The 72,089-nt window shown below is 44.6% G+C and overlaps 1 protein-coding gene across 4 annotated transcripts; it reads right to left on the bottom strand.

Moving 5' to 3' along the window:
- Window positions 1-39,176: 39,176 nt before the first annotated feature.
- Edem1 (ER degradation enhancing alpha-mannosidase like protein 1) lies at window positions 39,177-71,217 on the bottom strand. Of its 4 annotated transcripts, NM_001305279.1 has the most exon segments (12): window positions 39,177-42,933; window positions 43,967-44,170; window positions 46,097-46,193; window positions 47,656-47,729; window positions 49,720-49,890; window positions 50,469-50,589; window positions 52,690-52,864; window positions 54,643-54,826; window positions 56,537-56,708; window positions 57,832-57,935; window positions 62,149-62,221; window positions 70,642-71,217. In NM_001305279.1, coding segments are annotated over 12 exon segments (1,953 nt in total). In that variant the 5' UTR covers window positions 71,130-71,217; the 3' UTR covers window positions 39,177-42,843.
- Window positions 71,218-72,089: the final 872 nt, after the last annotated feature.

Here is a 72,089-nt window from a genome sequence, read left to right as displayed (position 1 = left end):
CAATGAGACAAAATATACCAAAACTTATAAAATATTAGTGCCTTGTGCTGGGGTTGCACCTCAGTGGTAGAGTGTATACCTAGCCTGCATGAGGCCCACATGAGGTCCTAGGTTCCATCTCCAGCCCCACTTAAAAAAAAAAAACCTTTTTAAGTTTTACTAAGTTTTTAAGTTTCTACTAAGTTTATTTCTACAATTAAACTTCTTACTGAATGAACACCGGTGTAGATCCAAGTTCGTATGTAAATCTTAGTAGCGTTATTCATCATAGGAAGCACAAAAGGCAACCAGAATTGTGGGTCACAGAAGAATTGGGTAAAAAGATGGTGACTCATTCATGAAAAAGCATGTCCACAGACAGTTTGAAATGACCCAGATAAGTGATTCTGCCTCACTTTCAAACCTCTACAACAGTCTACATATGAACACACACACACACACACACACACACACACACACACACACACATGCAGACACTAAACTCAGCAGCCTAGAACGCCACCACTGTGGCTAAGCTCTCCTGCTCACACCTTCCCCTGAGCTGCTGCAGTCCCCTTATAACTGATCTGGTAAAACATCTGCTTCTATTCTCATTGCTGACAGCTTCGGCTCCTTGTGATGATGGTCACAGTCCTACTTGCATATGACACACTGACCTTTCCACAAGGTAGTCCATATATCCAGCAAACAGCTTATGTCATCAGGGCAAGCAACAAGACAAGAAAAGAGTGTTGGCAGGATACAGGTCACAGTGTTTTACAGCATGAAGGGGAGAGAAACAACCAAACTCTCCGGCCATGTCTGCCCTAATCATTAAAGTCACCTGCTTAGCTGAGCATGCTGGTGCACGCCTTCACTCCCAGCACCTAAGGGGCAGAGACAGGTAGATGCCTGAATTTGAGGCATCCTTGAGCCAGACACATCTACAGTGCAAGTTCTAGGACAAGGCTACACAGAAAAAAATCCTGCTTTGAAAAACAAAAAACAAAAACAAATGGCCAACCACATGATCGTGCCCTGCTGTTGACACAAAGAACCATGCTAGAGAATTATACTCAGGACCCAGAGAAAAGCACTCATTGGATAGCATAGATATGAGGAAAGGATCCTACACACCTGTACATACTAGCAGATGGGGTCACGGGGGCCACTGGAGAAGCAGCCTATGCCACCTTCAGCCACTGGTGAGAGGCCACCAAGTCTACATTCTGGTCTTTCCCATCCCCTTTAGCAATGCTAAAAGAACAAAGCAGATTTACAGTAAACACTCAAATGAGTGCACAAAAGCAAAGTTTGAAGATAGTGTGGACTACACAGTGAGTCTGGGCTAGCCTTAACTACAGTGTGAACCTTGTCTCAAAAAGAAAGGAAAGAAGAACAGGAAGAGGGGTGGGGAATAAAGGCTTAAATCTCTGTCTCAGGCCTCAAACTCTGCTTCTAGGCAAAATGACCTGAGGTAGCCAAGACACATGACAAAAAGCACAAGTGCCAGGCCCTGCTGAAACAGTTTCAGGGTGTGCACTAAGTTCCAGAAGATCTGACTGGTTACGGTTGGGAAAGGCCAGATATCTAACAGCAGAAAGAAGTATAAAGAGTGCCCCTGTCAGAAATGTTTATTATTGGGGTTGGGGATTTAGCTCAGTGGTAGAGCGCTTGCCTCGCAACCGCAAGGCCCTGGGTTCGGTCCCCAGCTCTGAAAAAAAAAAAAAAAGAAAGAAAGAAAGAAATGTTTATTATTGTTGTTGCTCTGTGTGTGTGTGTGTGTGTGTGTGTGTGTGTGTGTGTGCCAGTGCACATGTGTGGAGGTCAGAGGACAACTTTCCAGAGTCCGTTTCTGCTTCCACTTTGTTGACACGATAGGTAGTTGTATTGTGGGAGTGCTTTGGGGGTCCTATTTGTGAGAAGCCTAGATGCGGGAGACAAAAGGCCGTTATGGTGCTGGCTGCAGGCCATCAACTCTGCAGGAGTTTGTCAAAGGCTAGCGCCAAGGCCACCACCACATAAAATCTATATGATGTGAGGTGGCGCCATGCCTAGTTGGCCACCGTTGGGTCAGATGGTAACGGCTGAACTTAATGCAGTTTAATAGAGGACGATGTGTTAAGGTACTGTAATCATGGCTGAGATCTTCCGGTCACCTTACAGGGGATCTTCGCATCTAAATTTTGAAAATGGGTACTTTATATCAAATAAAAGGTTGCTTGGTATGTAAAAAAAAAAAAATCCTTAATGGTTCTTTGGGTTAGGGCTACAATCGGCGGTGTGTGCTTACATATAATGTACAGTGTATACCTATAATCCCAGCACTTGGAAGGAAGATCATGAGTTCTAGGTCAGCCTGGACTACATATGTAGTCCCTTGTCTTGCAAAATTAAAAGAATAGTTCCTGAGGAAAAGGCAAAAATTGAGAAATAGCCCCCAACAGAAATTGTAAGTAGTTACAAGTATACTGGACTAGACATGTAATTCGCTTGGTAGAGTTCTGCTCTAGCATGCACAAAGTCCAGGGGAGGATCCCCAACACTGCAAAAACTAGATGTGGGAGCATATAATCTGACCCTCCCAGAGGTAGATGGAGAAAGATGAGTCAAGTTAATCCTTGCCTGCCTAGTAATTTCAGTAGCTAGCCTGGGATATTTGAGACCTTGTATTTAAGGTGACTGGGGCCAGAGAAATGGCTCAACAGTTAGATCACTGGCTGCTCTTCCTGAGGACCCAATTGTGATTCCCAACACCTACAGATAGCCCACAATCATCGGTAATTCCAGTTCCAAGGAATCTGATGCCCTCTCCTGGCCTCTGTGGGCACTGCAAGTGCATGGTACACCAGCGTGCATGTAGGCAAAACACCCATATGCACAAAACAATGAAAAAGTAAATGCAAAATTTTTCAGGGCTATTTTGGCTGATTTCCAGGCATAAGAATTGCTCATTAGAACTGTTTCTCCACAGTGGGAGAGATGGTTCAGCAGACAGCACCTGTAACTCCAGCCCCAGCTCCAGAGCTTCTGACATGCAGGTCTACACACACACACACACACACACACACACACACACACACACACACACCATAAAACTAAATATATTTTTTAAAAAGTTACTGCTTCAGACCACCACTGCATCCTCACCCCCTCCAGGGTTGTCAGGGTTGCAGTGGTGTGGTAGAAAGACTGTTCTTGGGTGCAGAAAGCACTTCCTGCCCCGCCTCTTCCAGCTGGAAGTTTTTATCCATGGACTTGCTCTCTTATCCCCATTCCTGTTTTGTGTATTATTAAAACCAAACCTTGTGGGTGCTTTGGCTGAGCAAATTTTACTTCTTTCTTGTTGAAATTTGTTTTCAAAATGATGGATGTGTGGTTTCTTTTTCTTTTTATTTTTTTAAGGTGTAATGTAAATTAGCCTCAAAATAATTCTGAGAAAAGAGAAAGTGTTACCCAAAGAAATGTATCTATCTGCATACAGTCTGAGTCAGAAAGAGAGTCCCTATCAGGATCTTATTATATATCTCTTCAGCCAGTGCCAGGAAACACAGGAGTTTGACACAATGAATATCATCACGTCCATGAATTCAGTGTAATTGTATTTCATTGAGAAGGGGGAAGGTGTCTCCCCTCAGCCACTCTAACTGGTACCATCTGGACTCTAAAAATAGAGGAAAAAAATAAAGAACAATCCAGCCTCTTGTTCTTCATTGGGGAATTTAGTCATGTTTCTTAAACACAAATCATGAACACCATTAGGTTATACTGAAAGGGATGTTACATTAGTATTGTTGTCATTGTTACATTGTTTTCTGGCATCCACTCTCCTCTTCCTGAACACCTACATTAGGTTGAGGGCTACGGTACCTGCCTTGCAGACTTTCTCCTCCTGCATGAACTCCCTCAACTTATCCTTGTCACAGATATTCTAATTGGTTCAGCCAAAAAGTGGGAGAGATGGGTAAATAAATGTGTGTTCACTGGATTCAACATCATGAGCCCTTGTGTTCTAAGGGTCAAAACCTGGTACCAACATAAATGTAGTATAGAGATTCATAAAACTAAAATATCTAGAAGTATTGGCTTCAGGATCTAGTCATTCAAATGATGTGTTCAAGACTCCCTCCCCTCCACTGCACACTGGGTGCATTTTGCAATGTGGGAAATCTGATACTCCCGGTCCTTCGAAACCTCAAGGCTAAATCCCCACAACCTGATAACTCCAGCAAGTGCTGACAGGGTTTTCTTGCTGTCTTTCCAGTTTCATCTAGGAAAAGCTTTTGACTGAATTCTCCTTGCGTTATCTTGTGCCCTTTCCTGAAGCATCTGTCGCTGGAGATAAAGTGATACGTGCTTTAATTTGGCAGATCTTGGTCCTGTAAACAGTGGATAAGGAAGTTGGAAATTTGGGGACTGAAAGACATAAAGTAAAAATCAAGGTGTTCTTGTTGCGGGATATTTGATCACACTGTGAACCACAAGATTGTGACGTTCACTGGAAAATCCTGTTTATAGTAGTGGTGTGGCCCAGCCTTAGCACTTGTCTCTAATCCCAATGGCTGGAATCAGACACACCCTTAGGACACACTTTTAATCCCAAACAGTAAAGGTAACGTGAGTTTGTAGACGGAACCATTCATGTTTCAAAGTCATGTCTGATTGAGTGGCACACAAAGTGACAAATCAGAGGAAGATTTGACAGAATAGGATATGCCCAGTTCTCACAAGAAGAGAAAGGAAAGGGAAGTTTAAGGGAGACGTGAATAAAGAGAGAAAGGAGAGGAGGCAGTTTACTGGGAGAGTTTTAGAGAGATAGGTTGAAAAGAAAACAAGGTAGACACAGGTAAAGGCAGAATGAGCCAGAGAATGAGAAGAAACTAGAACAGATTGCCAGAGTTAATCTGAAGCCAAACAGCAATTCAGTCAGAGGCCAAGAAAGAACCCAGTTTGAATCAGCGAACTTGGAGAGGAGCTTGAGCCAGGACAGCTGAGTTGAACCAGCCAGCCAGAGCTCTGAAAGGACAAGAAAGGGTGAATTTATTAAGCAGCAAGAATCAGAGGCTGAAAACATTCTAGGCCTAGATAAGATTGTATGGAGGAGGCTAGAAGCTTCCAGGACTAGGCTTAGATTGGTAGATGGGGGGCAGGAAGCCTCAGAGATGACAATTATAACAGAGTAAAGGTTACTTTTACATGTTCTTCTCAGAACAAGGGTTTAAACAAATATGGAAGCAGCCTTTAAGTTACTCAAGAAAATACAGTAGTTGTCTCTTCCCATTATCTCCCTCACCCAAATAACTCTCCTCAGCCCCTATTCTACCTCAAAGCTCTGGCCGTTATTTGTTAGTAGAGTGTGTGGTCCTGTAAGACTCAACCTGAGTCTTAACTACCGAGAGACTCCTGTGAATGAGACATGAGACCAGAGATCGAGGCAAAAGCAAGAGAATTATTCCAGCAATCTGGGGTATGCTTACATCAGGAAGAGAAGAGACCCCAAACAATCCGTTAGCACAGTTTTTATACATTTTATACAGGGCGGGTTACAGCGGTGGTGATTGGGCATAGGAGCGTTGGTGGGCTCAATTGACCTTTAGGTTGCTGTCCACTCGGGCAGCGCCAGGGTCCTTGATCTATGTTCCTCTACATAAAGTTGGGACAGCCCTGCCTGGAAGGAAAGGGCTGCCTGGCATCTTGGAGACTTTCCGGGAACTGTGCCAGATAAGACATTCCCTCCTGTATGGGAAGAGCTGTTTGGCGCCCTGAGGCTGGTGGAAAATTACTAGCACTTTTCTTTCATTCGCTTAAATGAGAATGGTCCCCATAGGATCATATATTTGAATATTTGGTCCTCAGTAGAACTGTTTGGTGTGGATTAGAAGGTGTGGCCTTGTTGAAGATGGTGTGTCCCTAGAGGTGGACTTTGAGGTTTCAAAAGCACATGCTATCCCCAGTTAGCTCATACTCTCTCTACCCTCTGGTTGTTGTGTCAATGTGTAAATTCTAAGTTACTGCTCAAACACCATGCCCGCCTACCTGCTGTCACGTCCCCACCATAATGGTCACGGACTTTGGTCCCCTGATACCATGAGCCCTCAAATTAAAGGCTTTCTTTTATAAGTTGCCTCTGACATGGTGTTCTTTTACAGCAATAAAAAAGTAACTAAGATGTAGTGTGTGTGTTTGTTTGTTTATACAAAGACATAATCACATCACCATATTCCCACTAGTGTTATGAGTACCTGGCACTTAATAGTACTTAGTACTTGTTGAATAATTTAGTCAGAAGTAGCGACCTACCTTTTACCTATTAGTAACACTTAGGCTAGGCAATGAGATAACATTAGAGAGTAAAATAAATAAATGACCACTTATCAGGGCTGTAGAGATGGCTCAGAGGTTAAAAGCACGACTGTTCTTTCAGAGGTTCTGAATTCAAATCCCAGGAACCACATGGTGGCTCACACCGTCTGTAATGAGATCTGATGTCCTCTACTGGTGTTTCTGAAGACAGCTACAGTGTACTTATCTATAATAAATAAATAAATAAATCACCATTTATCAGGACACCCAATAGGTACATAATAGATGGTCACTGTCCACACACAGAGTAGGGGTCAGCTCTCATCCACACTCCTGTAATCTTAAGGCTGGAAGTTTCCTTTTATCACAAAGGATGGGTTCAAACCCCCCAGGAGATGCCTTAAGGTGTAGACAATACTACTGATCCCATATAAACTCTTCCTATTCATACCTATGATAGTTTATCTTCTAAACTAGGAAAAGTAAGAAAAATTAGCAATGATAGTAAGCCATGACAATCACAACAATATGCTATAGTAAACATAAAATTTGCTAACTGCTTATTTCTAGAATTCCCCATGTAATATTTTTGGTCTTCAGTTGACCCTAGGTCACTGAAAACTGGGATATGGAAACTGCTGACAGCGGGGACATAACAGATACACCTCAAGGTATGTCACATCGGGTGCAGAGGGAGGGACCCCGGCCCTCACGTTAGCAAAGCTGCACTTTTTTTTTTTTTTATTAACTTGAGTATTTCTTATATACATTTCGAGTGTTATTCCCCTTCCCGGTTTCCGGGCAAACATCCCCCTCCCCCCTCCCCTTCTGTATGGGTGTTCCCCTCCCCATCCTCCCCCCCTTGCCGCCCTCCCCCCAACAATCACGTTCACTGGGGGTTCAGTCTTAGCAGGACCCAGGGCTTCCCCTTCCACTGGTGCTCTTACTAGGATATGCATTGCTACCTATGAGGTCAGAGTCCAGGGTCAGTCCATGTATAGTCTTTAGGTAGTGGCTTAGTCCCTGGAAGCTCTACTTGCTTGGCATTGTTGTTCACAAGGGGTCTCGAGCCCCTTCAAGCTCTTCCAGTTCTTTCTCTGATTCCTTCAACGGGGGTCCTGGTCTCAGTTCAGTGGTTTGCTGCTGGCATTTCGCCTCTGTATTTGCTGTATTCTGGCTGTGTCTCTCAGGAGCGATCTACATCCGGCTCCTGTCTGCCTGCACTTCTTTGCTTCATCCATCTTGTCTAATTGGATGGCTGTATATGTATGGGCCACATGTGGGGCAGGCTCTGAATGGGTGTTCCTTCTGTGTCTGTTTTAATCTTTGCCTCTCTATTCCCTGCCAAGGGTATTCTTGTTCTCCTTTTAAAGAAGGAGTGAAGCATTCACATTTTGATCATCCGTCTTGAGTTTCATGTGTTCTAGGCATCTAGGGTAATTAAAGCATTTGGGCTAATAGCCACTTATCAATGAGTGCATACCATGTGTGTTTTTCTGTGATTGGGTTAGCTCACTCAGGATGATATTTTCCAGTTCCGACCATTTGCCTACGAATTTCATAAAGTCATTGTTTTTGATAGCTGAGTAATATTCCATTGTGTAGATGTACCATTTTCTGTATCCATTCCTCTGTTGAAGGGCATCTGGATTCTTTCCAGCTTCTGGCTATTATAAATAAGAAAGCTGCACCTTTATTAGAACTCACCTGACCAGCTCTTTACTGCACAGCGGGCAGCGTCCGATCTCCAGAGTTTCACAAGTCTTACATCTTGAGTGTGGCCCTTAAATGTGCATGGCTCACTGGCTACCAAGTGGTATGGCTGCTATTTCAGAAGCTACGTCTGTAAGAAACAAGTTCTCCTGGGGAGACTGCATCTTTCTACAGTTTTGCCTGTGCTAATGCAGCAGCTACTGAGCCACAGAGTCCATAGGAACATAAAGCAGGTAACCACTTTGGCAAACCTTGTAAAATCAGTCCCTGAAGGATTTGAGTGCCAAGACAGGGCAACATTCTCCCAGCAAACTCTCAACCCTGTGATCCACCATGGGATCTCTGTCCACCCACTCCAGCTCTCTGAAAGGCAGAGTCTGATTTCCTGCCATCAGAAATGTTTTAGCAGCCATACCCAAGGGTTCGTATTAAAGTCTGAGGACCACTGCCCAATAGCAGAGCCATAAAAAAAAATCACAAAGGAGCACTCTATGAACTAGTCTCAGAACCAGGAACTGTAGCTAAGGGGGGGGGGGCATATGGGGGAGTGATGATGATGATGATGAGGAGGAGGAGGAGGAGGAGGAAGATTTGCTAAGCATATCCATCTATTGTCATCCAGGCATCTGAACATCACTGACTGAACCACCTCCCAAAACCTATGGGACAGGTTAAAAATCAGCCCCATTTTCAGGCGAGGAAAGGATACCTGGGAAGAAGGCTAATTTAGGGAGGAGTCTGGTTTCAATCCCACAATTGTTGATGCTGGCTCCTGTCTTCTGCTAACTTATTTCATGGCACCTGAAAACAGACAGGAAGCAGTAGGAGGCTCTAGAAGGTAGAGAACCTGCTGGTGGTGAGAGTCGACAAGAAAGAGGGGCTTAGAAGGCTGTGATCCGAGGGGAGTCCCCAGTCTGGCATTGTTCTTGAGTGCAGAGGCAATGGCTGCCTTCCAAGCTTTACCTCATATCCTCGTCCAGCTGAAAACATCCTCTCAGACTGAAAGAAACCACCCACATAAACACGGAGAAAATCCTGGTGTGCTTTCCAAAGAATGAGTCTCCATTTCTCCTTTCCCTTCCTTATGTGATGCTGAAATAGTACCGCCTCACTAAGCACCGTGTGGCCCTTCCCTACAACTCAGGATTACTCTCAGGAAAGCGAAAATGCTGAGCACGGAATAGTGTATAAACCGGGTCGCGCACATTTAAAACCTATGACTTGGCACCTAAGACCCCACACACAAGTGTGGTGTTTTCATTACAACCACTGTCCCTCATTTCAGTCAGCCTCACACACCATGACTTTCACACAAGCTTCCAAAGGACCATAAAATTACGTTTTTCATTGTGCTTTTTTTTTTCTTTTTACTTTCTTGGTTTTTCTGAGACAGGGTCTACGATATATCCAAAAACACTAGATTGGTTTTGTTTTTTGTTTGTTGGGGGTTTGGGAACGGTTATTTTTTTCACCTCCTAGGCTATTCCAACTGTATTTTTCACTGGCACCACTAGAAAAAGCAAAGCAATAGTGGTCTCTTGTGGAAATGAACAGTATTTGCAACTATATTTATAACCTAACACTGAAACACAGGATGTTTTTAAGGCCCGTGGTGGAAAATGACCCTTTCTCACAGCGGATAGCATTTAAAAGTAGAGACCTAAAAACCTACGGCTATATTTAGAAGCCTTTTCTGGAGGCCATGAAAGCTTTGTTGTTATTGTTTTTCTTATTGCCCACCAGCCCCCCGAAGAGCACTCCTCAAATCCCCAGGAAAAGTCTGAGGCAAGTTCAAGACACTCTGAGATTCCGTGATCCAGCAAGTCCCGACGGCGCTGTAGAAGCAAATGGCTACATTTTCATTAAAAGCTCTCTTCATAAGGGAGCTACAATAATTAAACTCCTCGTGCCCAGAGACCCACTCAGAAGTGCTCTAGTAACCTATTGGCAACTGCTCTTATTTGTTCGTGTCCCCAGAAGGCAAAGAATAAAGGTGCAATAGAGCTGACAGGCTTGGATGAAACACAAACGACCTGGTAAGTTTCTCCAAGGGATGATGTGCATGCGCTCTGCCCATAACCTGATGGACAGTATTGTAATTTATGTGATTTAGCATTCACACTATCTCCAACTCACAATTCAAGCAGTCGTGAAGACTGGCAGCTTGGGGGGCTTACAGGATGAGCTTCATTTTCTCACGGTTCTGGGGGCTACAAACCTGGGACTAGTGGGCCAGCACTGCTCCATTCTGGTGACAGAGGTCCCCCCTTTGTAGTTTGACAGATCCCCATCTTCAACTCATAAAGCAGCAGACGTAGTTGCCTCTTCCCCATAAAGATACTAACCCCATCACAAGGGCTCTGCCTTCATGAATTCAATCAACTCCCAAAGGCCCCATCTCCTAATGCCATATTCAGGGCTGGATTTCAACATGTGAATGGGAAAGAAGGAGCTTAAACCTTCAGTCCATAACACACAGACAGACTCCTGTAACTGCTATGTGAGCTATGCAAAATCGTCACCAGTACTTGTCTTAGAAGCCCTTATGTGTCACTCCATGATCACATATGCGAGAGAGAGAGAGAGAGAGAGAGAGAGAGAGAGAAGAGAAGAGAAGAGAAGAGAAGAGAAGAGAAGAGAAGAGAAGAGAAGAGAAGAGAAGAGAAGAGAAGAGAAGAGAAGAGATCTTGATTTGTGAATCCTAGATAAGCTGGGTTTAGTACCAAAGCTGGTAGCCATCAGTTGGAAGCTGAATGAATGGGAGCTGGACAAAGATTTCACAAGGTGATCTTCTGCCTGGGTGATGTCCAGGTGCCTACAGCCAGCGGCCTTCACAAAGGCTATTATTGCTTCTAGTGGTGTCAGCCAGTGGTCTAATTCCAAAGAGTCGCTCTGGAGCTGCTAGCCAAACCCTAGGCCCAGGTCAAACCCTTGTTCTTCAGATGATAAGTACAAATTTAATATTCCATCACTAAAGATATATGCATGTAAGTTTTACTTACAGGTTCTGGGCACGGAAGGCCTCATGAGTATTCAGTTCTCCTGTGAGTGTGAGGTGAGGCAGAGATGAAGCTGGACCGACAGAGAGGAAGTCTGGGTACACAGCAGGCAGCCTTCTTCAGGATAGCTGACAGACAGGGGCCCTTGCCTGTGTAGCAGTTTGAGAGAAGTCATAGATGGGAAGTGGAAGCCCTGGAGGCTAGGCTTAGAGCTGCCTCCACATTCTTTGTATTATTATTTGAAATACAATATTTTCAGTTTCTCGGCCTCATAATAGTATCAGGTATCACGTATCAGTATCAGTATTACGTATCAGTATCAGTATCAGTATCACGAAGCAGGCTTTTAATCCAATATAAAAAATGGTTTGCTGCTGTGTCGATTAGTTTTATGTCAGCTTGACAGGAACTATAGTAGTTGGAAAGAGGGACTCTCAATTGAGAAAATGCCTTTATAACATTTACCTGTAGGCAACTCTATAGGACATTTTCTTAATTAATAGTTGATGAGGTGGAGGGTCAGACCACAGTGGGAGCTGACACCATGGGCAGGTGGTCCTGGGTAGTATAAGAAAGCAGGCTGAACAAGCCATAAGAAGCAAACAAGCCAGCAACACTCCTCCATGGCCTCTCCTTCAGTTCTTGTCTCCAGGTTCCTGCCTTGAGTTTCTGCCATGACTTCTCTCAGTGATTGAATGTGACCTGATAGTTGTATGCTGAAATAAATCCTTTCCTCCCCAGGTTCTTCTGGTCATGGTGTTTTATCACAGCAATAGAAACCCTTGCTTAAGAGAGTTACTACCATAACATTTGTGCCATTATTCCATCAGTGGGCATATTGTATTAGAGCTCTCAGGGTTTATAGCTCAGCAAAACTGAGAATTACTTTTCTCCTTCTGTAGCAGGTATAGCACCTTCCATCACTGTAAATGCTAGCCAGTAGGGATCGAGCTTCCAGTTGAGTACCAGCTAGATTTCCCCATGGTCTATGGCATAGTATGTCTTATCTTCTGAGGTAGAAATCTCTGGTTTCTTTGGAGACTCGGTTGTGTCACGTGGTGTTTTTCTGGAAACTCCCTTATGAGAGGCATGTTTTTGCTGAAGCGTACATGTGAGAAGATGATTTGCTGTGACACGCGGTTGGTATCTCTCTAAAAGCAGCTTGGAAAAGGGGGTATGTGATGTTTTGCAAGAGCAGATGCGTGAGAGAACCCATAATGTTTAGAAAGGATATAAATATAACCCAACGAACAGTGGACAATGCTGTTTGGTGTCGGTATGCCTTACCATTCTTATCTGGGCATTATTGGGCTTTGCTAATGCTGGTCTTCACTGATGACATTGTATGGTATTAGTTCACCTTGCCATTCTTTGCTGGCCATTGTTTGTCACAACTTCATAGAGAGAAATGCAGCAAAGAACTTCTGGTGGTGGTCTGGTAGCTTCTTGCCCATTTCTCAGACTCAAGCCAATTGGCAGAGCCTCGAGGTTTCTTCTGGATCAGCCTGCCATTGATGACTCACAATGGTGTTTGCAGGTGGATTGAGCTGCTGCTAATGCTGATTCCTGTGAACTGAACAGCTGATATCCTGACAACACCGATTGGATTTGCTCCAATGAACTATTTCTAAATAAGTCCACATTCTTCTTTGTTTATTAACCTTTTCCTTTCCACTATGTCTAGTGGGTAGCGAGCTGGAAGGGAAGTTAAAGCATTTAAGAACCTTTATTAAAAGTAGGTTTTGAAAAATCTAAGCCTACAATCTTCAGTAACAGGGTCTTACTGTCATGTTTTGAGAGAAAAACCAATGGTGTTGACAACAGCCTATAGTGCTTGAGAGGTGTCTGAGACCCTTTGACTAATGACCCAGAAAGATAGGTCCAGGGGTAGGGGGGTGGGGGAATCTAGTACTATTCTTCTGCTAAATGAACATAGCAATAAAATGATGCCTAATGCCATATTGCTCTCTGCACAGATCAGAGCACAACTCAATCCTCAACAGAGACGCTTCCTCTTGCAAATTGTTGGTCAATTAACACAAGTAACTGACCAACATACAGAGAGTAAGACACTTAAGAGTAGTCCTTAATGGTATATCTTTATCATAACCCTCCGCTCGATGCTCTGTTATCGATACAGAAGAAGAGGCAGAAAGTGTGTAAGAGACTGTGGTGGTTTGAACGAGAATGACTCCCACAAGTACATATATTTGCATAGTCCTAGGGTAGAGCTACCACTGTTGTGATAAAACAGCCAAAACCAACTTGAGGAAGAAAGAATTTCATTCATTCAGAGTTCCATATAACTTCATCATCAAAAGCAGTGAGGGCAGGATCCTGGAGACAGGAACTGATTCAGAGGTCATGAAGGGGTATTATTTACTGGCGTGCTCCATGGCTTCCTCAGTGTGTTTTCTTACAGAAGTCAGAACCAACTTCCCAAGGGTGGCACAACCCACAATGGGCTGGGGCCTTCCCCCATCAATCACTAACTAAGAAATTGCCCTACAAGTTTGCCTATTACCAAGTCTTATAGATAGAGTTCTCTCACTTAAGGCTCCCTCCTCTCTGATAACTCTAGCTTGTGTCAAGTTGACACAAAACTAACTGGTATAAACTGCATAGAAGGATTAGGAGGTGTGGTCTTGTTACAGTATGGTATATAAAGCTCTCAACTACTTTTCCAGCACCATGCCTCACTGCATGTTGCCAAGCACACTGCCATGATTATAATGTAGTAGGCCTCTAAAACTGTAAGCAAGTCCCATAAAATGCACTGTTTTATAAGAGTTGCCTAAATGGGGGAGGAGGTGGGGGTTGTGAAGGGGAAACTGGGAAAAAGGACAATATTTGAGTTAAAAATTGTTGTAGTCTTCCCTGGAGTTATCTGTATTTTGATGCTAATTCCACTGCCCCAAGGACAGCTACCTAGTCATGTACTCAGGACTCAGGACTCAGGTGACTTCACCAGAACCTTCTCCCCATTTAATTTGTAAAACACAGGTGAGGGGCAGGTACAGGATAGAAGGAGGCCTGTCATTGAATGAGAAGTAAGGATGGTGAGAGAAGTTTGAAGGAAGAGGAGAAGACTGGAATAGAAAGGAGGAAGAGACAGGAGGAAAGAGAAAGAAGCCATGGTGGGACAATATGGAAACTGACGTTAAGATTCCATACTGTTTCTTTACAGGTTGTTATGAATGTTCTTTTTAAATAATTTTTTAAGATGTATTTATTTATAATACACTGTAGCTGTCTTCAGACCCACCAGAAGAGGGCGTCAGATCTCATTAAGATGGTTGTGAGCCACCATGTGGGTGTTGGGATTTGAACTCAGGACCTCTGGAAGAGCAGTCAGTGCTCTTAACCACTGAGCCATCTCTCCATCCCCCTGTTATGAATGTTCTTAAGAGATGAATGTGTATTGGGCTTTGTATGTTTAGGTGGGCAATTATATCTTATCAATTGGGTCAAAGGTTACTTTGTTGTGTGTTCTTTTATGTGACGGTTTGAGTGAAGGAAAGTGTGCGGCAGCTGAAGACACTGGGCTGCCGCAGAATTGGGATGTGTGTTTCTGGCATGGAAACCTGCCTTGGGAACTAGAAAGGTAGAGAGACTGCTGCCAGCTCAGAGAGAGGCCTTCAGCAGTGTGATATGGGTTGGAGCAAAGCGGGTGAGACACTTTGCTGACTGAGACTTAAGATACCTAGCAGATATCTTGGAGCACCACAGTGCCAGACCTAGAGCGGGTAAAAGACAGCTTTTTATTTTTTATATATTCACAACAAAAAATAATTTCCAGTCTCCATCTGTGCCCTGCAGTTAACCCTGTGGCACAGCTCTACAGACCCAAATCCTGCCCAGAACGAGCTAGTCTCCCAGGAGTACTGTCACTCCTGAGTCCACAAGTGAGATGAACATTTTTGCTCCAATAACTAGACAAAGAGGGACCTGCAGGAGACTACAGGGCTCAGGAACCTCAGAACAACTGGGGACAGGATCATTCTGGTCTCCATCTGTGCCCTGGAGTTAACCTGTGGTACAGCTCTCCAGACCCAAATCTCTCTCGGAGAAAGATGGTCTCCTAGGAGTGCTGACACACCTAAGATCACAGGCTCACAGGTTCAGAGGAGGGGCAGGCTCCAGTCAGAGACAGCAAGACCAACTAACACCAGAAATAACCAGATGATGAGAGGCAAGCTCAAGAACCTAAGGAAGAAAAACCAAGGCTTAAGAAGGACATCAATAACCCCCTTAAAGAAATACAGGAGAACACCTTAGAGAGGAAACACAAAAATCCCTTAAAGAATTACAGGAAAACACAACCAAACAGGTGGAAGTATTGAACAAAACCATCCAGGATCTGAAAATGGAATTAGAAACAATAAAGAAATCAGAAAGGGAGACAATCCTGGAGATAAAAAAAACTAGGAAACAGAGCAGGAGTCATAGATGCAAGCATCACCAACAGAATAACAGAGATTAAAGAGAGAAACTCAGGTGAAAAAGATACCATAGAAAGCACTAACACAACAATCAAAGAAAATGCAAAATGCTTAAAACTCCTAACCCAAAACATCCAGAAAATCCAGGACACAATGAGAAGAGCAAAACTATGGGTAATATACATAGAAGAGAGCAAAGACTCCAAACTTAAAGGACCAGTAAATATCTTCAACAAAATTATAGAAGAAAACTTCCCTAACCTAAAGAAAGAGATGCCTATGTACATAAAAGAAGTCAACAGAACTCCAAATAGATTAGACCAGAAAAGAAATTCCTCCCATTACATAATAGTCAAAACACCAAATGCACAAAACAAAGAAAAATACTAAAAGCAGTAATGGAAAAAGGTTAAGTAACGTATAAAGCAGACCTATCAGAATTTTACCAGACTTCTGACCAGAGACTCTAAAAGTCAGCAAAACTCTCAATTAGCATAGATAAAGAAAGCAAGATATACCGTGACAAAACCAGATTTACACAATATATTTCCGCAAATCCAACCCTAAAAAGATAATAGATGGAAAACTCCAACACAAGGAAGGAGACTACACCATACAAAAAGCAAGAAAGTAATCTTCTTTCAACAAACGCAAGAGAAGAGACCCACACAAACATAATTCCACCCCTAACAACAAAAATAACAGGAAACAACAATCACTATTCCTTAATATCTCTTAATGTCGATGGACTTAGTTCCCCAATAAAAAGACATAGACTAACAGACTAGACATGTAAAGAGGACCCAGCATTTTGCTGCAGACAGGAAACACACCTCAGTGACAAAAACAGACATTACATCAGACTAAAAAAAAAAAAAAACAGAAAAAAAATTCCAAGGAAATGGTCCCAAGAAAGAAGCTGGAGGAGTCGAGCAGCTCTCTGCTCCCAGACCCGGTGAGAGAGAGACCCAACCGCCTGGTCAGGGGGGCACTCCTGAGGCTGCAGAGCGGAAGAGACCACCAACACTGCTCACCCCTGCCCACATCCCTGGCCCAAGACGAAACTGTATAAGGCCTCTGGGTTCCCGTGGAGGAGGGCCCAGGAGCAGCAGGACCCCTGCCTGAGACACCCCCGGAACCTGAAAGAAACAGACCGGATAAACAGTTCTCTGCACCCAAATCCCGTGGGAGGGAGAGCTAAACCTTCAGAGAGGCAGACAAGCCTGGGAAACCAGAAGAGACTGCTCCCTGCACACACATCTCGGACGCCAGAGGAAAATGCCAAAGACCATCTGGAACCCTGGTGCACTGAAGCTCCCGGAAGGGGCGGCACAGGTCTTCCTGGTTGCTGCCGCTGCAGCGAGCCCGTGGGCAGCACCCCACGAGCGAACTTGAGCCTCAGGACCACAGGTAAGACCAAATTTTCTGCTGCAAGAAAGCTGCCTGGTGAACTCAAGACACAGGCCCACAGGAACAGCTGAAGACCTGTAGAGAGGAAAAACTACACGCCCGAAAGCAGAACACTCTGTCCCCATAACTGACTGAAAGAGAGGAAAACAGGTCTACAGCACTCCTGACACACAGGCTTATAGGACAGTCTAACCACTGTCAGAAATAGCAGAACAAAGTAACACTAGAGATAATCTGATGACGAGAGGCAAGCGCAGGACCACAAGCAACAGAAACCAAGACTACATGGCATCATCGGAGCCCAATTCTCCCACCAAAGCAAACACGGAATATCCAAACACACCAGAAAAGCAAGATCTAGTTTCAAAATCATATTTGATCATGATGCTGGAGGACTTCAAGAAAGACATGAAGAACTCCCTTAGAGAACAAGTAGAAGCCTACAGAGAGGAATCGCAAAAATGCCTGAAAGAATCGCAAAAATCCCTGAAAGAATTCCAGGAAAACGTAAATAAACAAGTAGAAGCCCATAGAGAGGAGACACAAAAATCCCTGAAAGAATTCCAGGAAAACACAACCAAACAGTTGAAGGAATTAAAAATGGAAATAGAAGCAATCAAGAAAGAACACATGGAAACAACCCTGGATATAGAAAACCAAAAGAAGAGACAAGGAGCTGTAGATACAAGCTTCACCAACAGAATACAAGAGATGGAAGAGAGAATCTCAGGAGCAGAAGATTCCATAGAAATCATTGACTCAACTGTCAAAGATAATGTAAAGCGGAAAAAGCTACTGGTCCAAAACATACAGGAAATCCAGGACTCAATGAGAAGATCAAACCTAAGGATAATAGGTATAGAAGAGAGTGAAGACTCCCAGCTCAAAGGACCAGTAAATATCTTCAACAAAATCATAGAAGAAAACTTCCCTAACCTAAAAAAAGAGATACCCATAGACATACAGGAAGCCTACAGAACTCCAAATAGATTGGAGCAGAAAAGAAACACCTCCCGTCACATAATTGTCAAAACACCAAACGCACAAAATAAAGAAAGAATATTAAAAGCAGTAAGGGAAAAACGTCAAGTAACATATAAAGGCAGACCTATCAGAATCACACCAGACTTCTCGCCAGAAACTATGAAGGCCAGAAGATCCTGGACTGATGTCATACAGACCCTAAGAGAACACAAATGCCAGCCCAGGTTACTGTATCCAGCAAAACTCTCAATTAACATTGATGGAGAAACCAAGATATTCCATGACAAAACCAAATTTACACAATATCTTTCCACAAATCCAGCACTACAAAGGATAATAAATGGTAAAGCCCAACATAAGGAGGCAAGCTATACCCTAGAAGAAGCAAGAAACTAATCGTCTTGGCAACAAAACAAAGAGAATGAAAGCACACAAACATAACCTCACATCCAAATATGAATATAAAGGGAAAAAATAATCACTATTCCTTAATATCTCTCAATATCAATGGCCTCAACTCCCCAATAAAAAGACATAGATTAACAAACTGGATACGCAACGAGGACCCTGCATTCTGCTGCCTACAGGAAACACACCTCAGAGACAAAGACAGACACTACCTCAGAGTGAAAGGCTGGAAAACAACTTTCCAAGCAAATGGTCAGAAGAAGCAAGCTGGAGTAGCCATTCTAATATCAAATAAAATCAATTTCCAACTAAAAGTCATCAAAAAAGATAAGGAAGGACACTTCATATTCATCAAAGGAAAAATCCACCAAGATGAACTCTCAATCCTAAATATCTATGCCCCAAATACAAGGGCACCTACATATGTAAAAGAAACCTTACTAAAGCTCAAAACACACATTGCACCTCACACAATAATAGTGGGAGGTTTCAACACCCCACTCTCATCAATGGACAGATCATGGAAACAGAAATTAAACAGTGATGTCGACAGACTAAGAGAAGTCATGAGCCAAATGGACTTAACGGATATTTATAGAACATTCTATCCTAAAGCAAAAGGATATACCTTCTTCTCAGCTCCTCATGGTACTTTCTCCAAAATTGACCATATAATTGGTCAAAAAACGGGCCTCAACAGGTACAGAAAGATAGAGATAATCCCATGCGTGCTATCGGACCACCACGGCCTAAAACTGGTCTTCAATAACAATAAGGGAAGAATGCCCACATATACGTGGAAATTGAACAATGCTCTACTCAATGATAACCTGGTCAAGGAAGAAATAAAGAAAGAAATTAAAAACTTTTTAGAATTTAATGAAAATGAAGGTACAACATACCCAAACTTATGGGACACAATGAAAGCTGTGCTAAGAGGAAAACTCATAGCGCTGAGTGCCTGCAGAAAGAAACAGGAAAGAGCATATGTCAGCAGCTTGACAGCACACCTAAAAGATCTAGAACAAAAAGAAGCAAATACACCCAGGAGGAGTAGAAGGCAGGAAATAATCAAACTCAGAGCTGAAATCAACCAAGTAGAAACAAAAAGGACCATAGAAAGAATCAACAGAACCAAAAGTTGGTTCTTTGAGAAAATCAACAAGATAGATAAACCCTTAGCCAGACTAACGAGAGGACACAGAGAGTGCGTCCAAATTAACAAAATCAGAAATGAAAAGGGAGACATAACTACAGATTCAGAGGAAATTCAAAAAATCATCAGATCTTACTATAAAAACCTATATTCAACAAAATTTGAAAATCTTCAGGAAATGGACAATTTCCTAGACAGATACCAGGTATCGAAGTTAAATCAGGAACAGATAAACCAGTTAAACAACCCCATAACTCCTAAGGAAATAGAAGCAGTCATTAAAGGTCTCCCAACCAAAAAGAGCCCAGGTCCAGACGGGTTTAGTGCAGAATTCTATCAAACCTTCATAGAAGACCTCATACCAATATTATCCAAACTATTCCACAAAATTGAAAAAGATGGAGCCCTACCGGATTCCTTCTACGAACCCACAATTACTCTTATACCTAAACCACACAAAGACACAACAAAGAAAGAGAACTTCAGACCAATTTCCCTTATGAATATCGACGCAAAAATACTCAATAAAATTCTGGCAAACCGAATTCAAGAGCACATCAAAACAATCATCCACCATGATCAAGTAGGCTTCATCCCAGGCATGCAGGGATGGTTTAATATACGGAAAACCATCAACGTGATCCATTATATAAACAAACTGAAAGAACAGAACCACATGATCATTTCATTAGATGCTGAGAAAGCATTTGACAAAATTCAACACCCCTTCATGATAAAAGTCCTGGAAAGAATAGGAATTCAAGGCCCATACCTAAACATAGTAAAAGCCATATACAGCAAACCAGTTGCTAACATTAAACTAAATGGAGAGAAACTTGAAGCAATCCCACTAAAATCAGGGACTAGACAAGGCTGCCCACTCTCTACCTACTTATTCAATATAGTTCTTGAAGTTCTAGCCAGAGCAATCAGACAACAAAAGGAGATCAAGGGGATACAGATCGGAAAAGAAGAGGTCAAAATATCACTATTTGCAGATGACATGATAGTATATTTAAGTGATCCCAAAAGTTCCACCAGAGAACTACTAAAGCTGATAAACAACTTCAGCAAAGTGGCTGGGTATAAAATTAACTCAAATAAATCAGTTGCCTTCCTCTATATAAAAGAGAAACAAGCCGAGAAAGAAATTAGGGAAACGACACCCTTCATAATAGACCCAAATAATATAAAGTACCTCGGTGTGACTTTAACCAAGCAAGTAAAAGATCTGTACAATAAGAACTTCAAGACACTGAGGAAAGAAATTGAAGAAGACCTCAGAAGATGGAAAGATCTCCCATGCTCATGGATTGGCAGGATTAATATAGTAAAAATGGCCATTTTACCAAAAGCAATCTACAGATTCAATGCAATCCCCATCAAAATACCAATCCAATTCTTCAAAGAGTTAGACAGAACAATTTGCAAATTCATCTGGAATAACAAAAAACCCAGGATAGCTAAAGCTATCCTCAACAATAAAAGGACTTCAGGGGGAATCACTATCCCTGAACTCAAGCAGTATTACAGAGCAATAGTGATAAAAACTGCATGGTATTGGTACAGAGACAGACAGATAGACCAATGGAATAGAATTGAAGACCCAGAAATGAACCCACACACCTATGGTCACTTGATTTTTGACAAAGGAGCCAAAACCATCAAATGGAAAAAAGATAGCATTTTCAGCAAATGGTGCTGGTTCAACTGGAGGGCAACATGTAGAAGAATGCAGATCGATCCATCCTTATCACCCTGTACAAAGCTTACGTCCAAGTGGATCAAGGACCTCCACATCAAACCAGACACACTCAAACTAATAGAAGAAAAACTAGGGAAGCATCTGGAACACATGGGCACTGGAAAAAATTTCCTGAACAAAACACCAATGGCTTATGCTCTAAGATCAAGAATCGACAAATGGGATCTCATAAAACTGCAAAGCTTCTGTAAGGCAAAGGACACTGTGGTTAGGACAAAACGGCAACCAACAGATTGGGAAAAGATCTTTACCAATCCTACAACAGATAGAGGCCTTATATCCAAAATATACAAAGAACTCAAGACGTTAGACCGCAGGGAAACAAATAACCCTATTAAAAAATGGGGCTCAGAGCTAAACAAAGAATTCACAGCTGAGGAATGCCGAATGGCTGAGAAACACCTAAAGAAATGTTCAACATCTTTAGTCATAAGGGAAATGCAAATCAAAACAACCCTGAGATTTCACCTCACACCAGTGAGAATGGCTAAGATCAAAAACTCAGGTGACAGCAGATGCTGGCGAGGATGTGGAGAAAGAGGAACACTCCTCCATTGTTGGTGTGATTGCAGACTGGTAAAACCATTCTGGAAATCAGTCTGGAGGTTCCTCAGAAAATTGGACATTGAACTGCCTGAGGATCCAGCCATACCTCTCTTGGGCATATACCCAAAAGATGCCTCAACATATAAAAGAGACACGTGCTCCACTATGTTCATCGCAGCCTTATTTATAATAGCCAGAAGATGGAAAGAACCCAGATGCCCTTCAACAGAGGAATGGATACAGAAAATGTGGTACATCTACACAATGGAATATTACTCAGCTATCAAAAACAATGACTTTATGAAATTCGTAGGCAAATGGTTGGAACTGGAAAATATCATCCTGAGTGAGCTAACCCAATCACAGAAAGACATACATGGTATGCACTCATTGATAAGTGGCTATTAGCCCAAATGCTTGACTTACCCTAGATCCCTAGAACAAACGAAACTCAAGACGGATGATCAAAATGTGAATGCTTCACTCCTTCTTTAAATGAGGAAAAAGAATACCCTTGGCAGGGAAGGGAGAGGCAAAGATTAAAACAGAGACTGAAGGAACACCCATTCAGAGCCTGCCCCACATGTGGCCCATACATATACAGCCACCCAATTAGACAAGATGGATGAAGCAAAGAAGTGCAGACCGACAGGAGCCGGATGTAGATCTCTCCTGAGAGACACAGCCAGAATGCAGCAAATACAGAGGCGAATGCCAGCAGCAAACCACTGAACTGAGAATAGGTCCCCTGTTGAAGGAATCAGAGAAAGAACTGGAAGAGCTTGAAGGGGCTCGAGACCCCAAAAGTACAACAATGCCAAGCAACCAGAGCTTCCAGGGACTAAGCCACTACCTAAAGACTATACATGGACTGACCCTGGACTCTGACCCCATAGGTAGCAATAAATATCCTAGTAAGAGCACCAGTGGGAGGGGAAGCCCTGGGTCCTGCTAAGACTGAACCCCCAGTGAACTAGTCTGGGGGGAGGGCGGCAATGGGGGGAGGGTTGGGAGGGGAACACCCATAAGGAAGGGGAGGGGGGAGGGGGATGTTTGCCCGGAAACCGGGAAAGGGAATAACACTCGAAATGTATATAAGAAATACTCAAGTTAATAAAAAAAAGAAGCTGGAGGAGTCATTCAAATATCAAATAAAATCGACTTTCAACCAAAAGTTATCAAAAACGGTAAGGAAAGACACTTCATGCTCATCAAAGGAAAAATCTACTAAGATGAACTCTGAACATCTATGCTTCAAATACAAGGACACCCACATTCATAAAAGAAACTTCACTAAAGCTCAGAGCACACATCGCAACTCACATAATAATAATGGGAGAATTCAAGACCCAACTGTTATCAGATGAAGGATGCTACAGTCCTTCTTTTTTTTTTATTAACTTGAGTATTTCTTATATACATTTCTATCTTTCTGTACCTGTTGAGGCCCGTTTTTTGACCAATTATATGGTCAATTTTGGAGAAAGTACCATGAGGAGCTGAGAAGAAGGTATATCCTTTTGCTTTAGGATAGAATGTTCTATAAATATCCGTTAAGTCCATTTGGCTCATGACTTCTCTTAGTCTGTCGACATCACTGTTTAATTTCTGTTTCCATGATCTGTCCATTGATGAGAGTGGGGTGTTGAAACCTCCCACTATTATTGTGTGAGGTGCAATGTGTGTTTTGAGCTTTAGTAAGGTTTCTTTTACATATGTAGGTGCCCTTGTATTTGGGGCATAGATATTTAGGATTGAGAGTTCATCTTGGTTGATTTTTCCTTTGATGAATATGAAGTGTCCTTCCTTATCTTTTTTGATGACTTTTAGTTGGAAATTGATTTTATTTGATATTAGAATGGCTACTCCAGCTTGCTTCTTCTGACCATTTGCTTGGAAAGTTGTTTTCCAGCCTTTCACTCTGAGGTAGTGTCTGTCTTTGTCTCTGAGGTGTGTTTCCTGTAGGCAGCAGAATGCAGGGTCCTCGTTGCGTATCCAGTTTGTTAATCTATGTCTTTTTATTGGGGAGTTGAGGCCATTGATATTGAGAGATATTAAGGAATAGTGATTATTGCTTCCCGTTATATTCATATTTGATGTGAGGTTATGTTTGTGTGCTTTCATTCTCTTTGTTTTGTTGCCAAGACGATTAGTTTCTTGCTTCTTCTAGGGTATAGCTTGCCTCCTTATGTTGGGCTTTACCATTTATTATCCTTTGTAGTGCTGGATTTGTAGAAAGATATTGTGTAAATTTGGTTTTGTCATGGAATATCTTGGTTTCTCCATCAATGTTAATTGAGAGTTTTGCTGGATACAGTAATCTGGGCTGGCATTTGTGTTCTCTTAGGGTCTGTATAACATCAGTCCAGGATCTTCTGGCCTTCATAGTTTCTGGCGAGAAGTCTGGTGTGATTCTGATAGGTCTCCCTTTATATGTTACTTGACCTTTTTCCCTTACTGCTTTTAATATTCTTTCTTTATTTTGTGCGTTTGGTGTTTTGACAATTATGTGACGGGAGGTGTTTCTTTTCTGGTCCAATCTATTTGGAGTTCTGTAGGCTTCCTGTATGTCTATGGGTATCTCTTTTTTTAGGTTAGGGAAGTTTTCTTCTATGATTTTGTTGAAGATATTTACTGGTCCTTTGAGCTGGGAGTCTTCACTCTCTTCTATACCTATTATCCTTAGGTTTGATCTTCTCATTGAGTCCTGGATTTCCTGTATGTTTTGGACCAGTAGCTTTTTCCGCTTTACATTATCTTTGACAGTTGAGTCAATGATTTCTATGGAATCTTCTGCTCCTGAGATTCTCTCTTCCATCTCTTGTATTCTGTTGGTGAAGCTTGTATCTACAGCTCCTTGTCTCTTCTTTTGGTTTTCTATATCCAGGGTTGTTTCCATGTGTTCTTTCTTGATTGCTTCTATTTCCATTTTTAATTCCTTCAACTGTTTGATTGTGTTTTCCTGGAATTCTTTCAGGGATTTTTGCGATTCCTCTCTGTAGGCTTTTACTTGTTTATTAATGTTTTCCTGTGCTTCCCTAAGTGTGTTCAGGTCTTTCCTGAAGTCCTCCAGCATCATGATCAAATATGATTTTGAAACTAGATCTTGCTTTTCTGGTGTGTTTGGATATTCCATGTTTGTTTTGGTGGGAGAATTGGGCTCCGATGATGGCATGTAGTCTTGGTTTCTGTTGCTTGGGTTCCTGCGCTTGCCTCTCGCCATCAGATTATCTCTAGTGTTACTTTGTTCTGCTATTTCTGACAGTGGCTAGACTGTCCTATAAGCCTGTGTGTCAGGAGTGCTGTAGACCTGTTTTCCTCTCTTTCAGTCAGTTATGGGGACAGAGTGTTCTGCTTTCGGGCGTGTAGTTTTTCCTCTCTACAGGTCTTCAGCTGTTCCTGTGGGCCTGTGTCTTGAGTTCACCAGGCAGCTTTCTTGCAGCAGAAAATTTGGCCTTACCTGTGGTCCCGAGGCTCAGGTTTGCTCGTGGGGTGCTGTCCAGGGGCTCTCTGCAGCGGCAGCAACCAGGAAGACCTGTGCCGCCGTTTCCGGGAGCTTCAGTGCACCAGGGTTCCAGATGGTCTTTGGCTTTTTCCTCTGGCGTCCGAGATGTGTGTGTAGAGAGCAGTCTCTTCTGGTTTCCCAGGCTTGTCTGCCTCTCTGAAGGTTCAGCTCTCCCTCCCACGGGATTTGGGTGCAGAGAACTGTTTATCCGGTCTGTTTCCTTCTGGTTCTGGTGGTGTCTTAGGCACAGGGGTCCTGCCGCTCCTGGGCCCTCCCCCACGGGAGCCCAGAGGCCTTATACAGTTTCCTCTTGGGCCAGGGATGTGGGCAGGGGTGAGCAGTGTTGGTGGTCTCTTCCGCTCTGCAGCCTCAGGAGTGCCCACCTGACCAGGCGGTTGGGTCTCTCTCTCACCGGGTCTGGGAGCAGAGAGCTGCTGCGGGCCGGGATCCGCGGGTGTGGGACTTCCGGTAAACACAGAACGTGCCCGGTTCTAGAGAAATTCTGCTTCCGTGTGTCCCAAGCTCACCAGGCAGCTTTCTTGCAGCAGAAAATTTGGTCTTACCTGTGGTCCCGAGGCTCAAGTTCGCTCGTGGGGTGCTGCCCAGGGGCTCTCTGCAGCGGCAGCAACCAGGAAGACCTGTGCCGCCCCTTCCGGGAGCTTCAGTGCACCAGGGTTCCAGATGGTCTTTGGCTTTTTCCTCTGGCGTCCAAGATGTGTGTGCAGGGAGCAGTCTCTTCTGGTTTCCCAGGCCTGTCTGCCTCTCTGAAGGTTTAGCTCTCCCTCCCACGGGATTTGGGTGCAGAGAACTGTTTATCCGGTCTGTTTCCTTCAGGGTCCGGCGGTGTCTGTGGCAGGGGTCCTGCCGCTCCTGGGCCGCTACAGTCCTTCTTAGAAGGACTTAGAAGGGGAAACAAAAATATTCATAGGAGGAGATATGGAGACAAAGTTTGGAGCAGAGACTGAAGGAAAGGCCATTCAGAGATTGTCCCACCTGGGGATCCAGCCCATATACAGACACCAAACCCAAACAATATTGCTGATACCAAGAAATGCATGCTGACAGAAGCCTGATACAACTGTCTCCTGAGAGCCTTTGTCAGAGCATGACAAACACAGAGGCAAATGCTCGTAGCCAACCATTGAACTGAGAATGGAGTCAGAGAAATGATTGGAGGAGTTAGAGAAATGATTGAAGGAGCTGAAGGGGTGTGCAACCCCATAAGAACAACAGCCAGAGCTCCCAGGGACTAAACCACCATCCAAAGAATACACATGGACTGATCCATGGCTTCAGCTGCATATGTAGCAGAGGATGGCCTTGCTGGGTACCAATGGGAGGAGAAGCCCCTAGTCCTGCCAAGGCTCGTCCCTACCCCTCCTCCCCCAGTGTAGGGGAATGTCAGAGTGGGGAGGTAGGAAGTGGTGAGTAGATGGGTGGGGAAAAACCCTCATAGCAGCACGGGGAGGGGGAATGGGATTATAGTTTATAGAAAGGAAACTGGAAAAAGCGATAACATTTGAAATGTAAATAAAAAGTATCCAATTTTTAAAAAGAAATGTAAATAAATAAAATAACCAATAAAAAGGTAAAAAAATAAAGAAAATATCATCCTGACTGAGGTAACCCAGTCACAAAAGAATACACATGGTATGTATTCACTGATAAGTGAATAGTAGCCCAAAAGTTTAGAATACCTCAGAAAAAATTCACAGATCATATGAAGTTCAAGAAGAAGGAAGACCAAAGTGTGGATGCTCTAGTCCTTCCTAGAAGGGGAAACAAAATACCCAAGGAAGGAAATATGGAGACAAAGTATGGAGCAGAGACTGAAGGAAAGGCCATCCGTAGGCTGCCCCACCTGGAGATCCATCCCATATACAGACACCAAACCCAGACACTATTGTGGATGCCAAGAAGTGCTTGCTGACAGGAGCCTGATATAGCTGTCTCCTGAGAGACTCTGCCAGAGCCTGACAAATGCAGAAGAAGATGCTCACAGTCAACCATTAGATTGAGCACTGAGTCCCTAATGAATGAGTTAAAGGGCTGAAGGAGTTGAAGGAGTTTGCAACCCATAGGAAGAACAACAATATCAACCGACCAGACCCTCCCCCCAGAGCTCCCAGGGACTAAACCACCAACCAAAGAGTGCACATGGAGGGAACCATGGCTCCATCTGCTTATGTAGCAGAGGATGGGCCTTGTCGGGCATCGATGGGAGGAGAGGACCTTGGTCCTGGGAAGGGAAATGCCAGTTGGGGTGGGGAGGGGCAGTAGGGGGGAGCATCCACATAGAAGCAGGGGGTGGGAGGATGGGATAGGGGCTTTCCAGAGGGGAAACCTGGAAAGGGTATAACATTTGAAATGTAAATAAATAAAATATTCAATAAAAAAGAAATAAAAATAAAATCACTAATAAAAAATTAGATTAAAAAAAGAAAGAAAGAAAATAATAAAAAAAAAGAGTTGCCTTGGTCATGGTGTCTCTTCACAGCAATAGAACACTAAGGCAGAAGCAGAAGTGACAGACTATTTTAAGGCAACACGTTTTCTCAGACCCAGTAAGGCAGATGCTCATATGAAGTCCAGTGCGTGGTGAAACATTGAGAGATGGGAAACAATATGGTAACTATATGCTGCATGGAATTCCCAGGGAATAAAAATGCAATGTTTTCCTTTACTTTGAAGAATTTCATATATGCCTACAGTGCATTTTGGCCACAGTCACCTCCAGTTCCACCCCATAATTCCTCCCAAGTTCATGCCCATTCTGCCACACTCTCCCAACTTCATATCTCCTCTCTCTCTCTCTCTCTCTCTCTCTCTCTCTCTCTCTCTCTCTCTCTCTCTCTCTCATTCTTTCTTCTTTTCTTGATTTGTCTGTTTATTGATTGTTTTAAAGGTTCAATTTATTTTGCCTATATAATTACAGGTGTGGAACCAGCCACTAGTGCATGGTCAACCTCCTTAAAGAAAACTGATGCTCTCTCTTCCAAAACTCATGAATTCCAATGGCTTCTCAGCTAGGTTGGGGCTCATAAGTCCCTCCCCACTCCACACTGGAATATTGACTGGCTTGTTCTTTTTCAGACAACTGGCCACCAACATGGGACATGTGTCTATTAGACAGAAGTGGTAGTGGACCAGAGTGGTGGAGCCCAGCTTGTGGCATGGGGAAGATAAGTTATGAACTTTTTTGTGTCAGAAAGATCCAGATATATCCCTAGCCTTCTAAAGTGTCAATGCACTGAAAAGCAATACATTTACAATCTATGTGAGTTTCGTCAAATTTTACAATTTGTCAAACAATTTTCATTTCACTTGATGGTTAGCCATTGGCACTTACGGGTTCTTGCATTCCGATGTTAATTAACTCTCTGATCCCACATTCACTTCCCAGGGTAATTTATATGAGAACTGTGCTATAGGATGGCTAAGGAAGGCTTAAAGGGGGATGCAGAGTTCAGAGAGGATGTTCTGAAGACAAAGGCAGACCAGAACAGCTGTGTTCTGAACTGCAAGTGTGATGCCCTTCAGGCAGAGCTGCCACATGCGAGTCTGGGTGGCAGGGAATTCAGAGGGTCAGTTTGAAGTGGTCTGAGAGTCAATGTCAGAAAAACTTGGCTCAAATCAAGCCAGAGGTACAGAGGCAGGACAATTTTCCTGCATGGGACTCATGACAAGTGACTGAGAGACAAGTTGTCAGGCCCGCCGCATTCAGTCTTGGGGTAATTCTTTTATAGTCCCAAATGAGGGGGCTTTTATGATCCTCTAGTGAGATTGATAGTCTCATTGTAGCTGGTGTTTTTGATAGGATTTATTTTCAGGTGTCGTTATTCATTGCCACGAACAAATGATCAGCCGTGCCTCCTGGTATGCTGGCAGCTGGTGCTTACTTACTTGTGTGACTATGATGGAGAGATAGTCTTTATTGGCACTTACACTCAAAATAGAGTGAATCAGGCATGGACTGTTGCTTTGTAACAGAGTAACCCACAGCTCCCTGCTCTCGTATATTTAAAATAGATATCAAGTAGTCAGAGAGATTTAAACGCTGAAGGACTGGGCAGGAACTGGCTTTAAAACGAAGTGTGTCATAGGACAAGAACTTGAGAAGGATCTCTGATGATCCAGAGATCCACAAGCCAGAAAGAAAAGAGGGGGTAGCAATCATACCACCACGAAGAATGTACTCCTTCCATCTGAGAGAGTCTGGAAGGGCTCTCTGCCACCCACTTGTCTATGCAACGGTAGGCTCAAACATCTTCATGCCCACTTCTGTCAGACCTCTCCTCAAATACAGTCTCCCTCAGAGCTGTTAGCCCTAGGGAAAGCATCTGAAAAAGCTCTGTCGTTCAAATGTCTCTTTATCATACTTGATTTTTTTCTTCTGTTTTTCTGTTATCGTTTGAGAATTTCATAAAGGCGTGTGTGTGTGTGTGTGTGTGTGTGTGTGTGTGTGTATGTATGTATGTATGTATGTATGTATATGCATTTTGACCAAATTCGCCCCAACCCCTCCCCTTCAGTTCCTCCCCTATCCCTGCACCACCTTCCTCTCAACTTCATGTCCTTTGTTTTTAGAACCAGAATCCACTTAGTGCTGTTATTGTGTGCATGGGAGCAGGACCACAAGTAGCCTCTGGGAACACATCCCTGAAGAAGACTGTTGCCCCATCTGCCAGCAGCCAACAATCATCGATAGTTCCCGGGCTGCTCTTGGGGTTTAATAAACTCTCCCACATCTACGCTGGATTCTGACTGATCTAATCTTTCAAAGGTCTTGCACACATGGTCACAGCTGCTCTGAGCTCGTGTACAGCAGCCATGCAGTACCAGGCAAATGCTGTTTCAGGGCAGATACCCTCTAACTCTGGCTCTTCTAATCCTTCTACATAGTTGAGGTTGACCTTGAACTTCCTGCCCTCCTGCATGCTGCGACTGCTTCATGTTTCTTCACCTAGCATTCGCTCACCCATTCGCTCATCTCTAGGTTGTTTTCTGCTGCCCACCATCAAAGACATCTTGCTGGTCAGGGCAAGACGTCAGTTTGTTTGCCCCCCTTTCGTGAGACCCCTAAAGCATATGGGGATTCCGAAACTAAAAATATGAGCAAATAAATAAATGTTCTTTCTTTTTTTAAAAAAGGCAAAGGTAATAAAATTATACAAATTTACAACATCTGCATGTTGATTTTTAGGAAAATTATGTTGCCTGTGTTTTATATCATTTTCACATGCATTTGTATCTCTAAGCAATGGATTTATTTAGGCCAGTTGTGAACAATGTATAAATGAATTGTAATTCTTCATTCTGTAATATTCTAAAGAGTTTTAATATGTAGTAGAATAATTTCCTCTCTCTCTCTCTCTCTCTCTCTCTCTCTCTCTCTCTCTCTCTCTCTGCGCGTGTGTGTGCATGTGTGTGTGTCTATGTGTGTGTCTCTCTCTGTCTCTGTCTCTCTCAGTCTCTCTGTCCCTCTCTCTATGTCTCTGTCTCTCTGTCTCTCTCTCTCTCTGTCTCTCTCTCTCTCTGTCTCTCTCTCTCATTTTGTGCTGTTTTTAATGTTGTTCTGGTTTATGCTGTTTCCATTTTTACTTTGACAAACAATGCTGCTATTAATAGCCCTGCTACCATTTGGTTTCCTACATCCAAAGGGCAGAAAATGGAGATTGTGTTCTGTAAAGGGCCAGACAGTGCGTATTTGGACCCTTGGAAGCCACGAGATCTTTTTACCACAAAAGCAGTCATAGACTGTTTATGAGCAAAACAGTAAGATTGTGCATCAATAAAACCTTAACACTGGGGCTGGAGAAATGGCTCAGTGCTGGAGAAATGGCTCAGTGCTGGAGAAATGGCTCAGTGCTGGAGAAATGGCTCAGTGCTGGAGAAATGGCTCAGTGCTGGAGAAATGGCTCAGTGCTGGAGAAATGGCTGCTTTTGTAGAGGACTTGGGTTTGATTTCCAGCACCTACCTCACTCACTGCCATCTCTAATGGTTATGGGGGAACCAACACCTTCTCCTGACCTCCACCGGCACAAGGAATGCATGTGGTGCGCATGCATACCTGCAAACAAAACTTCTGTACACATAAATTTAATCGAATTTTTTAAAATCTTAATGACAAAAAACATAGTGCTGTGCTCTGCCACTGCTGAGCATGGCTTGCTTAAGCATGGAACCGCCAGTAGCGCTCTTGATAGCTGGAGTAGGGGCGGGAGCAACCTAGCTACTGAGTTAGAGGGCACGTGGGCATTCCACTTTGCAGAATGTCTTAGTCAGTGATGTGTTTATAAAAAGATAAAGAGAGAACATGCCCCGGGTCCCTGGTTTGATCCTGGGTTTTGGCACCAATGTCCTGTTATAAAAAGATAAGGAGAGAGGGGAGATTATGTTCTATGGAGGAATGGGGGAGGGGGTGGCTCAGTGGGTCCATGCTGAGGCATCCCTTCCCCCTGAGGGCCCAGTCACACAGTATAGCATATAATAGAGTTTATTCAGGGCATGGGGAGGGAGTTAGGAGAGTAGGAGGACAGAGAGAGAGAAGTAGAAGAGGAGAGTAGAGGACAAGCACATGGAGAGAAGGGGGAAGGGAATGGGGAGAGAAGGGACAAATGGGTGAAGAGAGAAGCAGCAAGAGAGAACAAGTGCAAGAGAGTGAGGAGGGGGCAAGCAGCCCCTGTTATAGTGTCAGGCATACCTGGTTGTTGCCAGGTAACTGTGGGGTGGAGCTTAGACAGAATGCTAACACTTAGGGTTTTATTGCTGTGAAGAGACATCATGACTATAGCAACTCTTCTAAAAGACAACATTTAGTTGGGGCTGGCTTACAGTTCAGAGGTTTAGTCCATCATCGTCCTGGTGGCAAGCATGGTGGCATAAAGGCACACGTGGGGCTGGAGAGGTAGCGGAGAGTTCTACCTCTGGGTCCACAGGCAGCAGAAAGACATCGTGAGCCACTAGGCCTGGCTTGAGCTTCTGACCTCACAGCCCACCCTCAGTGAAACACTTCCTCCGACAAGACCGCACCTACTCCAACAACGTTGCACCTCCCAACAGTGCCATTCCCTACAAGCCTATGGGGGACATTTTCTTTCAAACCACTATATAGGATAATTCCAATCTTCCATCCAAAATAGTTTGAGTCTAACTTCCCACTGGCAACTGAATAAGTTATTTCTCCACCAGTGAAATGAACCAATACAAGCCAGCTTAGATTAGATTAAACTCAGATTTATTGGGAAGCTGGTCTGTGGAGAGTTCACTGGCCCCAAGGACAGAAGCCTGGGAAGGAAGAGAGGGGGAAGAGAAAGAGAGAAAGAGAGAGGAAAAGAAAGAAATAGGAGAAACCAAAATGCCTGGATTATGTAAGGAAGAGCCTCTGGGGAAAGGCAGCCCATCCTCTGGGCTGGAAAGTTCAGGGTTGTGGGCAAGGTATGCCGGGTAGGGACTGAGCGATGTTGGAAGAATGTGAAAGCCAAGTCTGCTTTGGTATAAAATATGCACCTCAGTCCCTTGTCCCGGGGTCTCAAACCAAACAGCAATGTATAAGCTTTTATACACAGATAAAGAATTCACTTTAATGGGCCCACCTTCTAATAAAAAGAAATTTGCCCAACAAAAAATCTTAATTTTAAAAATAATTATACAGGGTCAACATACATAGCTCAGCAGATAAGAGCACTTGCTGCTCTTGAGGAGAACCTGACCGTCTCACATAGCAGCTGACAACTGTCTGAAACTCCAGGCCCAGTGGATCAGATGCCCTCTTCTGGCTTCCATTGGGCACTCCACCCATGTGGATCACAGACATGCATTCAGAAGAAATACTCATACATATAAAAATACCGCAATGTTTTTTATTTTTGTTTTGTTTTTGTTGGTTTTTATTGCTGTTGTTGTTTGGTTGTTGGGAGATTTTTTGGGTTTTTTTGTTTGTTTGTTTGTTTGTTTGGTTGGTTGGTTGGTTTTTCAACACAGGATTTCTCTGTGTAACCTGATGTCCTGGAGCTCAAACCGTAGACCAAGCTGGCCTCAAACTCAGAGATCTGCCTGCCTCTGCCTCCTGAGTATTGGGATGAAAGGTATGGGCCACCACAACCAAGTTGCTTTTTAAGTATTTTTTAAGTTAAATAGTTACATATGCATGCTGCTTTATATTCGTGGTAATGTTAGCTCAATCCTGAAGGTGTTTTTAATATGTAGCACTTACAATTTTAGAAAAGCCAGTAAACCAGATACACAATATAGAGTGTTGGTCAAACTGCACATGGTTGTAGCATACACAGTAAGACTTCCAAGGACTGTTCTGAATTAAGACACTGTGAAATCCTGTGCTGAGAGACTAGGAAAACACAATGCAAATAAAGGGTGAGGCATCTAAAAATTCCAAATAAATAATTTGTGGAATTACATGCGTTAGTAATTGATAATACATAATACATTGTAGTGGTTTCAAGATTTCAATAGATATATTTGTATGTGTAACTTAAGGGCTAACACACACACACACACACACACACACACACACACACACACACACTCTAGAGGTCTAGTACTAAAAACTAAAAACCAAACCAAACCAAACAAACAAACAACACCATCCCTCTATTGTTTGGGGATGATTTGTGCACTGTGTACTCCGATGCTGATTTATTTCTATGCCCAGACATCTGTTTGTAGTCCCAGACATTGGTATGGTCGAGCACCTCCTGTCTCAATGTTATGTAAAAATTGTTTTCCATTACCTCTGATTAATAAAGTGCTGATCAGCTGGGTAGGAGAAGTGGGAAAAGAGAAGAAGGTATGGAGAGACCATGTGGAGGGACCAGGAGGATTTGCCATGAGTCACCATGAAGGAGCAGCCATAGGACTCTTACGGAGCAGAGCGAGCCAGGCACAGACTACAGGCACAGACTGCAGAGTGAGACTCAGATTGCAGGGAGATGGGCAGCCTTAGAGCTTAGCAGCTCAGAATCTAGCCAGCATAGTGCCACCAGCTTATTAATATTAAAAAACACAACAGCATTCTGTGTCAGTTACTCAGGGACTAACCCAGGGTAGTGTGGGCATAGAAAAACCCTATTTGGGAGCAAAGGAGGCATAGAACACCCCCCACCCCCAAAATTACTTTTACACTCTGTGGTTGGAACTGTTTTTTAATGGTCCTTGGTCTTTATTAATTACTTTTTTTGCAGTGAACTTTTCCGATGTCTTTGACATGAATATCCCACTTCTTTTTTTATCTGCAGCAGATTGCTAGCAATAAGTTCATAACTGCTTCCCCATGAAGCACAGACATCCTCCAAGGGTCTGGTTTTATGACGTCTAAATTTATACTTACAGTTTCATATTTTCTAAATGTTATCCCCCAAATAAAATATAACCTAGGTACCATCCTAGGCTTTTTTTTTCTATTTTTTCTTACATGAATTAATTTATTCACTTTACATCCTGATCTCAGCACCCCCCTCAGTTCTACCCCTACAAATCCTTCCCCCTTACTCCATCCCCTTCTCCTCAGAGGAGACCCCCTTAAATACCACCCCTCCCTGAGACATCAAGTAGAAGCAGAGCTAAGCTCATCCTCTTCCACTGAGGCATGACTGGGCAGTGCAGCTAGGGGAAGAGGATCCAATGGCAGGGGACAGAGTTAGAGACAGCCTCTGCTCTAGTTGTTAGGGGACCCACATGAAGACCAAGCTCCACAACTGCTACAAATGTGCAGGGGGCCGAGGTCCAACCCCGGCATGCTCTTTGGTTGGTAGTCAGGTCTCTGTGAGCCCCATGGGCCCAGGTTAGTTGACTCTGTATATAGGTCTTCTTGTGGTGTCCTTGACCCACCCCTCATTCGCTCAATTCAGTCCCCCTCTCTGCCACAAAGCTCCCCAAGCTCCGCCTGATGTTTGGCTGTGGGTCTCTCCATCTGTTTCCATCTGGATGGAGCCTCTCAGGAGATAATTATGCCAGGCTCCTGTCTGGATATTCCTGGTGCTGGGGACAGAGAAGTGGCTGGACAATCCATAGTCACTAACTTGTTTTTTAAAGATTTATTTATTGTATAAGAGTACATTATAGCTGTCTTCAGACACACCAGAAGAAGGCATAAGATCCCATTATAGATGGCTGTGAGCTACCATGTGGGTGCCAGGAATTGAACTCAGGACCTCTGGAAGAGCAGTCAGTGCTCTTCACCACTGAGCCATCTCTCCAGCCCTATAGTCATCACTTTTAAATGTCACTGTTTGGGAACTGGAGAGATGACTCAGTGGGTACATGCACACTGCTCTTGCAGAGGGATTTCCATTTCAGCTCCCAGCACTCAGGTCAGGTGACTCATAACCCTAACTCCAGCTACAGAGGGTCTGACATCCTCCTTTAGTTTCCGGAGGTACCTGGCACTCACATGTATACGCCCTACACCGAAACACACATATAGGTAGTTAAACATTAAAAGTGAATCATGAAGTTGGGGAGGTGGAGTCAGAAAGGGGATATGATCAAAAGATATGGTATAAAAATATTTTCAGACAATAAACATACCAAAGTCATACACAAGTGTCAACATTTGTAAAAATAATAAAATAAAATAAAAACTTAGTATGGCTCAGATAGGATTTGAACAATAGAAACTGACTTAAAAAACAAACATACACACAAACAAAACATTCCTAAGCAGGCTTTCAGGTTCTGGCCACGTTCTGTTAAGAACCTGATTATCCAACCCAAGTGCCAAAGAGAGACACCCAACCCCTGATGTGGGTCCCACTACAATGAATGTGTGATGGAGAGATTGGGAAAACAGAGTACTCAGTGGAGAGACAGAAGAGAAAGCAAAACTGGGTTCATACAGTGACCACTGTGGAGAACAATGGACCTGGAGACTCAGTGATGGTGAGGAACAGGCAGATAGGAGGAGGCCATGTCTGGATCTGGGCCAATGTCCGTGGCCCAAGTTACCACAGACAGCCAAGTGTGTGTCCACGGTCTGGGCTGCCACTAGGGCCCATGTGTCTGAGGGCTGTGCTGCCAAGGGGAGTCTTGTTGATCTAAGTGGCCTGCACTGCCACCTGAGGCCACAGGGACACAGAGGTCCATGCTGCTGACAGGGACCATGTCTGTGGTCCTTTGGAAGCCAAGGGTCTGTGTTGATGTCCCAGGCCCATGTTAACACCAAAGGCCATGCAGATATCCCTGGTCTGGACTGCCACCTGAGACACTATGCTGATTGGCCCTCCCCCTCATAAACCACCAACCAACAAACAAACAACCTGAGTACTCACCACAGACAGATCAGTTCCTAGAGATGAGTTTCAAAATATTCCGGAGAAAGTCCAGTTCTCCTGGTTGCTGTAGGGATTGAGGGGGAGGAGAGCATCTTTCCCTTGCTCCTGCCACCCCTTAGTACACGAGGGGTGGGGTCAGCTCTCCCAAGTGTGGTGGCTGGTGAGGGGGAGGGCCAACTTGAAAAGGTAGTTGGTGTTTGAGGAATATCAATATCCTCAAAGCAGGCTTTTCTGTGTGCTGAGCCAGTGCCAACTCCCCTCCCCAAACCTCTTCATATGCCCACAAAGTCACACAGAATACTCTTGAGTTGAGGTGAAAGGTCTTTATTTCCTGATGCATTATGGGCCCTGAACCGGATATCAATAACCAGACCCCACCAACCAGAAAAGGCTAGAAACAGAGGAAGAGGGGCCTGACTTCCTGGGAAGGAGTGCTGAGGTATCGTCTTCTGTATACCACGTAGCTGTTGTGCATGAACTCACAGCAGGAGTGATGCCCTGTACAAGACCAGGCCCACCCTCCCCAAGGAGCTATAGGTAGTTAATGGTAACTAGGGGAAGGAAGCTGTATTTCTTAGTGATATAGCCACTTCTAAGTTCCCCTTGTACAGTGTATAACTCCCCACTCATGAAAGCAGCTATATGTGAATTCAGTGACATACATATACCATAGTAAGTCGGGAGCTTGGGAGGAAGGGTTTGGTGGGAAGGTGAAGGGGTTAATGGGATAATGCGGAGTCTGTTTTTAAAAACTGTTATAAATTGTAAATAATAATAAAGCATGATGGTGCTTGGCTTTCTTTATTCCCAGCAAAGGGGGAGGTAGGATCAACTGATCTCTGCTGTTCTAGACCATCCTGGGCAACAAAGAAAGCAGCCTCGCTGGGTTGCTCACAGCTGCCTTCAACTCCAGCTCCAAGGGGAATCCACAGCCTCTGGTCTCCACTGGTACCTGTGCTCACATATACATGTAATTTAAAATAGTCCTAACTTACCCCACACAATGTGGACGCGCAGTCCCTGGCTCTCAACCCTGATGTTCTGTCTTCACAAAGGTCTGCTCCATGGCACCCAATACTGTCTGGCCAAAGACATATGCTCATAATTATCGAGGCAAAGAACCCAGGGAAAACTGGATAGACACCAGACACAGGATTCCTGGCTTTTTATCTGTTCTCCTAACTGGGAACAGTGTGGTTTTGAGGGTGGATACCAAGCCACTGCACTTCACAGACACAGTCACACCTTAAAATAGTAGAGGATTTTTTAAAAAGGAATTTATTTGGAGGCTGGAGAGATGATGCTCAGTGGTTTAGAGCACTGACCATTCTTCCAGAGGTCCTGAGTTCAATTCCCAGCAACCACATGGTGGCTCACAACCATCTGTAATGAGATCTAATGCCCTCTTCTGGTGTGTCTGAAGACAGCGACAGTGTACTTATACACATAATAAATAAATCTTTTAAAAAATGTATTTTTATTTGTGTGCATATAATCGAGTTTGTGCATGTATCTGTTCATGTGCACACCGGTGTGGATGCTGAGGGACATTAGAAGAGGGTGTCAGTTCCCCTAGAGCCGAAGTCACAGGAAGTTGTAAAGCACCTGAAAGCAAAAGAGCTCGTCACTGCTGAGCCTCGCCAGGAAGTTAGCACTGCTTCACCGGTCAATGCTTCCTATCTTAGGGCTCTCCTGAGCTATGACAATGCTCCGTCTTTCAGGGGTGGGTTGTTTGTTTGTTTTCAGAATTGTCTATGGCCCAAAGATGGGACCCCCACAAATAAATTTACCACCAGGAACTGAGAGAGCAGTGCTGTGGTCAGAAGGCAGACCTCCATCACCTCTTCAATGTTTCCCAGGACAGGTTCCCTATGTCACCAGGAGGTGGCACCGTTTTTTATTTATGTTAGGTTTTTTGAGCCCGGTTCACTGTGTAGCTTTGGTTGCCCTAGAACCCAATCTACAGACCAGGCTGGCCTCGAACTCATAGGCATCTGCCTGCCTGTGCCTCCTGAGTGCTGGGATTAAAGGCATGTGCCACCACTGCCTGGCCTATTTTGCTTTTCAGCTCTCACTATGTAGCCCAGGCTAGCTTCAAAAGATTCCTCAAGCCTCTGGTGTGCACCCTCACTGTTAAGCACTGCTCCTCCATCTTAACCAGAGAGACAACAGAGAACAAGCTCCAGAAACACAGGTAACAGCACTGAGGATGAACCACTGCCAGGGGACCCAACAGGCCAGCAACGGGACACACAACAGGGGCTTGTCCACAAGCGAAGAAAGTGTTATCTTCAGGACATTCACATCCAAACCTAAACATAAAGCTGGGACGGACATTGGAGAGAAATCTCACAAAGAAACCTAGAAAAACAAAACAGGGGGCCAGAGAGACGGCTCAGTGGTTAGAGCACTGACTGCTCTTCCAGAGACCTGAGTTCAAATCCCAGCAACCACATGGTGGCTCACAACCATCTGTAATGGGACCTGATGCCCTCTTCTGCTGTGTCTGAAGACAGCTACAGTGTACTCATATATAATAAGTAATAAATAAATCTTAAAAAAAAAACAAAAACAAAAAACTAAAGACTTTAGTCATTGAAACTTACGGTTTCTCCAAATGATTTTCCCTTGTCCTGAAAAAAGTGAATATATCCAAGCATGCAAAGGAGAAACGCAGTGACAACTCAAAAAGAGAATCTTTTAATAAAAATTATCCATAAAAATCCTAATAAATTTCAAAGAACAAGATATTCCTTAGTACATTTATAAAAGAACGTCTGGTCCTTTTACAAAAATCTCTCATTTAATTTAAATACAGTTCATATTTACAGATTAAACATGAAATATCTATGGTCGCCAAGCATATTGCACATCACAGAGAGAGAGAGAAACATTTGTGCATCTCAGTAAGTTTGCCCAGAGTGTCCAACTCTAGACTTTTTATTTTGTAGAAACACATTTACTTTTTGTGCGTGTAATAAATAAAAACGCAGCTTGTGGGATGCTACTTAACACTAAAACAAAATATCCTGAAAAATATTATTTGTTTCCCTCTCAGAGAGAGAGAAGCAGTGAAGCAGTTTCACAGGTACTTGATATCTGTTGGTTATTCGCATCCAAATTCAAGGGGGACCTTAACCTGAGCCCCACTGAGTCACAGCCACAAGGCCCACACCCATCATTGGCTCCAATTCACTAGGGGTCCCTGCCCTGCAGGGAAGAGGCACTAGATCAGGTGCTGGACAGCTTGGACAGAAAAGCAAAGAGCAGCACCTTCTTCTCAAGTCCCTGCTTGGCCACTCTGGGCCTGAGGTGACCCAGCCGCCCTACCCTCTGACCAGCACTATTTTTGTCCATGTCAAGAGAACACGACCTCAGAGCCCTGAAGAAAAGCGATGTCTAATGTAGAGTCTACAAGATCCAAAGTGAAGAACCGCAGCGGGCACTCATTCACTGAGCTGGTGGGGAGATGGGTGAGAGGGTCACTTTTCTTGAGAGACAACTGCGTACATTCAAACCAGGAAAGCATGGACTCCGAGAGAGTCCTCCGGGCAGGAACTACCCTCACATGCTTTTATTTCGACACACAGAAAACCATCTGAATGCCATGTGCAGAGTCCACAGTCCAAGACAAGAGAAGCCCAGACGTCAGAACTAGAGACCCACTTACCAAAAGCAAGCTCCGAGAAAAGAGCAGGGAGAACTCTAGGGAGGTTTGGAAAACAAGCCTGTTTTCCACAGCAACCAAAGCTATCAGAAAGGCAAACATTCCTCTGTCGCCTCTTCCAGGAGAATGGAGTTGCTCTGTCACAGTATTTAGAGCAGCTAAGGCAAGCCTGTTGGTTGTAGAACGGGCTCTACCACAACTAACCATACGACAGCCAGCCTGCCACGTAGTCTGCAACTTTGCATATGCTGGCCAAACTGGACACTAGATGCTGGCTACTCCTGGGAGCACAAGCATGGTCACAAACATCCATGCAGCTATCTGTTCACATTCCAGCCATTTCTGGAACAAAGCAGTGAGTTAGAAAAATTTTTTCCCGTATTTCAGCACAGATTGGAAGGAATAGCAAACATACTGTAATATATACATCGCAGCTGCTGGCATTCAGGAAGCAAGCAAGTAGGCTTCGAACTTGACTCAAATAATGTTCTTTATATGACTGGCAGTAGACAGTGTTCTTCATCCAGCCCCACAAATCATTGACTTTGGTCTGAGCAGTCTAGAAGCTCAATAATAAAATTTATAGGCATTATCTTCCTTACCCTCAGCCTTGTTAACAGATGAAACATAGTACCCAAATGTCAAGAGGGTTTACGACTTAGTAAAAATACATGGCACATCTGCCTGTACCCGAGACCCACTGGCAGCACTCACGGCACCATGGTACTTCCAGACACAGATCACGACTGCAAGAGCACAGGAAGAAGTAACCCAAGCTGGCTCAAGAGCAACGGAACAAGAACCCAGATGAGAGAGAACTGTTGGGTGCTGACATACACTGCCATTGCCAAACAACCAGACGGATGTGGGGAAGATGAAAAAGAGAAGCCTGAGGGGCGCTTCCTTCCCTGATGTCTTCACTGTCCCTAGCGGGTCATTCACAGTCACACGTAAACGTGCCTGGAGCAAAGGTAAAAAGGGGTGTGCACACACAGGCCTGTGCATGCATATGTTTAATACTTTTACTGAGTTATCGAAATATGTAAAACAGATAATCTGCTCAAAGAAAGCTTTGTATACAGTAGATGAGACATTGAAGACATAGAACAATGCTTGTGAGATCAAAAGAAAAACATTCAATATTCTTAAATAAATAAAACCAATTGCATAGTAAGTATTTAAAAGATGACAGTCACTTCTGAAACCCCATTTCTAAACTTGCCAAGGAACTGAATTATATTTATTTTCAAAACAGTACCACATATTGAAGAAAGACTATAATTTCTCCCTTTTAACTAAAAATCCAATGATTCAGATGAGGCTTTTTTCCCTGGCTATAGGAGACTGGAATGAAATAATTTTAAGTGTCTATTAATAGTGTGGAGGGAAGACATAAGATATGTGAGGTTAGACCAGCTTTCTCATAAACTTCCTACCCTTTGCCTAGGATGCCTTGACCTGTCCCAGTGAAAGGAGGCCAAGCCAGGGGCAGGCCCAGCTCTGCTTTTTAGGAACAGTTTGAGCAAACTTCCCATTCGCAGGGCTTCTCATTTCACCAGGAAACAACAAAAGCTCTTCCTCGTAATTTCCTCCTTTATGCCTGGCTAAAAATCATAGGTTAAAGGCAAAGACTGACAAACTGGTTTCCAGGAATCGTCCTCACACACACCCTGCTCCTTATTGGTCCCATCATATGACAATACAAAATGGGCTATCTGTAGCAGTGGTTGTGACAGCCCATGGCCCAAACAAAACCCATAAGGCACTAATCTAAAGTCCATATCACACAGAGAAATGGCTCAAGGATGTCAGAAAGTCATCTGATCATTTCTTTGTCCCTGATTAGCTAATTGGCACTACACATAAGCCAAGAAAAAAAAAAAAAACAACCCAGAAGTCTAAGCCAAAGACGGTCAGCATTGTGCATCCTTGGCTATGAAGCACGAGGGACGGAAGCTCACAACCCTAGGGCTTTCCTCTCCCTAGAAGGCACCTGGTTCTGGAACCATGGAAGTTCTTCAGGTAAGGTGATGTTCAAAATAAATGCTAAATACAGTATAAAAGATCTGTTAGTTATCTCTTAGATTTCAACTTAACTTTAAAGGCTGCCTGTAGATTTTTTGGCTAGACCATTACACTAAAACAAGTAACACTGAATAAATTACTTTAGGATGCAGTGAATTTCCCTCATGTGATCCAAAGACCACAGCTGGCTATCTCGGGGACAGCCCAATGATCCCGTAAGAGACAAAGGATGACACTTCGATTGCAGTAAGTATGATGCCAAGTGACCCTCAGAATCTTTACACAGGAATTGCATTCCTGATCCTCTAGCAAAGAGGTAGCGATACTTCAGCACGTAGGGGCTTCTAGTCATGAAGTTGGGAAGAATAATCCAGAGAGGCTATATCCATTGTGCTTAACAACATCAGTATATCACAAGAAGCTCGCCACGGAGCTTCCCATTTCTAATTTTATCCTTCAGAAAAAAAAAAAATAAGAGTATTTTATTAAACAGAAGGAAAGCACTAAGTGCAAGATTCAACCAGAGGTGAGTAAGAGCTGGACAGAAACTTCTAGAGCATCACAGATGGACAGACTCCACCGCTTCCACCTCAGAGGAGATTTTGGTATGCTTGGGTTTGGTTTAAGGTCTGGCCACATCGAGGTGAGCAGGTCAAATCAAGCCAACCATCTGGTCGATCTGGCGCATGTAGATGCTCTTTAAGGGCAGGGAGTATCTCCTCTCATCAGGAACACGATTGCACTGGAAGACAAAAGGGAGAAGATGTGAGATTTAAATTAAAAACCCAGGGAATGTGAGCCCATGGCTGGCGACATTTCAGACAAATGCCTCTCCGTTCTGGGGAACTATTCTGTGTATTAAAGGATAGTTAGCAGAACAACATCCCTGGCCTTTTCCACTTAAGGGACCAGCAACAGCTCCCCTCCTCCAGTTGTACCAAAAAAGACTCCAGACACTGCCAATGTCCTGAATGAATGGCCTGACTCATGGCAAATGTGAAGCCACTGAAGGCTATATGAGATCATATCTCAAAATACAAAACAATGAACAAGGTAATTTAAAAGAGTGACTCCTTTCCCTGTCCTACTGGTGGGTGGTGGGTAGTCTAGCTGAAATCTTCTCCATGGATCCCCTCTTCACCCTCTTCCATTGGTCTAGCCTGAACAAGGTCTAGCCAAGTGTTCTGATGGACTACAGCAACATTCCTTGCCCTCTGGCTTCTTGTGGAAACAGCCAAGGAGGACTGCCAGTAAGAGATCAAGGACAGTGTGAGGCATGGTGACACCCATCTGTAAATCTAGGAAGTTAATGGCTGGGGAACCAGGGGCTCAAGGCTAGCCTCCACTACACAGAGCCCAAAGCCAGCATGTGCTATATTAGTATATGGAACCTTGCATCAAAATAAAACAATTACAACTCCACTCCAGAGACATCAGATGAAGAGATGTGGAAGGTGTTGATACTGCTGGCTTCCTCTCTGAATGTCCCTGAATCCAGATCTAAGCAGTGAGACCTGCCGGTGGCCTTGCTCCATGCAAGACTACCTCTCCAGGATGCTGTATTATTTTCTACCTGCCCCTGCAGCCAGGACTGATGTCTATACTGCTGGTCCATAATTTCTCTACATTCGAGTACACCTTTGTAAGTAGTCCCTTTATGAACTCTTGTCAAATTATACAATCCAAGTGTGCCATCTATTTCACGTCAGAACTCTTGACTACAAAAGGAGTTAATATTTTCTCTTTTCCCACCTGCAGAGGAAAAAGCAACTCACATTAGAACTGGAGTTAATGACTCTAAGCTCCTGAGACTTAGGCCTGTGCACAAACTTTTCCTCTTGGTCCCGCTCCCCATCTTCAGAGAAGAATTCCTTCCAAGGCAATTCCCGAAGACGTTTGTCCACAGATATGATATGGCCCTCAGTTGTAAACATGTATCTGGTTCCAGATTTGTGTACTGGATTCTCTTCATCAAACAGCTAAAGACAGAAAAAAGAAGCAATAAAAAAACCACATTGGCTGGTAGAGTGGCACATAAATGTAACCCCAGCCTAGGGAGGCAGAGGTAGGCCAATCTTTATGAGTTTGAGGCTAGCTTTGTCTACATAGTGAGTTCTAAGCTAGCCATAGCACAAAGAGAGAAGGGGAGGAGGAAGGGATGAGGAGGGGAGTGGAGGGGTGGGGGAAGGGCGGGGGAAAAGAGAAGGAGAGGAGGGGAGGGGAGGAGAGGGGAGGGGAGGGAAGACGAGAGGAGAAGAGAGGAGAGGAGAGGAGAAGAGAGGAGAGGAGAGGAGAGGAGAGGAGAGGAGAGGAGAGGAGAGGAGAGGAGAGGAGAGGAGAGGAGAGGAGAGGAGAGGAAGCTAGGAAGGATGAAGGGGAGGGAGAGGGAAAGGGAGGCCTAGGGAGGGCATATGGCTCTGGTAAGTCCTTACAGAGCAAACGCAGCCCCTGGGGTCAATCCCTAAGACCAACTTTAACAACAAGCCTACAACTGGTAATTGGAGAACTTTTTGAACTAACTCACAGCAAAGGGTTCTGAGCTGCTAGGGAACAAAACCAGATAAAAAGGCATCAGTTAAAAGTCCTGATTTCCGAGGTTGGGGATTTAGCTCAGTGGTAGAGTGCTTGCCTAGCAAGTACAAGGCCCTGGGTTCGGTCCCCAGCTCCGGAAAAATAAATAAATAAATAAATAAATAAAGTGTAAAAAAGTCCCGATTTCCAGCCCAAAGTAGCAATGCTCTATTTTTGTTTAAATTTGCATACTTGAATGAACCCTGACCCTCACTCCTTCTCCAGAACCAGAGAATCAGAAACCCCAGGTCCAGGATCAGGCAGTCTATAAGTACTCCCCAGAAAGTTTTCAAACCTCTCCCTAGAGTCCTCACACCTAACCCTAGAACTAACTGCCCTCCACCTTGTATACCCTGGGCCACAAACAGATGCTGGAGGGGAAAACCATAGACTTTACCATCACCTTAGCCACAACTTGACTTCACACAAGATCAGCACAGGCATTTGTCAAAATTCAATTCTCCAGCCCAATTCTCTTCAAAAGTTTGGACTCAATGTAAAGGAAGTCTTAACAGGGGCTCTAGCTAGGGTCATTGCTACCTAGCTAGCCCCAGGCCTGGGAACCAGTGAACTAAAGGATACAACCTATCCTTACTGCTACTGCCCTTGAGTCAATCCTTTGTGCCTGCAAAGTGTTGTTTGTATGTAGCCATGATAGAAGAGAGCCTACACACATGAGCATACAGGCACTACACATGCTTGTGACAGAATCTAAAAACTGAAATAGTCCTGGACATGACTCAAGCCTCAGTTCTGCCAATCGGTCACCCTAAGACCACGGCAAGTTGGCTGACCTCTCAATGTAAGCTGTAGTTCCCAAAAGGATACAATGAAAAATAACTATATAATCCATGGTCTCTGCTAGGTCCAGACATTCTCCCCCTACCCCCAGGAGGACCAGGAGGCTCTGCTGTACCTCTGAGCCAGCACCACATGACAAGAGCCATAAACACCACTCTCATATTGGAAGTGTAGCTCACTGGTAAAACACCTGCCTGGTTTGCACAAGGCTCTGAGCTCAACACTGCTTTCCTCCGCACAGAGCCTACAGAATACCAGCAAAGCTGATTTTCTCTCCGTCCTTACCAGCACTTCCCACAACAACCAACCATGAGCTCATTTCTGTTTACATGACAAATAACTTCTCCAGGAAGTTAACAACCATGAAAGACAGCAATATCCTTTTGTCCTGACCAGGCCTGTAACTCCCAGAAAGTACAACATCCAGTACAATGTAGACAAGTGACTAGTAAATATTTCTTGTACAGAAGACTGCACAAATGTTTCCTCTCTGAAGCACTAAATACCTCTGGTTAATCTTGCAACACACATACCAGATACAAGTATTTGCAAGTCTCGCTGAGGAAGAAGCTCTCCATCCGGTCTTCTTTAGACTTGTCTATGACATGGTGCAGCGTGGCATATCCACATCTACAAAACAAGGGTCCAGTTAGCCCTGCCGTAGGCTCCTTCCCCTGCACTCATTGCCTGTCAGAATATTCTGTTACAGGGAGAATCAGCCTACTTCTCTAACACCTCATAAAAAATAACTTTGCTGGGTCAAAGAGTAGTTCCTGGCTTTTGTTTTAACATGAATTGTTTGCAAATTTACTTGAGAGAATTCTTGGATTGCTTCTTCTCAGGTTAGCTCCAAGCTTGAGGTGAGGACTGTGTTGTGAAACTCAGCATCATGAAAATCACTGGCAATAAATTTTGAAGGACTGACTTAGCTATCCACTTATTTGTGGAACTGCATTAGTATTAGCATAGCCTAAGACAGTATTTTCTATCACACATTTCTGAGGTACATACAAAAAAGCAGGCCACAAAATCAAAATAGAGGAATGTTTGCTTTTTTTTTGAGGAATGTTTTTATAGATCACACACACACACACACACACACACACACACACACACAAAAGACATATGCATGAATATAACAAATATATTGAGAAGATTCTAGCATGGGCACTTCAGTGTTTACCATGGTGATCTCTAGGTATAATCATAAGAATATCTCACTCTCGATATCGTCTATGCTGCTTATGTGCTTTAATGAATTACTGGCATAAAAAACTTCTCAAAAAGAACACTGTTTGTTGAAATCTACAGGAAGGAGGGTGGCATAAAAAATAAATTTCCACAGTAATGAAGAAATTCTACTACAGCGAAAGGTAAACCATTTCTCTAGCAAACTGACATTTAGAATGTGTACTTCACATTTGAAATACAAATAATATTTCCTGGCTGAAGAGGTGACTGAGTCCCTTGCCATCAAACCTGATGTCCTGAGTTCACTCCCCAGGATCCACACAGTGTGGGGAGAGAAAAGATTCCTGCAGCTGATTTCAGACCTCCACTCACAAACCCCCTTTTCACATACACACATGCATGCACACACAATAAATAAACATAATTTAAAAAATCATAACTAAGGGACCTGGGATGACTCAGCACAAAAGCATTCAGTGTTCTTACTAAGGAGCTCATTCTGGTTCCCAGAATCCACAATGGGCAGTACACAACCAAGTATAGATTCCCACACAGACACACACTCACAGATAAATATTAAAAAACAAACAAACAAAAGAAATGGCTTAGTGGTAAGAGCGCTGGCTGCTCTTCCAGAGGACTCAGGTTCAATTCCTAGCACTCGTGTGGCAGCTCACAAGCATCTATAATCCAGTTACAAGGGATCTGATGTCCTCTCCAGGTCTCCAGAACACCAGGTACATATGGTACACAAACATGCATGCAATGAAGCATTCATACACATAAAATACATAAATAGATTTAAATTTTTAATTTAAAACCTTAAAAATATTTCTCCAGAATAACTCTCAGTCAATCACAAGCATCCAAACAATAAAATAAAGGAACTTAGTAAACTGACTTGACTTTTGTGTATTTTTCGAGACTCTGCAGAATGTCCATTCCTACATGGAGGTAGAAGGGATTCTTGGTCGCCTAGACAGGACATAAGAGAGTGTTACACAAGAAAGGCCTGGAACAGATACACACCGCCAAAGCTCACTGTGGGGCCTGCAGAGGCTCTCTGAGCGCTGGAGTCCAAGCTAACGAAAGGACCGGAGCCAGACTCACTTCATCTGATGATGGTGTTCTGCCCACCAACACCTGTGACATGTTTACTGTATTCACGGTTAGGAACTCTTCGACAGAGCAGAGCACTCTTTTGACTCTATTGATGCCTAGCATGGTCAGAAGAGAAACAAGGCACACCCTGTGGATACCACAGAGATCAGAGAGCAAGTCCAGTTTCTATCTTGCCTCAGAACTCCCTAGAAACGTTAAGATGCAGAAGTAGGTTAGTAAGACTGTCTCATCTAGTTATGGCACTGGGAGGGCAGAGAGGGGACAACTGTCCTTCGGAGGACAGGACTCTAAAAGGAGGCCTGAACGCTTTCTTCTAACCACCCAGAAAATCCAACCTCAGGTCCTTATTCCTCTGTCACCAGCTCTCTGGTTATTTTAGGGGAGGAAGTTCTCTGGAAGATGAGGCTCCCACCTCAAGCTTCTAACTCAAGCCTACTGCTAACCAAAGGAAACAAGTAGCATGTTGCCTGCCTGAGATTAAGAGACTGGGATGAGCCAAGACGAGAAACATGTAAGTGACAGATTCCTCTGGATGCTAAGAACACAGTGGACAAGGATAGATGTTAAACCTACAGGCAGCAGGGCTAAACTGATGGCATCTGTGAAAAGACGGTCACAGAGTGTGTACACAGCTGCACTTTATTCTAGACTCAGAGAAACCACACCTGACATTACCTATCGTCCCCTTTTTCAAGAGTCTCTAAACCTGTGAGATCTCTGAGACATGAGTACTAACATCCGCACATGCACACACACAGACATGCACGAGAAATGGGGGGAGAGAGAAAGAGAGAGATAGAGGTAGAGAGAATCTCTCGTGGACTGTGTGGAAGCATCACCTGTCAATAAAATGCTGATAGCTATTAGCAAAGGGCAGGAAAGAGAAGGTAGGAGTTCTGATAGGAACTGGAGGAGATAATCAGGTGGGAAGGTTCTCCAATTAGTCTGAGAAGATGACTATGAAACTGAGGAGAGGAGTCACGGGTCATGTGGCACACATAGAATAAATAGGCTATATAAGTTATGAGCTACTCAAGGAACAAGCCCAAGCTTATGGCCTAGGCATTTATTCATAAATAATTAAGTCTCAGAGTTGTTATTTGGGAACTGGGCAAGGGCAGAAAAGGTTTCAGCTACACACACGCATGCACGAACTCGCTCTCATGCATGCAACTAGAAGCACTGACGTGTAATTCAGTATAACAGTATGTAATAAACATAAAGCACGGAATCCATCCTACCATCAGAATCTAGAAGAATGAGGATCCTTGCACACTGCACTGCCTAACTCATACCTACTAAGCTCCCTCTGCACTGCCTAACTCATACCTACTAAGCTCCCCTGAGCCACCTTCGTTTACCTTGATGGGCTTGTGACTGTGCATATGTGTGTAGAGCATGTGAAAGGTTTGTGAATCAGGTTTCATCTGTCACAGAGACATCTCACAGCACCACGTTGTCCTCTTTTAATACAGTAATTACATAAAAATAAATCCCTCTTTTAAAGAAAGACTAAAATATACTTTTCTATAAAGAGAGAGAGAGAGGAAGAAGAAGAAAGTACTTTGTGTCAGTACTTTTTTTGCAGATGAGAAAACTAGAAAAAAACTGCCCACCCCCACCTCCCACCTCGCTCCCACAAGAGTTCTTTGGTCAAACAAATCTGGAAAACACTAAAAGAGTCCATCTTCCCTTGAGCATTTAAGATAAGAAAAATAAAGCCCATATTCGCAGACACTTTCTCCACCCTACAGAATCAACAGAAATGACTCTAGCAAGGCAAAAATAGGCAGAAAGAGAAGAGTCAGTGTGCAACAGCGACCACTGCTCAGCGAGCCGTTACCTGGTAGAGGAGATATGTGGACTCCACTAACTCTGGTCTCAGGGGGTAGAAGAGAACATCAGGGGCCTGCAGTTGCCAGTTATAGCGCTCAGGGAGGGCCCCATAGCGTTTCCATATGGCGTAGTAGAAGGCGTGTAGGCAGATGGCGTCTTCCACATCCCCTATCAGAACCTAGAGAGACAATGCGGCAAATTATCTAAAATTCCAACAGACTTCCAAGTCTAGATTCTGATTTCACACAGGGATCAAGATGTGGTAGTAACCTCCCAAACTCAAAGGAGGCAGAGAATGCTAAGGACAAAAGGACAGAGGGGGCTTTGCCAATAATTGCTCATTCTTAACAAATCTCTCTCTCTCTCTCTCTCTCTCTCTCTCTCTCTCTCTCTCTCTCTCTCTCTCTCTCTGTGTGTGTGTGTGTGTGTGTGTGTGTGTGTGTGTGTCTGTGTGTGTCTATGTGTGTATCTGTGTGTGTGTGTGTGTGTGTGTGTGTGGCTGGCATATGTACATGTTTACATTTGCTCATGCTTAGACTTGGAGGTTGAAGCAGGATGCTGTCACTCTCCACCTTACTCCCTGGAGTTAGACTAGCAGCAATAGCCTAACTTCTCCTCTCTGTGCCCTGCCCACCCCTCTTCCCCAACCCTGAAGTGACAGGTCAGTGCTGTAGATTTGAACTCAGGTGTGCAGGTTCATACGGCCACACTATGAGGTGTCTCCCCAGCCCTCCTCAACACATCCTTGCAAAATACCTGCAGCCCCGGGAAGAAAGCCTGCAGAGAGTCAATCCAGGTGTTCATGAGCTGCCCACTGAACATGTTCACGTTGACGTAGAGCGGTGGGTCTCCTTCTCCTTCATTGCAGGCTTCCCGGCTGTGGGTCGGAAGAGCACAGGCAAGGGTGAAGAGGAAGCTCACTCTGTCCCTCTTAGCAGTCTACCTCCCTGTGTTCCACTGAAGCAAAATCAATGCTAATTTTTTTCCCAGCTCCTTGCTTAAGTCTTTGGCAGTAAGACTGCCTGTAGGTGTCTACACAAGAACCTAGTTTTAAACATATCCTTTATGGAGCATCAAAGCTTCATTACATTTACAGAAAGCACTTTGACATTTGGGCCTCCGAACACTGCCATGTAACAGAACTGGTCTGTGCTGGCCTTGACCCAAGCAGGGGCCCGTGTTTTACTGTTTAGTCTCTGGTACACAAAGAACACAGTACTGTAGAAAAAAGGGGGGAGGGCAGGTCTGTGGAGATGCATCAAGGAGGAACCCTGAGAGCTTTCTACTCAATTTAGTTCGGTATTTTGTAAAGCTAAAATGAGCTAGGCACAGTAGTGAATGCCTGTAATCACCACACTCGGGAGTGAGGCAGGGGGATAGCAAGTCTCAGAAAGTAAAGAGCACACTTCAGCAAAAGTAGCAAAACTGCAACGCCACAGAGAAATTAGCAGAGTCGTTACATAGCGATGGCATTCAAAATCACGGCAATCCACACTTGCAGTTTCTGGGGGTTGTCTGAGCACACAAGCAAAAAAGCTGTAGCAACAGTCACTCTGCCGTGCCTCACAGTAAGGAAGAGAACACAAAGAGAGTCAAGTGGCAGGCAGTTCTAGCCAAAAGCCTTACACAGTGGTTTTGCAAGAGTTTAATTTTTGTGTGTGTGCATTTGCAAGTGTACTCAAGTACATTCAAGCATGTACGTGCGGGTGCCTAGACAGGCCAGAAGAAGGCATCAGATGCCCTGGACCTGGAGATATAGGAGGCTGTTAGCTACCACATACAGGGTTTAGAAACCAAACTTAGGTCCTCTGCAAAAGCAGCCTGTGCTCATAGCCTCTGAGCCACCCCACCCCAGCTCCCAAATGCTCTCACAAAAATGGTTCCAACCACAGCAGATGTAGAAATGAATCAAAAGCTTACGAAACTGGAAGATCAGTAGCTATTACTTGTATTAGCCGTTTACTACATACATGTACAGAGAAACGCCCAGGGAAAGAAGCCTGGGGTATGAGTGGATTCTGCAGCTTTGCACAGCTTTTCCATTGACACAGTCTCTATGACACTGTAACCATACTGAAAAAAAAAGTAGCAAAGGATACTTCTGAGGCTGCAGAAATGGTTCAAAGGTTAAGAGTACTTCAAAGGAGATCCTAGACTAAAGCCAATGAGTCACCAGTTCCTACATCCCTGTCCCTTAGGAAGTGTGAGATATTTTAAGCCACCAGGTCTGGGGGCTGGGGATTTAGCTCAGTGGTAGAGCGCTTGCCTAGGAAGCACAAGGCCCTGGGTTCGGTCCCCAGCTCCGAAAAAAAAAAAAAAAAAAAGGCCACCAGGTCTGGGGATACTATACTATACAATGACCAACCCCAAACGGCTACCAATCAATTAAGAGAGATGGTAAGTAAGGACACAAAGAGACCATAGCTGTTTATATTACGTGAAATGGAGGAGGCATGATAGCTCGGCCCCACAACCCCACCCAACTCCCTCCAACCCCCGTGCACGAGAGGTGCTACAGAAGTGTGTGCCAGCTGCAGGCCTGCCTGGCTAAAGAGCAAGGCCTTTGCCGGATGCGGTCCCAGCACTTGGGAAGCAGACCCAAGGGAACTGCTGCAGATCTGAGTCCAAATGAAGAACACCAGGCCAGACAGAGCTCTCCAGTGACACTCCACCCCTGGCATTTTTAAACTGAAAGAAGACATTTGGCAAGGAAGGTTACAGAGTGGAGATGCTTGCCACTGAGCCTGAACAACCAGACTCCATTCCTGGGCTAACGCAGTAGAAAAGAACCAACTCCTGCATGCTGTCCCTCTGACCTCCACACGGGTGCCATGGCAAAAATCCCTCTCCAAAACCAATAAAACCATCATCGTCATCATCACCACCACCATAAATGTTTAAAATTAAAGCAGAGCTGGGCAGGAACGTTTCTGAACACACTGTATGGCACAGAGAGATAGAGGTCAGGGACACACACCCTCTTCGCAGGTAGCTCTGGATGCTCTGATAAGCTGCATTAAACATCTCTAGATCTTCTTTTTCTCCAAAAAGAATGTAAGATTTCAAGAGGTATTCATAGAAGGAATCCAGCCCAGCACCCAAGCCACTCTGCTTTCCAACCCAATGGCCTGTCTGGATGTTCACAACATTGCCTGTGGAAACAAACAAACAAACAAGGCTTAGGTCTCAACCACAGCACAAGGACCAGGGGGACAGCCCTCCTACTTCTCTCCTGCTGCTTCTCAGCATCCATATCCCTGCCAGGTATGAGGATGGGGACTTAAGTCTGACTTTTTTGATCTGTCCTATCAATAACTTGGAAAAGGGAAAGATCCTTCTATAGCACTCAAGTATGTGTGCATGTGCACACACAAGTAGGATTCGGCCACAGATGAAAAAATAAGTCAACGGCTCAACATTTTGCTTTCCCACAGTGGTAATGCATTTCCAAACCCAAAAGAGAGTTCACCCTTCTCCCCATATTCTCATTCCTTGTGATTGTCCTGAAAATAACACTCACAAAAGCAAAGGCCGGCACTGGGGATGTCAGAGGTGGAGGGGCTGAGGTGAGCACTGGGGATGCAGGTCAGAGGTGGAGGGGCTGAGGTCAGCACTGGGGATGTAGGTCAGAGGTTGAAGGGCTGAGGTCAGCACTGGGGATGCAGGTCAGAGGTGGAAGGGCTGAGGTGAGCACTGGGGATGCAGGTCAGAGGTGGAGGGGCTGCCTAACAGGCAAGGACCTGAGTTCCAACACCACAAAGCATAGTCGGGTGTGGCAGTCCACCGGTGTCAGCGCTGAGCAGGTTAAGGTTATTTGGGGCTGCATAGAAAGCGGAAGCCAGAAGCTACATAGCAAGACTTTTATGGGGAAAAATGTCCAGCTCTGAAAATCCGTAACTATGAAAGCAAGGCAACAACCTGGAAACACTATACTGATCTGCCTCATGCACCCAGCACAGAAACTGATTCTATTAGCAGTGGGTAATACCGAAAGTCACAGGTGAACTCATCAAAGACTGAGAGGGCCAACTGAAAGCTAAGTGGTCCACCACGTTGAGACGAGGTCTCACTATGCAGCCCAGGCTAGCCTCAGACTCACCCTAATTCGGCCTCACCTCCAGAGTGTTACATTTACAGGCGTGTGCCACCACATTCAGACTAAGTGACTTTATTTCTACTGTTGCTAATCGTTGTATAAAGTTTGTAGATAAATTTCAGAAGACAAACTACTTTTCCAAACCTTTTATAAATAACCCAATATGGTCCCCAAACAACCAAGTTATTTCCACATGCCAAAAAGAAAATATGTCCCAGCAACACAATTTTATGATGTTAAAAACCCACTTTAAAACACTGTGAGTGAGCAAAACATGGGTGGTTACTAAAGATGAACGCCATGATGAATACATGAGTGTATTATTTATTATATCTACTACTAATGCTTAAAACTTACCCAGAATGAGTTTTAAACATCTTGACTAAATATTCAATGGGGAAAATCTAATATATGTTTCATCTAGGCTTGCACTGGAGTTTCTTCCTTTTTTTTAAGGAGGAAGCCTTTCCACCGGAAATGCTAAGTTCCTGTATTTTTAGAACGTTATATTGGAAGCAATAAAGTCTGCCTCTGAGACAGTTCTTTTTATGGCACTTCTATTAACAATAATTTCCAATGGAATATACCAGGGATCCAAACGGAAGGGGCTCTTAACAGCTGAACTACTATTACCTTCCAAACCCTGAAGCCTCACACTAAGCAAAAGGCCGTGTGAAGAAACTGAACCCATTATGCACCAAGGGCTGCTGTTGGAGTTAACAATTTTCAGATCCAGCAGTACAGAGAGGACGAGGTACTGTGGACGGTTAGAAGGAAGGAGGACAGGGGACCAAAGGCTGTGCGGACCAACTGATGGCAGAGAGTGAATCCTACCTAATAATCCTGTATCGTTGCTCCGAAGGTTCCAGAGGGCTTTCACAGCTCGTCTGGCAACCCACTCAAAAGTGGAATCCCCCAGCAGTCGGCTCAGAATCCCAAATTCCACCAGGAGAGAACCAGCCCCTGCTGTGCAGGTCTCATTATTGCTGTCAGGAGGGACACCCGTCTTCAGATTCACCTGCAGCGGGAAGAATTGAAAGCTGTGTGGAAGGCGGAAGGCTGTTAAACCACTACCCGAGCACTCGGGAGGCCAAGGCAGAAGCGTCAGAAATTGGAGGTCAACCGGCTACAGAGCAAGTTCAAGGTCAGCCTCAGCTCATAGCAAGATCTCAAAAAAAAAAAAAAAAAAAGAAAAGAAAAGAAAAAAAATTGTAGCAAAACTTAAAAATTCACAGTGCTGAAAAGTCACACCATGAGTATGACACTCCGCTAATGGACCCAGGCTCACTGCGACTCAGTCACCACTCGTCATATTACATTCAACCAACAGTAAGAACAGAGTCTGTCATCTTATTATGACATTGTTCACTAAACCATCTCTTTCTGCCAAGTGTCCTTCAAGATCACAGAAGCACCAAGTTCAGGGGTGTTCTGAGTAAAAATGTCCCACAAAGGCTCATGTATTTGGAGAGAACAGTGCGGCTGCTGAATAGCTAGTGTGTCTGTTGCCTGAGGTTAGGGAGCCTCTAGGACATACAACCTTGCTGGGGGAAGTGCATCACTGGGAGTGAGTGGGCGGGCTTTGAGCGGTTAGCGTCTCATTCTACTTCCTGTTGATTCTTTCTGCTTCCTGTGTGAAATAAGATCAGCCAGCTTCCTGCTCGTGCTGCCTGCAGCATTCCTTGCCTGACACTGAGGATTCTCCCTCTAGAGCCATGAGCACTCTTCTGTTAGGTCGCTCTGGGTCCTGGTTTCATCACAGCATCAGGAGTGACTAACAGGAGGTCACACTTAGTAACCTGTAGCTATAAATGGCTTCTAAACTTGAAGGAGTGTCTAAAGCACTCCTTCTCAGCAAACGCAAACAACTGTTGGACGGGAAAGGAGCAGAAGCTGAGCCACAGGATGACAGCCAGTTTCGTCATGGAGGTCCTGTGGTCTAGCACTTCTCCCTGCTTACAGAGAAGGCTAACACAATTCCCAAAGGAGTTATTTGGCTTGCTAAATCAGATGCCACAAATATACAATCTCACTCCAGCATCTAATTGGCTGGTTCTGCAGGCTTCACTTACAGGCATGCGAAGCATTTAAATGAACATTCACTGAGCTCTTCCAATACATGAAGATCTTTGGGAAGTATATCCAAGTCAGACAGAAATGAAGAAACATTCTCCATACTGTCTCATAAGAGAAAATGCAAACCACACAAGAGGACGCATGGTTCTTCAAGGTGAAAGGCTAACTGCTCTATTACCGTATGTTTAGCACACAGAAGGTACTCAGTAAACGCTCAAAATTTTAAAAATTGATATTATGGGGCTGGAGAGATGGCTCAGCAGTTAAGAGCACTGGCTGTTCTTCCAGAGGTCCTGAGTTCAAATCCCAGCAACCACATGGTGGCTCACAACCATCTGTCACTCAGTTACCTCGCACAGACATTCAGGCAGAACACCAAATGCAGATTTCTAAAAGATGACCAAATCTTCTCCAAGGACACTGCTTGGTTCTTATAATCAGACCCATCCCTTTTATAGGAGTCTTAATTCAAGAACACAGTGAACTGTGAACCACAAAGGAACAAGGCGGCCAGGTCTGGTAACTCATGCCTGCAATGCTAACACCTGGAAGGCTGAGGCAAGAAAACCACAGTTCAAGGCCAGCCTGGGCTACATGGCACAAGGCCATTTCTCAAAAACCAGCAAAACAACGGAACAAACCAGTCACTTACCCGAGGATAGGGGATCCCTGTCTTGGTGTTTTCAAAAGCTGGAAGAAGCCGCACAGCCAGGTCATGGGCCATGTACAACAATTCGTTATCATAATCCTCAATTGTCATGTCACCAAAGGGCTGTTTGGAGTCAGTTATTATTCTATGAGCAGAAAGGAGGCTTCCCAGAACCCTAATAGCAAGAAAATAAAAATGATGATGATGATGGTGGTGGTGGTGGTGGTGGTGGTGATGATGATGGTGATGATGATGATGATGATAGTACAGAATCCAGTTTACAAAGACAAAAGATGACTCTACTTTTCAGGACCTAAGCTGCCTGGAGCAGCAGGACCTGATTCAGATTCCTATATAGGAATCCTATATAGGATTCCTATAGTCCTCTCTGGCTCTAAGTAACTGATCTTCAGCTCACTGCATTGCTAACAAAAAGAAGGGGAATCATCTATTCAAGACAACTGAGGATTCTGCCTAAAGCATGAATTTCTTGATCTTAGGGCATTAAGAAAAGGAACCATGACTCTTCTGCAGGTCTGACTGTCTACAGGGAGACTGAAGAACCACGCCCATGTGTGGTGAGACAATCTGAGGAGGGAAATGAAAAAGTGGGAGATCCTGAGAAACAGAAGGCTTCCCTCTGATTTATGGCCTTGTAGATACATAAATGTCCCATCGAAACTGTCTAAAAAGGACTGCAAGATTTTTCAAACAAATGATTTCTTTTCCTTGTTTTAGAATAAATAATTTCATAACTTCAATTTCAAGGTTCAAATCTGGATCTGGATTGTTGCGTAGCAATATAATTTTATTTAAACATTGAAAGGGTCAACTTTTCACCCTAGAGAAACCCAGGCACAAAACTGGGTATAGGCTGAGTCCACCATATTTAGCAAAGAGTGAGTGATAAGTGAAAACCATACAGGAGGAAAAGACATCAAAAGAGCAAGCAGTGTTTCTTGTGAGTGGAGAGATGCAGAACTCCATTAAAAACATGAATGAGGGCTGTGGAGACAGTAAACGAGGAAATCAGAAAGGACATGAATGGAGTCAGTGGAAGTGCATCTGAGGGGCACCCTCCTTTATGGACCCTATAATGAGTGTTTCTGTGCAGTTCAAACCTCGATGACATGCACACATCAAAACTACAAGTTTCCATAGATACTAAACTACAATGAGCATAAATAATAGACGTGGAGTCCATACATGCAGACCCTGGAAGAAATAACCCTCGGGAATCACACACACCCCTCACCCATACACCAGAAGTCTTCAACCCATTTCCTGTGCTACGTTACCTTATCGTGGCCTCAAAGACTTGGACGGTGGAATCTTTGTCAAATGAAACGGTGTTGATCACTAACTTGACTGCTTTCTGGAACTCGGATGAATTTCCCATTATCTTTAAACAGAGGAACACAAAACATTAGAGCAGCTTGAAACTGGCACTGAAATGGCAGCCGGCCGCTGCACCTGTGTGTCTGTACTGCCTATGGCTTTGCCACAGTGGGAATGGAAGCCACAAGTCATTTCTCACATTCTACTCCAGGACAGACAGCAAGCCTGTCTCTTACCACTCACTCAAGGGTCCAAGCTCCAAGTGGCACAACTGTGTGAACAACACAGAACCAGCCCTGGGGTGTCTGGTCTCCCCACTCCCTTCTCCTCCAAGCTCTGAGCTGACCTTGATTTACAAGGCAGTTTCTAAAACATCATGGAATAGGAGAAAATAAGCCAGAAAATTAAAATGTGACTCTATCTCTGCTTTGTAAATAAATCCAAGACATCTGAAAAACTAATCAACCGTGCTTTCCATCCAGATGTGTGAGGGTTTTGAGAAACGGTACTACCAAAACAGCATGAAATTGGGAAATGGTTTGGTGGGTAGAAGCACTTGCCATGCAAGCCTGACTGACCTATGATCTGAGTGCAGATCCCTGAACCCATGTAAAGAGACAGCAGTTTGCCCTCTGATCTCCACACAAATGTTGTGGCACATGCTTGCCCTCACACACAAACATATATACACATGTACTGAAAAATAAATATTTAATGTATAAAATCAAAATATGTTCTACTTCCAATTTAAAGTTAAGGTTACTATGCGACATGTGTAGATATAATACCCCAGTGTCCTACTCCCTTCTTAAAGGGCAAAACCGTCACAAAATACTCAGTTTGACCTACATAGAAATAATTTGATTTCACCCATATTTTAAAACCATTTTTGCCTATGGTCATAAACATAGACACCAATAAACAAGTGGAGAAATAGATAATAACATCAAGGAGAAATGATTCTTCAAACACTCCTTCTTTGGGGTGTGTCTTATCTCTTACAATACTGATCAATATGTTTCTCAAATCATATTATTTGCTAGGGTGTAGAGCAGACACAGGCTTTCTGTTCTCAGTTTTCCTTTTTAAAAGATCATGCAATCTCGTTCCGACTGTATGCAATGGTCTGGAGACTCTTTTCCCCTGGGCATTCGTGCAGCTTATCTGCAAACATCTGTTGAAAATGCTAACAAAAGAGAAAAACTTCAACCTAAGGACCTCATGAGAAGTGAGCCAACACACTAACATGTTCAAGACCAGCTACTCTACTCTGAAAAACCACAGAAATAGGTCTGTTTCCTCACAGATGTTCTCCAAGAACAGTATTTGGTGCACCTGCAAATATGATCTCAGAACAAAATGGGGAAGGTGATGAAATCTAGGCACACCAAATTATACACATTAGACAGCCAGTGAGCACAAAGTAACCAGGGCACAGAATTGCATGGGCCTGAGAAAGACTGACCGGATAGAGGAGGAACTTCTCAGAGCCTTGAAAATGCTGACGTTCAGCTCTATCCCTAATTCCAGCACTCCGGAGGCTGAGGCATAAAGATGGTCACCAGTTGGAGACTTTGACTAAAAGAACAAAATACTTGCCTCATGTGTGCAAAGTCCTGGGATTAATTTCCAAGTCCACCAACATAAACAAACAAGCACATCATTTGCAAGGCTGAGGCAAGAAGATTACTCCAAGTTTAAGGCCATCCTGAACCTTACTGTTGAGACCCTGTCTCAAAAATTAAATAAACAGGGCCAGGAAGATGGCTCCTGATACCAAGTTTGACAACTTGAGTTTGATCCCTGGAACCCAAATGGTAGGAGAGAACTAAGTCCTACAAGCTCCAAGCTGTCCTATAACCTCCACTGACATGCTGTATCATGAGCACACACACATAGGCACTAAATAAATGCTCTTAATTTGTTTAAATTAAATAACTTCTTTACCTCAACGCAAAAATTAAATAAATAAAATGCTGTTGTATGATGCGGATCTCTAAAAGTCAGAATTCCTCTGGTTTGCTTAAGAACTTTACTATTCAAGAGGTGCACCCTTAGAATAGATATTGGACAAAATTGGATTATAAATATTCACTTAAACAAAAATCTCCAATCCTACTAAGTAGCACTTCCTGTCAAGTGTGGAGTAGCACAACAAACAGTAATGACGGCATCTCTGTCCTTAGCAAGCAACGGGGTAGAGAGACAAGATGGGATGAACAGGAGTGCCCTCGAGGGTGAGCTTTCTGAAGCCACACATGCACCTTCTGACTCTCCTTTCCCAACAGCAGGCTGAGTCAGCCTCTCGCAGCTCCAGCGCGGTAGCACTAATCACACTGCACTTACTTGTCTGGGCACATTCTGAGAAGGGATGATGGAGACTTAATGGAGCAGCAATCACTTCAGAAGGAAATACTGGGAGACTGAAAGTTCTCTGTGACTAGAGCCTAGAAGGAAACCCAGCAGCCCTATTAGAACCAGGGCCCCCTCCTCTTTCTGCTATCCATAAAATGAAGGTAGACAACATCACCTCCAGCTCTCTCCGAGTCCTGCAACTCTACTACTAGCAAGACACAAGAGAGTCACGGTGTGAACTTAGCTCCCTTAACGAATTCCAACTCCTACCTGACAGCTTTAGACATGTCTTGGTGACATTTAAAGGAATCAGATAAATTACTGAATACAGGACTTGATGCAGGATTTAATAGCTTTCTAATAGTAAAGATGACTCAGAGAGAACAGGCAAGAGTTTGTAAAGTTACTAAGGAGATTGCAGAACACTGGCAATGTCCCCTGGAAAGCATGCTCTGTGGTGCTATGCATTAAGCACTGAACAGCCTGACACGTCCAGTACACTGAGCGCCTTCAGAACATGCCTTGCCTTTATGTTTCAAGATCTCCAGCTTCCAAGGATCAATGAGGGATGCCAAGGGATGAGAGGTGTAAAAGCGGGATGCAGCTGGGTAAACAACGGCCAACACCAAGAAGCAGGAAATAACTGGTGTCCACAGAGAGGGCTGCATGCACGGGAAGGCACCCTGCACAGACACCCCTGAGGAGCCAGGAACTAGAAGCCATTTAGGATAGCTTCTCTTGAAAGCTTCTGGGTTTTGCTCTTGAAGCCCTGTGTTACAAGTTAAAAAGAAAAATAGTAGGTCCCTAAAAAAAGGCTAACAGAATATTACCCTTCAGAATGAACCCTTAGGAGAGAGCCTTCCAGCTAAGGCCATTTAAAAAGAGAGAGCAGTTAGGAGAGACAGGGTCCCAAAAGGAGAGACTGGACTCATAGTTCCAGAAAACAAATAGAAGTTCTGATTCTTAAAGGCTCTTAGGGTTTGGGGCAGGCTTCATACTTCATAGTTTAGCTTAGTCTGATCTATGTACCAAGGGCACAGCGATGGGCACTTAGGAGGAGCATAAACTTATCTTATAGCTAGCTACATGAGAAGAAGCCACTGAGAGGCACAGTATCCTTTTTATATGAGCTCTGTCCCAGAGGGAAAAGGTGACTGGAAAGTGTGACCTGATTTCTGGGAGAAAGACATACAGGCTAGAAGGTGCGCGCGCGCGCGCGCACCCACACACACACACACACACACACACACACACACACACACACACACAGTAGTTTGAATGAGACATCCCTCATAGGCTCGAGTATTGGAACACTTGTTCCCCAGTAGCTGGTGCTATTTGGGGACCTTTTGGAACCTCTAGGAGGTGCAGCCTGTGGAGGAAAACATGAATGATCATCCAGCTTCCTGATCCAGCCATGCTTTTCCCAGCACTGAGGCCTACCCTGCAGAACCGTTAAGCCTAAAGAAACTCTCTCTCCTTCAACTGGCTCTTCACCCTGGTGTTTCAGCACAACAACAGGAAAGTAGTTAATGCAGCCTGTGACCTGACTGTTCAGCCTTCCAGGATATATAAGGTTTCACTGTTTGTCATAGTTTGAGCAGTGAAGAAATATCAGGTCATCTGACAGGATCCCTCCTCCAAGTCAATAACTAGCATGGCAAGGGAAAAGAAACGCTTTTTAAAATCTAGCCATACATTTCTTCTCTACCTTTAAAGGAGAGCCACATGTCCCCTCACTTAACCTTCCATGCTCTCTTGCCTTCCCAGAAAGGTCATTAAAATAAATAACACTCATCAAAGCCTTCTGAGTACAGCATTTCCTGGAATTCCCACTCCTTGGGGAAATGAAGAAATACAGTAGGCCCCCAAACACTTTACCTTAATTATCTTAATTAAGGAAGAAAAGGCTGAACACTTACTGCGAGTGTATCCAAGGCATCAACCAGGGTCAGAGAGTAATTTCCTAGTACATCGTTGATGTTCAGATTTGAACTGAAAAAGAAAGAATTAAAACTAAACAAAGGCATTTTCATTTAAAGTGAAACAAAAAAAAAAAAAAAAAAAAAACCCATAAAAGGAAACACTCATGAGAAACTAAAACTGCTAAGAGTGCCTTTGATCCAGAAAGCGGCTGTGGGCACACGGCAGGGTAACGAAGGCCTTCTTTCTCAAGGGCAGCAGTGTCTGTGCTCACAGGATGAGCAGCTGCAGGACAGCAGAGACACGTGTATAAAGCAGCAGTAAGAAAACTCAAGGGGATGCCAGAGATGGCAAGTCCCTCACTCTCTGAGACTGACTGCCAACCATGCCGGCTCTTTAACCCTGTCCAACTGCAAAACGCTTCATTTCACAATCTTAGGAACTGAAGGAGGGAGCCTGTCAGATGACCTTGGATTTCTTCATTGCTCAAACTATGACACAATGAAAACTAACGCATCCAGGAAGGCTGGGCAAACACTGAGAAGGACCTGGTGTAGCTGAGAAATTCAGGTCACAACTTCACTGACTGTTACCTGTCCTATTACCTACCACAAAGCCAGAAAATGATTAAAGAAGAAATAAGTCAACTACTTGATGATCTCATTTACTAGAGACCAAAGGAAGAAAGCCCTACTTCATCTCCAGCCGCAGCCTCACTCACATCTGGCGTTGCATCAGCTGAGGGTCCCTGCCCTACTTCCTTCCTATGAACGAGTTCTGGATGGCTTGGCCCTGCGTCTCTCTAAAAGACCTCCTGGGGCTCCTAAGATGACTCACTGGGAAATGCCCTTGATGCCAACTCTCAGAACCTGAATTCAATCCCCAGACCCCACACGGTAAAAAGAAAGCACTGATCACACATGTTACCCTTACCTATACACAATTCCTACAGCACACACACACACAGAGAGAGCGAGAGAGCGAGAGAGAGCGAGAGCGAGCGAGCGCATGAAACGGAACTTAAATGAAGCAGGCATAAGCAGCTTCCACAACCAATGTTGTCTGAACCTTCAGTGCTTCTCTTTTGTGTGTGGTGGGCACTTAATGGAGGACAAAGAATGTAAAACAAAAACAAGTGCTCGGAGCGGGTTCTGTAGGAACCACCGCAGCCCAACAGCATCACTGGAAAACTGCACTTGTTAACTTTTACTTGATTCTCTTAAAAAAATGTTTATGATGCCAAAGGTGCTCTCAGGGTGAGCAACAGTTATGGATTCAAACAGGCCTCTCAGAGGCAGGGCCAAGCACAAAGGAGTTGCCAAGGGTTGCAGGAAGGTCAAAGCAGACATCCTCACATTCAAAAGCACTTGGCTGGGTTTAAATATTTAACTACGGGCCTACGTTGCTCAGAAACAGAGTGAGTTCCAGACACTCACCTCACCAGAAAATCCCAGGTCACTTAGCGTCCCAACTGATAGGACTGAACAAGAACTCCGTTGTCACCTGGCATTACAGCCCTCTCCTGAGCTACACCCTGATCTGTGGTAAGTGGCACATGCTGGAGCTGCCGGGGCCCATGAAGGCACTCGCAATCTTTAGCAAGTACATTCCTTTCCATGTTTACTGTGCTTTCTCTCTCAGTCCACACACAGAAGGGACACAGTGTTCAACTACTGAAGAACTGGGTACACAGCCACTGGTAGAATGCTTGCCTTGCATGTTTACTGTGCTTTCTCTCTCAGTCCACACACAGAAGGGACACAGTGTTCAACTACTGAAGAACTGGGTACACAGCCACTGGTAGAATGCTTGCCTTGCATGTTTACTGTGCTTTCTCTCTCAGTCCACACACAGAAGGGACACAGTGTTCAACTACTGAAGAACTGGGTACACAGCCACTGGTAGAATGCTTGCCTTGCATGTTTACTGTGCTTTCTCTCTCAGTCCACACACAGAAGGGACAGTGTTCAACTACTGAAGAACTGGGTACACAGCCACTGGTAGAATGCTTGCCTTGCATGTTTACTGTGCTTTCTCTCTCAGTCCACACACATAAGGGACAGTGTTCAACTACTGAAGAACTGGGTACACAGCCACTGGTAGAATGCTTGCCTTGCATGTTTACTGTGCTTTCTCTCTCAGTCCACACACAGAAGGGACACAGTGTTCAACTACTGAAGAACTGGGTACACAGCCACTGGTAGAATGCTTGCCTTGCATGTTTACTGTGCTTTCTCTCTCAGTCCACACACAGAAGGGACACAGTGTTCAACTACTGAAGAACTGGGTACACAGCCACTGGTAGAATGCTTGCCTTGCCTTGCCATGTTAAGACACTCAGTCTGAAACCCAGCACTGACCTGGCCCCCACAACAATGAATCCTCAGTAACACTAGCCAGAGTCAGTAGCACTTGGCAACTGTTACCAGAGGAGGTTTTCTTTAAATATATCTGTAATAATTGTGGTAGTTCTACCCAAGCCCCAAAATCCACTTAAAAATCTAGAATGTTCACTAGAGCATTTTGAAATCTTTTCTACCAAATAATCCCAGCACTTAGGAGACTAGGGCAGGAGGGTATCAAGTTCTTCGATTACACAAGTCCACGTCTCAGAAAAAAATAATAATAACAGATGTTATCAAAATAGGAGGAAGAGAGTAGAGAATGAAGAAAAAAAAAAAAAAAAAAACAGATTCGATAGAACAACTGGTCCTGGCCCAACAGCATAACATTGTCTGTCCTGCTTCTCCTTGTCAGCCCTTGCATCAGATAACACAGCTCTGCTCTCTGGACATACTTACTGTAGTCCTGTCTCCCTCACCAGCTCCTGAGGAAGTCAATCTTTCAGTACAAGGCAAAACTCAAGAGTACAAGGGGGCCCATGTAAGCGGCTGGTCAAATTTCTCAATTCCCTCCTACTTCATTACATCTGAAGGAAAACTCATGGCAATTCGTCCATGGTGACACTTTAAGGTTCTCACTACCTCTGAACAAACAAAAGGGGAAGAAGGAAGGAGGAGGAGGAAAAAGAGGAAGATGAGGAGGAGGAAGAGGAGGGGGAGAGAGGAGAGGAAGAATAAGAGAGTGGAGAAGATGAGGAGCACAGTGCCTGCTAGGAAATCTGACTATGTAGCTAATAAAATCAAGCAGACATGTTGGGAGGGGGGCGGAAGTGCTACATTAACTTGACCTGTAACAGCTGTTTGGAAATTTTATCTGTTCTGTGTGGGCAGAAAGATAGCACAACAAATAATGCCTGCACACTCAAGGACTTAGTAATCCACAGAGAAGAACGGGACAGGAAGGTAAATATACTCAATTCTCAAACAAAGTCGAAATGAGGGCTCACAGGAAAGGGGTTAAACCGGAAAGGGGTCAGACCAGGAGAATCACCTTCCACATCTCAAGCAAGACTTGAGCCTGCCTCTCTCTGAAAGATTTCTATAAAGGGAATTCTAAAAGAGGTCACACACACACACCCCTCCATCTCTGTCTCTGTCTCTGTCTCTGTCTCTGTCTCTCTCTCTCTCTCTCACACACACACACACACACACACACACACACACACACACACACACACACGTACGAGTATGAAGGTGTTCTCATTCTGGTAAGAGGCCTGAGTAGGAGTCTTAGCCGCTGCTGTCTCTCTCCATCTTATCCCCTAGAGACAGGGTCTCTCACAGAACCTGGAATTCACCAGGTAGCCAGCAAACCCCAGCCATCCTCCTTAGCCTGTTTGGGTTACAAAGGGGTGGCCACACCCAGCTTTTTATGAGCTTGCTAAGGAATTCTAACTCAAGTGTTCACACTTTCATAGTGCCCTCTTACCCACTTACTTTAGCCGCAGCACAAGGCTTTGGGTGTGATATTCTGATGAGGAGTGGGGATGGTTCGTTCTGAAGCAGTTTTCCCAGGGAAACCTATATAACTAGCATTTCAATACGTGGCTCTCTTAAGCTAGATGTGCCTGGGAACCAATACTTCATCTGTTCACTTGGTATTTTCTTTTTGTGGGGAGAACATGGTTTGGGGAGTTAGCTGGATCAAGCACGGTCACAGCTGTCATCCGTGGGATCACAGAAATATCTAAGTTTACTCACAGGTTTGAATTTGGACTCTACAACCCAACAGTAGTTGGGAGCTAGAGACTGGCTGTCCTTATAGGGCACAAGATCCATTTGCTTGTTAACGCAACACAGGGTCCACGTTTATCAAGATAAGCATCAAGAGGATGTGACTAAGGAAACAACACAGCCAGGCATGGCGGCCTGTACCTGTAACCACAGCACTGAGATACAACCCAGGCTGTTCAGGAGAGGTCACTCTCTGCTACCTAGTTAATGAAGACCAGTCTGTACTACATGAGACCCTGCCTTAATGAATACATTTGATTTTTTTTAAATCTGAAAGATATTTTCTGGGCATGGTAAAAATACACTTTGTAATGATTATGGGCAGAGGCAGGAGAATCCTAAGTTTGAGGGCAATGTGGTAGACTCTCAAAACATTTGTATTGCTGTTGTTACTTTATTTTTTGGAACATTAGTATTGAGCTAAGAGCCGCGTACATAGCAGGCAAGTACTCTACCATTGAAATATATCCCCAGACCTCAAAATAAAGTTTTATTTTGTGTGTGTATATGTGCATGTGTGTCTATGTGTGTGCATGTGGGCACATTTGTGTGAGCGGCCACAGGAAGGCTAGATGGTCACCTGGAGGTCCAGTTACAGGTAACAAATTCAAGTTCTGTGTAAGTGATGTAAGCACATTTCACCATTGAGCCATTTCTCCTCCAGCCCACAAAGTCTAATTTTGAAAAGGGCCAGAAGATAGCTTAGTAGCAGATCACTTATCTGGAATGGGCAAGTCCTGGGTTCAACTCTCATTATTAGAAAAAAAAAAAAAGTAAGCCTTTTTATTACACTTTATTTGAGAAGTGTATTCAACTTGTTGAGAACCAGAATGACAAAGCACAGCCTTGAGACACTCCTAAAAATACCAAAGCATGGGGTTGGGGATTTAGCTCAGTGGTAGAGCGTTTGCCTAGCAAATGCAAGGCCCTGGGTTCAGTCCCCAGCTGGGGGGGGGGGGGGGGGGACAACAAAGCATGAGAGAACTCTACTGCAGAGAGCAGATGAGCAGATACAAAAAAGAAAAAGGAAAAAGAAGTTAAACTTTCTATTCCTTGAGTTGGCCAGTATGAGAGCCTGCTCAAGGCCACAAAATTGCTCTCTCTCACCATGTCAATACCACAAAGGCTTGCCAAACACTAAGTTAAATGCCATCACTCCCCAATAGTGCTAGCTAGACATCATCCCAGTCCAGACTGGACTTCACCTTAGACAAACTGCCAGCGCATAACCAAGGCAAACCACAGGACTTATCACAGACCTCTAAAAAGGCCTATGCCCCCCAAGATGCCACTGGGATCAACAACTTTAACCCACCACCATCACTTCGACTTTGCTAAAGAACCCCAGTCCCGACTTCTAAATGCTCCGGAAATTACTTATGGTTCAATTAAAAAAAAAAAATCATTAAAGCCAGGCCTGTAACTCCAGTTACTCAAGATTCTGAAGTGAGGTCACAAATTCAAGACCTGATGAAGTCGCAGTGCATCTAACTCAATGAGACTGTCCAAATAGTCTGAGCTCGGTGGTGGGCCACTAGCACAGCCCGCACAAGGCCCAAGTGTAACAGGCACTTAGATGCCGCTTCTGCTGAAAAGCTCCGACTCAACTCCTCATGGGAGCCCACAAAGTAACTAAAAACGGGGTGAAAGCTGGGCATCCGTCTTCCTTTTGCACTTGTTTCCTTCCCTTCGGGTCACCCTGCTTTCGTACACATGAGCATGGGAATCATGCCAGGAGAACTGGTCGACCCTCTCTCGTCCCTATGAGACTAAGAACAATTACCTATGAGGCAGATCATCTTACAAGACCTGCTCTCTCAGTTAGGCAATGACAACTAGGAACAGATTCACACTGTTCCTAGCTAACAGGCTCAACTCATATGAACTGAGCTATTACTATAATGGCTAAGACCACAACTTGACCCAGACTGCTTAGCGCTAAATCTCCTATACTCTCTGCACCAATCCTTCTTCCTCTAGTTCGTCCTAGGGCTCATGGCGGGTCCCTGAAGCCCAACTCCGAGATAGCAGGACCCCTATGCTTGTACCTCTTCCCAGGAGGTTAATTAAGACTCTTTACTCTGCTTTGTGCCAGTAATTGTCTCTTTAATTGGTCCCTTGGGATGAGAGGCGAAGCCCAGCTTACTAGGGCAGCTAGAGCTTTTAATGCAACACTCCTGGTTACGTTAGAACAATCCTCAACGTGAAAAGAAGCCAGAAAGACTAACAGACTGGAAGGAAGGAAGGAAGGAAGGAAGGAAGGAAGGAAGGAAGGAAGGAAGGAAGGAAGGAAGGAATGAATTATGGAAGAACCATCCAACGGCAGAGCAGTTCCCAGACCAGAGAAAAAGAAGAAAAGAGAAAGACAATGAGGACTAATTGACAGGAACATAACTGATGCTGTGCTTAAGGTTCAGTTGGGAACATATGAAAAATGCCCTGTAAAATATTTAAGGGAGGTCATCTACAGATTTTCAAACTTTTCTGTGTCTCAATGTCAACTGTTAACCTTTGGTTGACTTTTGGTACAAAACAAAAATATCCAAAATAGGCACATACTTAAGTTGCAGGTACATGAAAGGAGAAAGGAAGAAAGAGAGAGGGAGGGAGGAAGAGAGAGGGAGAGGGGGAGGGGAGGGGGGAGGGAGGGAGGGAGAGAGAGAGGGAGAGAGAGAGAGAGAACTGCCATATGGACAGGAACTGGCAGAAAAGATCTGCTAAAAATAACTAGTGGGATTTTTCAGTTTCCCCTCTCAGATTTAATGAAATTTGTTCTCACAAGATAAAGGAAAGGGAGAGAAGAGGAGGGGAAGGAAAAGGAGGGGAGAAGAGAAGAGAAGGGAAGAAAGGGAAAGGCTGGAATTGAAGAAAACACAGCCATAGGTACAGTCTCCCCTGTGTCTCTTAGGAGTGGGACAACTCATTCCCTTCCTATAACCCCCCAAAGGACTGATGTTACTTCACAAAATTGTTTAGTCCCCTCCTCCAAAGAAACTGGGAGAAAATACATTTACATAAAGAAAGAGATGGAATTTAGCTCCGCTATAAAGACCTACATGGAGCCATGTGTTCAATTCCCAGCACTGCTCACAGAAAGCAGGGAGGTTTTGTTTTGTTTTGTTTTGTTTGTTTTGTTTTTTAACATGTACAAAGGCCGATGTGGTTCATCAGCCTGCTACAACTACGAAAACACCCTGTCCCTCTGTGTGGGGTGCTCCCTCTTACTCGCTCATCAGGCTGCAAATTAAGGCACAAATCTACACATAACCAACCCACTCTTTACGCCCTTTTAGAGTATTAGCTAGCTTGTGTGTGGGAGTCACAGAGTGTGTGTAGAGGTCAGAGGACAACTCCAAGAGTCTCTTCGGTTCTTTTTTCTTCTTGCATGTGGGTCCTGGGGAATCAAACTCACTTCTGAGCAAAGTGTCAAGGGCCCTTACTGGCTGAGTCATCTCATCAGCCCATAGCTTTCCTTTTAGAAACTAAGAATCCTCCATAGCTTCCCACCAGGTAAAGAAAACATACACGCCAGATGTCCAAGTTTCCATGTAGAATGCCAAGACAATGAACACCCCAACTACACTCCCATCTAAGGAGAGGGAAACATCACAGTCACCAACCAGCCTGACTGGGACTGTGGCAGTGCACACCCTTCAGGGAGGAGGAACTTGGCTGGATGTCCTGCTCTCTTGGACTTTGAAGTCCACTAGAGTAACCCCGGAACTCCACCTTCCCATACGTGGCTAGTGGGCTAGGACTGGCTGACCTTCTGACAGCACCATCACCCCACTGGTGTTTACGATGATACCAAGCACTGACGGTGTCAGTCAACTCTGCGCCTAAGAAATCATCCTTCGAGGATCCAGATGGCAAATCTGAGCCAGGCAACTACCATCCCTCCCAACAAGCTCCCCTCAGTCTAGGAAGCGGTCCCTGGGAAGGAGAAACGCTTAACCCCTCATCCCAACCCGGTGTCCAACTCACTGGATGACCCCTTTCTAGGAACCCGCTCCTTAATGTTCATATTAAAAAGCTTTGGGTGTGGCATTCTGATCAGGAAAGGGGAAGGCTCGTTTTGAAGCTGAGTTTTCCAAGGGAAACCTATATAACTAGCACTTAATGTGTCCATCTGAAGCGAGGGACACTGTGACTGTCCCTTCCGGTCTCTGGGCCTCAGTTTCCCCATCTGCAACAGAAAATGTCAGGGACCAGAACTTTGGAGGGTCAGGGAGAATCAAGAGGATGGCAGTCCACCGGGTAGCGGAGAAGAGGAACCTCGGACTACGGCGGATCCTAAAGACCCTGGTGTCCTCTCAAAGACTCGGAGGGGCGGAAGGCAGCGCGCGGGCTACTCACGGGTCTCCGCGGTCAGGCCCCCGGCCGCGGCAGTAGATGGGGTTGAGCTCGTCCTGCGGAAAGGCGTGCGCCATGTAGTTGTCATAGCCGAAGACGAACATGCCCCGCGCCAGGTCGCGCATCTGGGCACGCAGCTGCGGCGGGAAGGCGCCGCTGTAGCGCCGCTCGTACTCGTCCAGGCCGCAGCCACCGCCGCCCAAAGCATAGCCCCAGTGCGCCGGGCCGCACACGCCCGGTCCCGGCCCTGGTCCCGGCGGGGTCTCGAGCCGCCCCTCTGTCCCGCGCCTTGGCCGATGAAGCCAGGACGGGCCTCCCGGAGGACCAACTGGCCCCGAGCCGTCGGGGTCCCTCAAGCGCTGGAAGCCGAAACTGAGCGGAAACCGCTGGTAGAAGCCCATGCTGGGCCCCAGCCCGAAGACCAACCAGAGCACTGCGTGGAGGCCGAGGCGCAGCAGCACCAGCCCCAGGACGAGCGCTCGCCATTGCATGGTCGCGCGGCCGCCGCGGGCATTATTTTGAAGCGCCGGGCGCGTCCCCAGCCGACGGCCTCCCCGCGCGTCCGCCGGGAGCCCGCTCACTTCCCCTTTAAGGAACTCCCTCGTGACGCACCAGGAACTGATCCATTGTCCCCCGCCCCGCGGACCTGCCCGGCCCGCCTGGCCCCGCGTTCGCCCGCCGGTCGCCCCGGATTGGCCTCGCACGGGCCCGGCCTCGAGGGGCGCGGCCGGGGACTCCCTCCAGCTCTATAGGCCACCGGGACTGCAAGGCCCCGCCCCGCCGCCGGGCCACGCCCCCTGGGCGGTTCCGAGTCTGGTCTAGCTGGCGTGGCGAGCCTAGGTGGCTCCGGCTTTTGGGGAAAGAACTTCCAACCAATAAGAGCGCGGCACGGGAGCTCCAGGAGCCGGACACTGACGCGGCCTCTGACCCACCCTAGCCCGAGTAAATGTTGTTCCTGAACAGAATGTTTCTTGAAGATGGATAGGAGAAAGCCCGTCCAGGTCTGGAGTAGTAAGGGTGAGAAAGCTAAGGGGCAGGGCCTTTAAGCAAAGGAGGTACCTACTAGGAATGAATATCTAGGGAAGGTCTAGATTTCCCCGGTCAAGACTGCATGAAATGTCATCCAGTTTTTGTTGTCCTGATTTTGTTTGTTTGTTTGTTTGTTTGTTTGGGGTTTTTTTTTTTGTTTGTTTTTAGTGGAATGCCTTACTTTGGAAGAATCATTCATGATACTTCTAAAATACTCCGAAATCACATCCAATCCCCATCAAAGCGAGATTGGAGAGTAACACCAAATCATTTTCATCAAATCTATTTAAACATCTTTTCCTGACCTTCCCATCATCTCCACAGTGCAAGGCGGCGCAACCTTGGAAATGTAGGGCAGATTTGGGGTTTAATCCCTTTTAAGTCCTAATTCCTATAATTAAGGTTACAGATTTCATTTTTTA

The sequence above is a fragment of the Rattus norvegicus genome, chromosome 4 (genome assembly GCF_021556685.1).
Source record: "Rattus norvegicus strain SHRSP/BbbUtx chromosome 4, alternate assembly SHRSP_T2T, whole genome shotgun sequence".
NCBI lineage: Eukaryota > Metazoa > Chordata > Mammalia > Rodentia > Muridae > Rattus > Rattus norvegicus.
Note: the sequence above shows the minus strand (reverse complement) of the source record. Positions and strands in the feature narration are given on the sequence as shown.